The sequence below is a fragment of the Leptodactylus fuscus genome, chromosome 1 (genome assembly GCF_031893055.1).
Source record: "Leptodactylus fuscus isolate aLepFus1 chromosome 1, aLepFus1.hap2, whole genome shotgun sequence".
NCBI classification, from domain to species: Eukaryota; Metazoa; Chordata; class Amphibia; order Anura; family Leptodactylidae; genus Leptodactylus; species Leptodactylus fuscus.
Window position 1 is genome coordinate 26073127 of NC_134265.1, and position 72089 is coordinate 26145215.

General features: G+C 42.3%; 1 protein-coding gene across 1 annotated transcript; it reads right to left on the reverse strand.

The window, feature by feature from the left end:
- Positions 1-1312: 1312 nt before the first annotated feature.
- MAPK4 (mitogen-activated protein kinase 4) lies at positions 1313-44682 on the reverse strand. Its single transcript, XM_075268574.1, has 5 exons — positions 44092-44682; positions 6341-6485; positions 3513-3674; positions 3164-3365; positions 1313-2451 (listed from the first exon to the last, which is right to left on the reverse strand). The coding sequence occupies exons 1-5, from the start codon at positions 44635-44637 to the stop codon at positions 1761-1763; spliced, it is 1746 nt and encodes a 581-aa protein (XP_075124675.1). The 5' UTR covers positions 44638-44682; the 3' UTR covers positions 1313-1760.
- Between the last annotated feature and the right edge of the window lie 27407 nt (positions 44683-72089).

Sequence of the window (72089 nt, forward strand, 5' to 3'; positions counted from 1 at the left end):
GCACCTGCGTTTCTGTCACATGACTAAGACCGATTTTTATCCACCGTAAGGAGACAGCAAAGAGATCTTGAAGATCATAAGGAATGGATTCAAAGAGTTTTTGAATTTTCAAATTTATGTTATATAATTTAATTGTAAAATGAATAATTTAATCTCTTCATTTGCTAAAACTGGAATTTCCCTTTAAATATTCTAATATTATATAATAACATCCAGTATACATTGAAAAAAAAAATGATGCAAAAAAAGAACCTGTACCCTGTTAATTTTTAACATCAGAAAGGTCACAAATAATATTTGGAATACATGGTTATATTATTTAAGATTCCGGAAAAAATAATCTGTAATATATTATCTGATTATCACCGATTCTGGCAAATTATCCATATTTAATATTATATTATGTTCCAAATATATCTTTAGATCTAATACAATTTTTAACAATTTTTTTTTATCAATAGTTTGTTTTAGCAAATTAAATTTGGATTAATTTATTTTAAAATTTTCAAAAAGTTTTGTGAAATGAACAAAAAATGTAATTAAAATTTAATTTAACTTTAACTGGTGAACACTTTATATTTTTGGATATTTTTAGACACTGGTTTTAATTTTTTAAAGGGATCCTAGCATTTAGATAGCATTTTTTGTGCCTAACACATCGGAATAGCCTTAAGAAAGGCTATTCGTCTCCTACCTTTAGATGTCTTCTCCGCGCCACCGTTCCGTAGAAATACCGGTTTTTGCTGGTTTCAAATGAGTTCTCTCGCAGCACTGAGGGCGGGCCCCAGCGCTCAAACAGCACTGGGGGCGTCCCCAATGCTTCCAGAGAACTCTCCAGCGCCGCCTCCATCATCTTCAGGAATGCCGTCTTCCTGTGTCTGAAACTTGTACCGGTAGGCCTCGGGCAGAGCCTACTGCGCATGCCCACAGGCCACAAGAAAATGGCTGCTTACTTACTGTGTAAGCAGCCATTTTTCTTGTGGCCACGGGCATGCGCAGTAGGCTCTGCCCAAGGCCTACAAGTTTCACCGCCTCCACCGGAAGAAGATACAGGAAGACGACGTTCCTGAAGACGATGGAGGCAGCGCTGGAGAGTTCTCTGGCAGCATTGGGGACGCCCCTAGTGCTGTTTGAGTGCTGGGGCCCGCCCCCAGTGCTGCAAGAGTACTCATCTGCATACCGGCAAAAACCGGTATTTCTACAGGAATGGCAGCGCGGAGAAGACATCTAAAGGTAGGAGAAGAATAGCCTTTCTTAAGGCAAAAAATGCAATCTGAATGATAGGATCCCTTTAAGCTATATTGTAGTCAGCAAAATTCTGATAAATGATATGTAAGAGCCTAAGGATAATGTAAGTCAATGCAGTGTAAGGAATTTTTTGATCAATTACATATGCACCAGAAAAAAAAAAAATCAATAGATGCAATGTCCTTTCATCAAGTATTATTGTAAGGCATCAAATATTGAGCAGTGATTTTTGCGAGCCTTTAAATAAAAGGCATTAAAAAAGTTTTGCTATGTAATGAGGTTACATCAGCCGTATACAGATACAAACAAAAAAATCTGACTGCCTTCAATCTCCATCGATCACTCGATCCGAGATGCTTCAGGCGTCTTTGTAGGTTGTACCCTATTACAGATACAAGCTGTAACATCTTGGCGTAAAAAAATGTGCTCAGTAGAATTTACCATCATACTATCCAAAAAGTATCATCAACACTTCATGAAGATAATCCCATACTATGGTCCAACCACTCATCCTACCACCTGTCCTTCTGAAATACTTCCTTCTGGGCTATATCATTCGGATGTTCGGGAATACAAGCACCATTAATATCATTAAGCTTGTTGTCAGGCATTTCTTCTTGGCTAGTACATAATTTAAGCGCCCTGGTAATAAAAACATCCAGATCGAAAGAAGATTCTGCATCCTTGGAGATATCTCTTGGAGAGTGAGAAGGAGGACATGGAAGACATTGTTCATGGTCCTCATGAGTCTCGGAAGCAGGACTTGCTGGGCATTCGAGACCAGTCTGGGTGCTCTTGACCCATTGAGCAATTTCCAAAAAGAGGTTTGATGGCTCTTCTTCCCGTGCAAGGTCTCCCGTCGGTGGGATTGTAGTTTTTTTCCAGGTCGATAGATCTAAAATAAGTTTAGGTTCTGAATAGTGGTGTGGTTTGTTGTCTCTCCATAATAATTTATCCAGATAAGAAGGAGACCCTACTTTGTACTCACATGACCGTCCACAGTCTCCCTCAAAAACCCGGTCCATTGAGGAATGGGACTGTTCTAGGAACCTTTCTGAGCTACTTTGGGAGTATTTTCGAGGATCAACTTGAGCTTCTTCTGCTTGGGATCCTGAACCCGCACGCGGATCACGTTGAACATCACTCATACCAAGACTCTGATCTTGTCTCCAGTCCATGTCCGAGGATAAACTTACTTGATACCTATGAGAAGATATAATATTATTACACATGAAGCTAATATGGCACCATGTACATGTCTCATGTGTCTCTGCTCTGTAGAGGATCTCCCACAATCAGTATTATTTTGGTGGGCCTCCAAAAGCCCCTAACAAATAGACCATAGAAGCCTTCCAGTTTATGTGTCTTCTGATGGAGCATTATTGTGTTAGAACCTAGGCCCACCGGAGAAATCTTCCAGTACTTTGGGCAGAGTCCAATAATACCAACAACATATGCCATGTCTTCCAACACATGCCATACATGGGACAGGGCTACTGATACATCTAGTTGAAGAAGAGCTGGAACATCCCAGAGAAATGTAGGAATCGGATGCTGATGCTACTGACACAACAAAAACAAGCACTTAGAACTGTCATATCAAAGTTTACCTAACCCCAAAAAGTTTGAAAGAGGATCCTTTCAACCAAGCATCATGACATCTTTTAAGGGGCTGGTCATATACTTGAGGGCATCTGAAGAACTAAGCAAATCACCACCTTAATAGATGCCATCCCTTGCATTCCATGCCACAAAGGGTCAAGTCAACCCACCATGGTAGAATCAGAAGCTCTCGAATCATGGTGGGACACACTATTCATAAATTAGTTGTCCCATCGTGACTAAAGAACATCAAGAACATTCATTTGCCCTCCTACATTCTCTGTTCTGTAAACATACAAGGACCAAGTCCCACCTGTCCCAGTTGGATAACTGGCTTCGACTTGCTTCCATTAGTAAAATATCATCAATCTCATCCTCGATGCGGAAGGGTTGAAGGGATATTGGTTCATCTTCTGGGCATGAATATGTAGACATATATGGATGCTGTAGAGCAGCTTCAGCTGTCAAACGGTCCATTGGGTTGAAGGTCAAAATCTTCTCCAAGAAATCGATGGCTAAGGGTTAAAGATGAAACCAAGCTTATATAGTTATCAGAAGGACTGAAGGTTAAGAAAGTAGACTTAGCTTAAGGTTGACTTATTGTGTAGACTGTTGGTGGATGAACTTCGAGAACATGTTGACCTAAAAACCGTAAAACCCACCTTCTAGGTTCATCTCCGGCAGAAGTTTCCTCAGTGGCCTCTTGATTTCCCAGTTGGAGTTGACGAATGACGGCATCACTTTCAACAGCTCTTCCTTGTCTTCCTTGTGAATGACAGGGATTGTGTCCAAGATCAGTTGCATCTGTTCCAATTCGTGATTTCCTAGACAACCATAGAAAATATAGTTATCAATGCATTGGAGGATTAAGATGTCCAACTATTGATGAGACATATTTCTTCATTCCATGCATGGAGCATTCCATTGCTTCATTCAAGGTCTACAGGACAAAGTCCATACTCATTGTAAGCTCTCACTGAGGCCCGGTTCACATGAGCCTTTGGGTTTCCATTCGGGAAGTCCGCTTGGGGACCCGAACGGAAACCTGAACGGAAACCTATATGCATTAGAAAGTGGTTACCTAAAAAACCACATGGACCCCATAGACTATAATGAGGTTTTTGTGGTTTCTGTGATCAAAGTTGAACCCCCCCCCCCCCCCCGATCAGACAGTTATCACCTATCCTCTAACTAGGCCATATGCTGTGATTGTAAGACAACCCCTTAAAGGGATTCTACCATTAAAAATCTTTTTTTCTGTGGCTAACACGTCGGAATAGTCTTTAGAAAGGCTATTCGTCTATTACCTTCAGATGGGATCTCCACCGCGCCGTTCCTTAGTAATACCGTTTTTTACCGGTATGTAAATTAGTACTCTGGCAGCGATGGGGGCGGGCCCCAGCGCTGAAAATGCGATGAGGGCGTCCCCACCGCTGCCCGAGAACAGGATCCTGCACCGCCTCTATCTTCTGCTGGATCCTCCCCTTCTTTCTTCATCTTTCTTCTGACGCCTGCGCAGATGGCTCTGCCACTGAGACACTAGTAGAGCTGACTGCGCATGCGCGCAATTGCGGGCTCGGAACTATGGCCGCGCATGCGCAGTCGGCTCTACTAGTGTCAGAGCCGACAGAGGTGAAGCCGCCGAAGAAAGACGAAGAAAGAAGGGGAGGATCCAGCAGAAGATAGAAGCGGTGCAGGATCCTGTTCTCGGGCAGCAGTGGGGACGTCCCATCGCATTTTCAGTGCTGGGGCCCGCCCCCATCGCTACCAGAGAACTAATTTACATACCGGTAAAAACCGGTATTACTAAGGAACGGCGCGGCGGAGATCCCATCTAAAGGTAAGAGACGAATGGCCTTTCTAAAGGCTATTCTGACGTGTTAGCCACAGAAAAAAGATTTTTAATGGTAGAATCCCTTTAAAATGACATCAAATTTATAGATATTTTACACACTAGGTGGCGCCGTTAATACAGATTTTTCTCAGTTTTTTATCAAAACCAACAGTTAAAGAGTTAAGTAAAGGAAGATGGCTTGAGCGTCAGCGTAGAGCAGAAGTAAAAGATTCCCATCTACGTTGGAGCTATCCTTTCTTTCAGCCCGTAATGAGTCATGTGGGACTTAATTATCCTGCTGTGGCAAGCGATGTGTGGCGCGGCAATTAGGAAAGCAAAGCGACGTGAGGCTTATTTAACGATTGCTGTAATAAAAAAAAAAGGAAGCGATAGGTGGTTAAATCTGCGGGAGTCAGAATCACATCAAAGTTAGAACTTGAACCCTGTATAGATCTTAAAGAGGAACTCCACAGTATACAAAACAGTCAGTTTGGGCGGAGTTAAATGAAATCTCCTACCCACTTTTGATTTGAGCACTTTTGACGGGAACCAGTGGGGGGTTCTAGAAGGCAAAATATGGCCAGGGTATATTCAACCCCATCCCTTTAAAGGAATTTAAAGGGATTCGACCATTAAAACTCTTTTTTTTCATCTCGTTCACACGTTGGAATAGCCTTAAGAAAGGCTATTCTTCTCCTACCTTTAGAAGTCGTCTCCACCATGCCGTTCGGTTAAAATCTCGTTTTTTGTCTGTATGCAAATGAGTTCTCTCGCAGCACTGAGGGAGGGCCTCAGCGCTTAAACAGCACTGGGGGCGTCCCCAATGCTGTGAGAGAACTCTCTCTAGCGATGCCTCCATCTTCTTCAGAAACTTGTCTATTTCCAGTGCTAGGGGTCACACTTCAACGCCTCACATCGGGCCGCTGGCTGAGCCGAGTGCACATGCCGCGGCCATTTTTTTGTGGCCGCTTACGCGAGCATGTGCATTACGCTCCTGCAGTTCTATGAAATACAGAGCGTACTGGCATGTTCGTGTAAGAGGCCACAAAAAATGGCCGCGGGCATGTGCACTCGGCTCTGCCTGCGTCCCGATGTCAGAGCCGACTGCGCAGGCGTCGAAGTGTGACTGCAGCCAGAAGAAGAGAAGTGAAGAGGCGGTTGCTGAAGAAGATGGAGGCATTGCTGGAGACAGTTCTTTCGCAGCATTGGGGACACCCCCAGTGTTGTTTGAGCGCTGGGGACCGCCCCCAGTGCTGCGAGATAACTCATTTGCATATCGATCAATATCAGTATTTTAACAGAACAGCGGGCCGGAGACGACTTGTAAAGGTAAGGCTATTCCAACGTGTCAACTAGAAAAAAAAAAAAGTTTTAATGGTAGAATCCCTTTAAGAATTTTATCAAGTTTAAAAGATTTTCTTTATCTTAGTGGTGACATCTTTTGTCTCGATCAATGGATACGACCGTGAGTGCAGGAACTTTCTATGCTCTGGGACTTGTCTGAAATCCAGCCATGATGTCAAAACAGAACAAACACATTATTTCTCTTCTACAGACTTACCTCAGATCAATGGAGCTACAAATATATCCATGAGACATTTCCTTTAAGGAGGGCACAGGGTGAGCTATAATAAACGTATAGATAAATTTACTCACCTGCAAAAAGCATCCGGCCGGTCAGCATTTCTGCTAATATGCACCCGGCCGCCCACATGTCAATGGCTTTGGTATAGTTATTAGGTGAGAGGAGAAGGCGAGGAGATCGATACCACTTAGTCACGAGCCCTTCGGAGAGATAACCCTGAAAGAAAACAGAATAAGGATATTTAAAGGGTCACTCCGCTATTCATCTACTGCCTTGTTTCTGCCTTGGTTCTCTTCTTAAAATCTTGCAGATAACACAGTTGTTAAATTCTCCCTGATCCCATAAGGCGTTACTGGAAATACTACTGTCTAATAAGACAAGAAGAAGACGACACCACTGATGGTCCTTGGACTGGAGAAGGTAAGGAGTACGATACCCCTACAGAGGGATAGCTGCTTTGTCTCCGGACATTGTCGGACTGAGGAGCTTTGGTACCTGAACGATGATATAAGACAATGGCACCATTGGGTGTGGTGGGGCCTGGGAGTACAATTCTCTGTACTCACCGCTCCTAGGACTCCCTAAACCTTCTGTGTACCATTGACTCTCTTGTGTAGGCACCAGTATCTGCTAAGGAGCAGTAGGTCCAAGGAGTGGTAAATACAGAGAATCCTACCTACCAGGACTTTGGAGCACCTTGTGTGGGACCTGAGATGACAATACTGTGTGGGACCTAAGGGACACTATATAGTGTGGGCCCTAGTGGGACGATATCGTGCGGGACCTGTGAGAACTAAACTGTATGGGACCTGGGAGCAGAGGCAGAACTTGAGCTCCAGGGCCCCGATGTAAAATCTGTAATTGCACCCCTACCTGCCATTTGCCAGTTAGAGTAATGGTATATATTACGTGGTAGAGGGACCTTTGGGGCCCCCTCAGGGTACAGGGCCTGGTATCAACTGCTACCGCTGTACCCCCTGTGGGGATGATACCGTACGGCAGCTGGAAGGATCTATACAGAGTGGGACCTGGGGAGCACAATGTAGTGTTCAACCAGGAAGGACTATATTGTGTGGAACTTGGGGTGCTCTATACTGTGTGGATCCTGGGGGCAAAGACATAACTTGAAGCTCCAGGTCCCCGATGTAAAATCGGTAATGAGGCCCATACCTGCCTTGTGCATGTACAATAGAGGTATATTTTACGGGGTAGAGGTACCTTTGAGGTCCCCTCAGGATCCAGAGCCCAGTAGAGACGTCTACCACTGCACCTCCTATAGGCACACCCCTGCCTGTGGGATCGATACTGTGCGGGATCTGGGGGACACTATAGAGTGTGGTACTTGGGGAGCATGCTATAGTGTGGGACCTTGGAGGATTATACAGGGTGGGAGTTGGAGGGCACCATATTGTGCAGGGTGTGGAGATGTTATACCAAGTGGGGGAGCCCAGGGGACACTATAGTGTGTGTAGGAAACTCTGACTGCGATACACACACCTCCTCACCACAATACGCCCCCCATCATATTCCCCCTTCCGTCTAGAAAATCCTGGGTGTGCCTCTGGACTAGGAAGTCACAAAATGCACCAAATTTATCACAGTGCCTAATGCTGAGTAATGGAATGGTAGAACTTAGACACTATTCACTTTTTACACCAGCTTTGGTGCCGCCCCCAAATTTTGCACCCAAAAACTGCTGAACGTAAAAATTCTGCAACAATGATCTTAGTAAATGTGGGCCATTGCTAGCACAGGTCAGTCGTACTGATTATCCTAAAGTTCCTTTGTCGTATTCTTTAAGATATTGATTCATCAGTCCATTAATAAAGTTACGTAAGGATTAACTAATGTCTGAGCACAAGTAGACTGTAAGACGTTCCAAAGCAAAGTACACAAGTCGATCTTGTGACTCACACCTCGCACTACCTGAGACCTTTGTTTCCTTTGTGATTTCATCATGTAAGGGATAAAAGTTGGCAAGGGCAAAAAGTAAAGTCTACCGCCAGTGGTGTAACTAGGAATGGCGGGGCCCCGTGGCGAACTTTTGACATGCCCCCCCCCCACACCGATGCTGAAGACCTCGGCCGACTGATCTTTACCGCTGAAGCCCCCCACCCCCCCACGCGCATTTGTGCGCACACTATAACACCCCATATTGGCCCCTGCACACAGTATTATGTCCCCATACTGGACCCAGTACACAGTATTATGCTCCATAGTGGCCCCTGCACACAGTATTATGCCCCATAGTGGCCCCTGCACACAGTATTATCCCCATAGTGGCCCCTGCACACAGTATTATGTCCCATAGTGGCCCCTGCACACAGTATTATCCCCCATAGTGGCCCCTGCACACAGTATTATCCCCCATAGTGGCCCCTGCACACAGTATTATGCCCCATAGTGGCCCCAGTACACAGTATTATGCCCCATAGTGGCCCCAGTACACAGTATTATGCCCCATAGTGGCCCCAGTACACAGCATTAGGCCCCATTGTGGACACACATAAACAATTATTATAGTCTATATATCTTTTCAGACCCCAGAATATAATAATCGGAGACCCAGAGGGATACAAACATAACAAACTACTGTTACTTACCTATCTCCCAACTCCCCTGCATTCTCCGTCGCTGTTGGCCATCTTCCGGGACGTCATGTGACCGGGGCCCTGCGTCGCGGGTCATATGACGTCACGCAAGTAAGCCAAAGCCTGCCTGGAGAGGTAAGTAACACAGTGTTTTATGTTTTTTACCTCTCCCAGGCCTCTGATCGTTATACTTGGGGCTTCTAAAAGACCCCCAAGTATAATAGTGCTTGTGGGGCCCGCGCCGTCACTTACCGATCCCGGCCTCTGCCAGGATCGGTAAGTATATAAGGCCCGTTACCGGCTGGAGATACTCCAGCCAGTAACGGCCTATTAAAAAAAAACAAAAAACGCAGCGGTAGTGGCTGTCGCCAGGCACCTAATGTCCCGGGCCCTGTGGCAGCTGCTACCACTGCTATCACGGTAGTTACTCCCCTGTCTACCGCCATTCAATAAGACGTTAGACGTCATCACCGGAGGTGAAGACTAGTGGTTAACAGAGGAACTGCACTTCATCACTACAAATCCTGTGAATAGGTCATCAGTATCAATTACCTTCAGGTCTTGGACAACCCCTTTAATGGCTTTCCAAATGGACTATCCCGGAGGATGTTCATTCGTTTGACACATAGAGATAACACTGTTTTCTTGGAAACCTAGAAAACCCTTCAATTCTACTCCCCAACCCCCCTCCAAAATGTTTTCAATTTTTTCCCCCCGTTTCTCCCCCACAAAACACGAAAGATAAAACCGACCAGCGAGCTCATAATAGAGAGTGTAACATTCCTGCCGTAGTGACAGCGCCCTAATAGATTAGATATTTCAATTGTTCTAATCTCCGTCTCTTCGACACGCCGCGCAAGTGGAACGCATTATCTGGGAAGAGATCCAAGTGACGGGCGTACTGTTATCATTAGCACTGCTGAATCAGAGGATGCACAAGAGCGGCCGAGTGTTATCGAATTAGCCCAATGTTTTCTCTGTCCTCTAGTGAGGATTTCATTTGCTGGCAGAAAATGAATGAAAACAAAACACGTTTCATGATATTTTTAGATGTTTTTAAAATCCTAATTGCTTTGTAATTTACCGGAGATAATATCAGAGAATTTTGATGGGTAGAACCAATAATAACTAACAAACTAACTAACTAACTAATATCACTATATACATACCTTGCATCAAAACAGCATTTTACAATGAATTTTGGTGGTTTTGAGAAGTGTTTTTTGGCTTCAAAGCTTGGGACAGTCCTGCGTTTGCTCCAGTCAGTAGACCCAGGCTGTCTCAACTTCAACTCATTGGCGTCCTCCCATAGGCAGAGGCAGAGATCCGGGCGTTGCAAGGATGTCCAAAACAGATAACGGAAGGTGAGTATAAATGATTTGGTTTTTGTTTGTCACCCCCTCTGGGTCTCCACCTATTATACTCTGGGTTTTAAGGGGACCAAGGAGTATAAAAATTTCCCTTGCAGTTCTATCTGAACAAGTTTTGACTGAGCCAGGGGATCGCTGTCCAATCACAGGAGGAAACAAATCTTCTGAAGTTCGTTCATCTTTAGTACAAGAAAATTTTAAAAAATTTTGTCTATTTTGCCTACTTTTGCCATGTTCAATGACAATCAAAAATAACCCATGTATCTGCAGGGCTGGGGTGATATGCTGGTTCTGGTGATACACTTACTATAACACAAATATAATCATGTAATTAAAGAGTTAAGAAGTACACTCACCGGCCACTTTATTAGGTACACCATGCTAGTAACGGGTTGGACCCCCTTTTGCCTTCAGAACTGCCTCAATTCTTCGTGGCATAGATACAACAAGGTGCTGGAAGCATTCCTCAGAGATTTTGGTCCATATTGACATGATGGCATCACACAGTTGCCGCAGATTTGTCGGCTGCACATCCATGATGCGAATCTCCCGTTCCACCACATCCCAAAGATGCTCCTCTATTGGATTGAGATCTGGTGACTGTGGAGGCCATTGGAGTACAGTGAACTCATTGTCATGTTCAAGAAACCAGTCTGAGATGATTCCAGCTTTATGACATGGCATTGCATTATCCTGCTGAAAGTAGCCATCAGATGTTGGGTACATTGTGGTCATAAAGGGATGGACATGGTCAGCAACAATACTCAGGTAGGCTTTGGTGTTGCAACGATGCTCAATTGGTACCAAGGGGCCCAAAGAGTGCCAAGAAAATATTCCCCACACCATGACACCACCACCACCAGCCTGAACCGTTGATACAAGGCAGGATGGATCCATGCTTTCATGTTGTTGACGCCAAATTCTGACCCTACCATCCGAATGTCGCAGCAGAAATCGAGACTCATCAGACCAGGCAACGTTTTTCCAATCTTCAATTGTCCAATTTCGATGAGCTTGTGCAAATTGTAGCCTCAGTTTCCTGTTCTTAGCTGAAAGGAGTGGCACCCGGTGTGGTCTTCTGCTGCTGTAGCCCATCTGCCTCAAAGTTGGACGTACTGTGCGTTCAGAGATGCTCTTCTGGCTACCTTGGTTGTAACGGGTGGCTATTTGAGTCACTGTTGCCTTTCTATCAGCTCGAACCAGTCTGGCCATTCTCCTCTGACCTCTGGCATCAACAACGCATTTCCGCCCACAGAACTGCCGCTCACTGGATGTTTTTTCTTTTTCGGACCATTCTCTGTAAACCCTAGAGATGGTTGTGCGTGAAAATCCCAGTAGATCAGCAGTTTCTGAAATACTCAGACCAGCCCTTCTGGCACCAACAACCATGCCACGTTCAAAGGCACTCAAATCACCTTTCTTCCCCATACTGATGCTCGGTTTGAACTGCAGGAGATTGTCTTGACCATGTCTACATGCCTAAATGCACTGAGTTGCCGCCATGTGATTGGCTGATTAGAAATTAAGTGTTAACGAGCAGTTGGACAGGTGTACCTAATAAAGTGGCCGGTGAGTGTATATTTCAGCTAAAGCCAGTAAATCTCAACCAAGCTAAACCATGAGAGAATTCCCCCGGACAATGTTGCTTGGTCCAGTTCCCTAGGCTCCGAGGAGATTGTGTTTGATTTGCTTTCAATAAGAGTTTCTAAGCCTGAACTGAATGTGTTTGTGGAGGCCACCAAGGCCAACACTGACCTCATCCATCAAGAGCAAGCAGTAATAAAAGCCTCTTGTAGGGCACAGAGTGTCCGTAGTGACCAGCCGGGCAACCACAATACTTGATGAATGCTGATCACTGATATTTGTTCCACAGCCATTGTCCATCCAAGCTGGCACTAGATAAAGTGGACCAGCAGCCAAGAGAGCCGGACACTGAATCTGCTGCTGGATTTAGTCAGAGAGGATAGAACTGTAGACATTCATGTATGACATATGGGGATTAAAGGGGATCCCCAACACTGGACGGGATAATGTTCTACTTTCTCATATTATATTTCTTCGTTACAACTACTAGGATAGTAAACAGTCCGCTCACAGTGCAGTCCTGTTCTGAGCTTTACTATGGAGCGTCACAGTCCCCCCTACTGTGTATAGTATCCATTATCCTGCACTGTGACATCACTGTGTGTATTATCCCTGTACTGTGACATCACTGTGTGTATTATCCCTGTACTGTGACATCACTGTGTGTATTATCCTGTACTGTGACATCACTGTGTGTATTATCCCTGTACTGTGACATCACTGTGTGTATTATCCCTGTACTGTGACATCACTGTGTGTATTATCCCTGTACTGTGACATCACTGTGTGTATTATCCCTGTACTGTGACATCACTATGTCTATTATCCCTGTACTGTGACATCACTGTGTGTATTATCCTGTACTGTGACATCACTGTGTGTATTATCCTGTACTGTGACATCACTGTGTGTATTATCCCTGTACTGTGACATCACTGTGTGTATTATCTCTGTACTGTGACATCACTGTGTGTATTATCCTGTACTGTGACATCACTATGTCTATTATCCCTGTACTGTGACATCACTGTGTGTATTATCCTGTACTGTGACATCACTGTGTGTATTATCCTGTACTGTGACATCACTGTGTGTATTATCCCTGTACTGTGACATCACTGTGTGTATTAGCTCTGTACTGTGACATCACTGTGTGTATTATCCCTGTACTGTGACATCACTTTGTGTATTATCCTGTACTGTGACATCACTGTGTGTATTATCCCTGTACTGTGACATCACTGTGCGTATTATCTCTGTACTGTGACATCACTGTGCGTATTATCTCTGTACTGTGACATCACTTTGTGTATTATCTCTGTACTGTGACATCACTGTGTGTATTATCTCTGTACTGTGACATCACTGTGTGTATTATCTCTGTACTGTGACATCACTGTGTGTATTATCTCTGTACTGTGACATCACTGTGTGTATTATCTCTGTACTGTGCCATTACTGTGTGTATTATCTCTGTACTGTGACATCACTGTGTGTATTATCCCTGTACTGTGACATCACTGTGTGTATTATCCCTGTACTGTGACATCACTGTGTGTATTATCTCTGTACTGTGACATCACTGTGCGTATTATCCCTGTACTGTGACATCACTGTGCGTATTATCCCTGTACTGTGACATCACTGTGTGTATTATCCCTGTACTGTGACATCACTGTGTGTATTATCTCTGTACTGTGACATCACTGTGTGTATTATCCCTGTACTGTGACATCATTGTGTGTATTATCCTGCACTGTGACATCACTGTGTGTATTATCCCTGTACTGTGACATCATTGTGTGTATTATCCCTGCACTGTGACATCATTGTGCGTATTATCCCTGTACTGTGACATCACTGTGTGTATTATCTCTGTACTGTGACATCACTGTGTGTATTATCCCTGTACTGTGACATCATTGTGTGTATTATCCTGCACTGTGACATCACTGTGTGTATTATCCCTGTACTGTGACATCATTGTGTGTATTATCCCTGTACTGTGACATCACTGTGCGTATTATCCCTGTACTGTGACATCACTGTGTGTATTATCTCTGTACTGTGACATCACTGTGTGTATTATCCCTGTACTGTGACATCATTGTGTGTATTATCCTGCACTGTGACATCACTGTGTGTATTATCCCTGTACTGTGACATCATTGTGTGTATTATCCCTGTACTGTGACATCACTGTGTGTATTATCCCTGTACTGTGACATCATTGTGTGTATTATCCCTGTACTGTGACATCACTGTGTGTATTATCTCTGTACTGTGACATCACTGTGCGTATTATCTCTGTACTGTGACATCACTGTGTGTATTATCCCTGTACTGTGACATCACTGTGTGTATTATCCCTGTACTGTGACATCATTGTGTGTATTATCCTGCACTGTGACATCACTGTGTGTATTATCCCTGTACTGTGACATCATTGTGTGTATTATCCCTGTACTGTGACATCACTGTGCGTATTATCCCTGTACTGTGACATCACTGTGTGTATTATCTCTGTACTGTGACATCACTGTGCGTATTATCCCTGTACTGTGACATCACTGTGCGTATTATCCCTGTACTGTGACATCACTGTGCGTATTATCCCTGTACTGTGACATCACTGTGTGTATTATCCCTGTACTGTGACATCACTGTGCGTATTATCTCTGTACTGTGACATCACTGTGTGTATTATCCCTGTACTGTGACATCACTGTGTGTATTATCCCTGTACTGTGACATCATTGTGTGTATTATCCTGCACTGTGACATCACTGTGTGTATTATCTCCTGTACTGTGACATCACTGTGTGTATTATCCCTGTACTGTGACATCATTGTGTGTATTATCCCTGTACTGTGACATCACTGTGTGTATTATCTCTGTACTGTGACATCACTGTGTGTATTATCCCTGTACTGTGACATCACTGTGTGTATTATCTCCTGTACTGTGACATCACTGTGTGTATTATCCCTGTACTGTGACATCACTGTGTGTATTATCTCTGTACTGTGACATCACTGTGTGTATTATCTCTGTACTGTGACATCACTGTGTGTATTATCTCTGTACTGTGACATCACTGTGTGTATTATCCCTGTACTGTGACATCACTGTGTGTATTATCTCTGTACTGTGACATCACTATGTCTATTATCCCTGTACTGTGACATTACTGTGTGTATTATCCTGTACTGTGACATCACTGTGTGTATTATCCTGTACTGTGACATCACTGTGTGTATTATCCCTGTACTGTGACATCACTATGTCTATTATCCCTGTACTGTGACATCACTGTGTGTATTATCCCTGTACTGTGACATCACTTTGTGTATTATCCTGTACTGTGACATCACTGTGTGTATTATCCCTGTACTGTGACATCACTGTGCGTATTATCTCTGTACTGTGACATCACTGTGCGTATTATCTCTGTACTGTGACATCACTTTGTGTATTATCTCTGTACTGTGACATCACTGTGTGTATTATCTCTGTACTGTGACATCACTGTGTGTATTATCTCTGTACTGTGACATCACTGTGTGTATTATCTCTGTACTGTGACATCACTGTGTGTATTATCTCTGTACTGTGCCATTACTGTGTGTATTATCTCTGTACTGTGACATCACTGTGTGTATTATCCCTGTACTGTGACATCACTGTGTGTATTATCCCTGTACTGTGACATCACTGTGTGTATTATCTCTGTACTGTGACATCACTGTGCGTATTATCCCTGTACTGTGACATCACTGTGCGTATTATCCCTGTACTGTGACATCACTGTGTGTATTATCCCTGTACTGTGACATCACTGTGTGTATTATCTCTGTACTGTGACATCACTGTGTGTATTATCCCTGTACTGTGACATCATTGTGTGTATTATCCTGCACTGTGACATCACTGTGTGTATTATCCCTGTACTGTGACATCATTGTGTGTATTATCCCTGTACTGTGACATCATTGTGCGTATTATCCCTGTACTGTGACATCACTGTGTGTATTATCTCTGTACTGTGACATCACTGTGTGTATTATCCCTGTACTGTGACATCATTGTGTGTATTATCCTGCACTGTGACATCACTGTGTGTATTATCCCTGTACTGTGACATCATTGTGTGTATTATCCCTGTACTGTGACATCACTGTGCGTATTATCCCTGTACTGTGACATCACTGTGTGTATTATCTCTGTACTGTGACATCACTGTGTGTATTATCCCTGTACTGTGACATCATTGTGTGTATTATCCTGCACTGTGACATCACTGTGTGTATTATCCCTGTACTGTGACATCATTGTGTGTATTATCCCTGTACTGTGACATCACTGTGTGTATTATCCCTGTACTGTGACATCATTGTGTGTATTATCCCTGTACTGTGACATCACTGTGTGTATTATCTCTGTACTGTGACATCACTGTGCGTATTATCTCTGTACTGTGACATCACTGTGTGTATTATCCCTGTACTGTGACATCACTGTGTGTATTATCCCTGTACTGTGACATCATTGTGTGTATTATCCTGCACTGTGACATCACTGTGTGTATTATCCCTGTACTGTGACATCATTGTGTGTATTATCCCTGTACTGTGACATCACTGTGCGTATTATCCCTGTACTGTGACATCACTGTGTGTATTATCTCTGTACTGTGACATCACTGTGCGTATTATCCCTGTACTGTGACATCACTGTGCGTATTATCCCTGTACTGTGACATCACTGTGCGTATTATCCCTGTACTGTGACATCACTGTGTGTATTATCCCTGTACTGTGACATCACTGTGCGTATTATCTCTGTACTGTGACATCACTGTGTGTATTATCCCTGTACTGTGACATCACTGTGTGTATTATCCCTGTACTGTGACATCATTGTGTGTATTATCCTGCACTGTGACATCACTGTGTGTATTATCTCCTGTACTGTGACATCACTGTGTGTATTATCCCTGTACTGTGACATCATTGTGTGTATTATCCCTGTACTGTGACATCACTGTGTGTATTATCTCTGTACTGTGACATCACTGTGTGTATTATCCCTGTACTGTGACATCACTGTGTGTATTATCTCCTGTACTGTGACATCACTGTGTGTATTATCCCTGTACTGTGACATCACTGTGTGTATTATCTCTGTACTGTGACATCACTGTGTGTATTATCTCTGTACTGTGACATCACTGTGTGTATTATCTCTGTACTGTGACATCACTGTGTGTATTATCCCTGTACTGTGACATCACTGTGTGTATTATCTCTGTACTGTGACATCACTATGTCTATTATCCCTGTACTGTGACATTACTGTGTGTATTATCCTGTACTGTGACATCACTGTGTGTATTATCCTGTACTGTGACATCACTGTGTGTATTATCCCTGTACTGTGACATCACTATGTCTATTATCCCTGTACTGTGACATTACTGTGTGTATTATCCTGTACTGTGACATCACTGTGTGTATTATCCTGTACTGTGACATCACTGTGTGTATTATCCCTGTACTGTGACATCACTGTGTGTATTAGCTCTGTACTGTGACATCACTGTGTGTATTATCCCTGTACTGTGACATCACTTTGTGTATTATCCTGTACTGTGACATCACTGTGTGTATTATCCCTGTACTGTGACATCACTGTGCGTATTATCTCTGTACTGTGACATCACTTTGTGTATTATCTCTGTACTGTGACATCACTGTGTGTATTATCTCTGTACTGTGACATCACTGTGTGTATTATCTCTGTACTGTGACATCACTGTGTGTATTATCTCTGTACTGACATCACTGTGTGTATTATCTCTGTACTGTGCCATTACTGTGTGTATTATCTCTGTACTGTGACATCACTGTGTGTATTATCCCTGTACTGTGACATCACTGTGTGTATTATCCCTGTACTGTGACATCACTGTGTGTATTATCTCTGTACTGTGACATCACTGTGCGTATTATCTCTGTACTGTGACATCACTTTGTGTATTATCTCTGTACTGTGACATCACTGTGTGTATTATCTCTGTACTGTGACATCACTGTGTGTATTATCTCTGTACTGTGACATCACTGTGTGTATTATCTCTGTACTGACATCACTGTGTGTATTATCTCTGTACTGTGCCATTACTGTGTGTATTATCTCTGTACTGTGACATCACTGTGTGTATTATCCCTGTACTGTGACATCACTGTGTGTATTATCCCTGTACTGTGACATCACTGTGTGTATTATCTCTGTACTGTGACATCACTGTGTGTATTATCCCTGTACTGTGACATCACTGTGTGTATTATCCCTGTACTGTGACATCACTGTGTGTATTATCTCTGTACTGTGACATCACTGTGTGTATTATCTCTGTACTGTGACATCACTGTGTGTATTATCCTGTACTGTGACATCACTGTGTGTATTATCCCTGTACTGTGACATCACTGTGTGTATTATCTCTGTACTGTGACATCACTGTGTGTATTATCCCTGTACTGTGACATCACTGTGTGTATTATCTCTGTACTGTGACATCACTGTGTGTATTATCCCTGTACTGTGACATCACTGTCTGTATTATTCCTGTACTGTGACATCACTGTGTGTATTATCTCTGTACTGTGACATCACTGTGTGTATTATCTCTGTACTGTGACATCACTGTGTGTATTATCTCTGTACTGTGACATCACTGTGTATTATCCTGTACTGTGACATCACTGTGTGTATTATCTCTGTACTGTGACATCACTGTGTGTATTATCTCTGTACTGTGACATCACTGTGTATTATCCTGTACTGTGACATCACTGTGTGTATTATCTCTGTACTGTGACATCACTGTGTGTATTATCTTTGTACTGTGACATCACTGTGTGTATTATCCCTGTACTGTGACATCACTGTGTGTATTATCCCTGTACTGTGACATCACTGTGTGTATTATCCTGTACTGTGACATCACTGTGTGTATTATCCCTGTACTGTGACATCACTGTCCGTATTATCTCTGTACTGTGACATCACTGTGTGTATTATCTCTGTACTGTGACATCACTGTGTGTATTATCCTGTACTGTGACATCACTGTGTGTATTATCCCTGTACTGTGACATCACTGTGTGTATTATCCTGTACTGTGACATCACTGTGTGTATTATCCCTGTACTGTGACATCACTGTCCGTATTATCTCTGTACTGTGACATCACTGTGTGTATTATCTCTGTACCATACCTCCCAACCGTCCCGATTTCCGCGGGACAGTCACGATTTAGGTGACATGTCCCGCGGTCCCGGTTGGAGGGAGGTATGTCCCGATTTCAACTCAGATCTGCGTCCAGAGGACGCAGATCTGAGTTGAACACATATGCGGCTGAAGCAAGGAGCTGACACAGGTCAGTTCCTCGCTTCAGCCGCATATGTGTCAGCGAGAGAGGCGCGCAGAGATCGGCGAGGGAGCAGAGGAGAAGGTAAGTTTAATGTGGAGGTGGAACGTGAATCTGGGGGAAGATAAAGGAGGGGACGGCATGACACTGGGGGCAGAGATGGGGGACATGAATCTGGGGGAAGAGATGGAGGGACATGAATCTGGGGGCAGAGATGGAAGGGGGACATGAAACTGGGGGCAGACATGGGGGACATGAATCTGGGGGCAGAGATGTGGGGACATGAATCTGTGGGCAGAGATGGAGAGGACATGAATCTGGGGGCAGAGATGGAGGGACATGAATCTGGGGGCAGAGATGGAAGAGGGACATGAAACTGGGGGAGAGATAGAGGGGGGACATATAATTTACGGGTGACAGTAGGAGGATTATACTGTGTGCGGGTACATGAAAAATTAATGAGTGGGCGGAGTCAACACAAAAGTGGGCGGGGCTAAATTTGCAGCGGCGCGCGCGCACATTTTGTCCCTCTTTCGGTTCTTCAAAAGTTGGTAGGTATGCTGTACTGTGACATCACTGTGTGTATTATCCCTGTACTGTGATATCACTGTGTGTATTATGCCTGTACTGTGACATCACTGTGTATTATACTATACTGTGACATCACTGTGTGTATTATACTATACTGTGACATCACTGTGTGTATTATCCCTGTACTGTGACATCACTGTGTGTATTATCTCTGTACTGTGACATCACTGTGTGTATTATCTCTGTACTGTGACATCACTGTGTGTATTATCCCTGTACTGTGACATCACTGTGTGTATTATCTCTGTACTGTGACATCACTGTGTGTATTATCCCTGTACTGTGACATCACTGTGTGTATTATCCCTGTACTGTGACATTACTGTGTGTATTATCCCTGTACTGTGACATCACTGTGTGTATTATCCCTGTACTGTGACATCACTGTGTGTATTATCCCCGTACTGTGACATCACTGTGTGTATTATCCCTGTACTGTGACATCACTGTGTGTATTATCTCTGTACTGTGACATCACTGTGTGTATTATCCTGTACTGTGACATCACTGTGGGTATTATCCTGTACTGTGACATCACTGTGGGTATTATGTCTGTACTGTGACATCACTGTGTGTATTATCCTGTACTGTGACATCACTGTGTGTATTATCCTGTACTGTGACATCACTGTGGGTATTATGTCTGTACTGTGACATCACTGTGTGTATTATCCTGTACTGTGACATCACTGTGTGTATTATCTCTGTACTGTGACATCACTGTGTGTATTATTCCTGTACTGTGACATCACTGTGTGTATTATCCTGTACTGTGACATCACTGTGTGTATTATCCCTGTACTGTGACATCACTGTGTGTATTATCTCTGTACTGTGACATCACTGTGTGTATTATCCTGTACTGTGACATCACTGTGTGTATTATCCTGTACTGTGACATCACTGTGTGTATTATCCCTGTACTGTGACATCACTGTGTATTATACTATACTGTGACATCACTGTGTGTATTCTCTCTGTACTGTGACATCACTGTGTGTATTATCCCTGTACTGTGACATCACTGTGTGTATTATCTCTGTACTGTGACATCACTGTGTGTATTATCTCTGTACTGTGACATCACTGTGTGTATTATCCCTGTACTGTGACATCACTGTGTGTATTATCCCTGTACTGTGACATCACTGTGTGTATTATCTCTGTACTGTGACATCACTGTGTGTATTATCCCTGTACTGTGACATCACTGTGTGTATTATCCCTGTACTGTGACATCACTGTGTGTATTATCCCTGTACTGTGACATCACTGTGTGTATTATCCCCGTACTGTGACATCACTGTGTGTATTATCCCTGTACTGTGACATCACTGTGTGTATTATCCTGTACTGTGACATCACTGTGGGTATTATGTCTGTACTGTGACATCACTGTGTGTATTATCCTGTACTGTGACATCACTGTGTGTATTATCTCTGTACTGTGACATCACTGTGTGTATTATCCTGTACTGTGACATCACTGTGTGTATTATCCCTGTACTGTGACATCACTGTGTGTATTATCTCTGTACTGTGACATCACTGTGTGTATTATCCTGTACTGTGACATCACTGTGTGTATTATCCTGTACTGTGACATCACTGTGTGTATTATCCCCGTACTGTGACATCACTGTGTGTATTATCCCTGTACTGTGACATCACTGTGTGTATTATCCCTGTACTGTGACATCACTGTGTGTATTATCCCCGTACTGTGACATCACTGTGTGTATTATCCCTGTACTGTGACATCACTGTGTGTATTATCTCTGTACTGTGACATCACTGTGTGTATTATCCTGTACTGTGACATCACTGTGGGTATTATCCTGTACTGTGACATCACTGTGGGTATTATGTCTGTACTGTGGCATCACTGTGTGTATTATCCTGTACTGTGACATCACTGTGTGTATTATCCTGTACTGTGACATCACTGTGGGTATTATGTCTGTACTGTGACATCACTGTGTGTATTATCCTGTACTGTGACATCACTGTGTGTATTATCTCTGTACTGTGACATCACTGTGTGTATTATCCTGTACTGTGACATCACTGTGTGTATTATCCCTGTACTGTGACATCACTGTGTGTATTATCTCTGTACTGTGACATCACTGTGTGTATTATCCTGTACTGTGACATCACTGTGTGTATTATCCTGTACTGTGACATCACTGTGTGTATTATCCCTGTACTGTGACATCACTGTGTGTATTATCTCTGTACTGTGACATCACGGTGTGTATTATCCCTGTACTGTGACATCACTGTGTGTATTATCTCTGTACTGTGACATCACTGTGTGTATTATCCTGTACTGTGACATCACTGTGTGTATTATCCTGTACTGTGACATCACTGTGTGTATTATCCCTGTACTGTGACATCACTGTGTGTATTATCTCTGTACTGTGACATCACGGTGTGTATTATCTCTGTACTGTGACATCACTGTGTGTATTATCTCTGTACTGTGACATCACTGTGTGTATTATCCTGTACTGTGACATCACTGTGTGTATTATCCCTGTACTGTGACATCACTGTCCGTATTATCTCTGTACTGTGACATCACTGTGTGTATTATCTCTGTACCATACCTCCCAACCGTCCCGATTTCCGCGGGACAGTCACGATTTAGGTGACATGTCCCGCGGTCCCGGTTGGAGGGAGGTATGTCCCGATTTCAACTCAGATCTGCGTCCAGAGGACGCAGATCTGAGTTGAACACATATGCGGCTGAAGCAAGGAGCTGACACAGGTCAGTTCCTCGCTTCAGCCGCATATGTGTCAGCGAGAGAGGCGTGCAGAGATCGGCGAGGGAGCAGAGGAGAAGGTAAGTTTAATGTGGAGGTGGAACGTGAATCTGGGGGAAGATAAAGGAGGGGACGGCATGACACTGGGGGCAGAGATGGAGAGGACGGCATGACACTGGGGGCAGAGATGGGGGACATGAATCTGGGGGCAGATATGGAGGGACATGAATCTGGGGGCAAAGATGGAGGGACATGAATCTGGGGGCAGAGATGTGGGGACATGAATCTGGGGGCAGAGATGGAAGGGGGACATGAAACTGGGGGCAGATGAAGGGTGTATATGAAACTGGGGGAGAGATAGAGGGGGGACATATAATTTACGGGTGACTGTAGGAGGATTATACTGTGTGCGGGTACATGAAAAATTAATGAGTGGGCGGCGTCAACACAAAAGTGGGCGGGGCTAAATTTGCAGCGGCGCGCGCACATTTTGTCCCTCTTTCGGTTCTTCAAAAGTTGGTAGGTATGCTGTACTGTGACATCACTGTGTGTATTATGCCTGTACTGTGACATCACTGTGTATTATACTATACTGTGACATCACTGTGTGTATTATACTATACTGTGACATCACTGTGTGTATTATCCCTGTACTGTGACATCACTGTGTGTATTATCTCTGTACTGTGACATCACGGTGTGTATTATCTCTGTACTGTGACATCACTGTGTGTATTATCCTGTACTGTGACATCACTGTGTGTATTATCTCTGTGCTGTGACATCACTGTCTGTATTATCCCCGTACTGTGACATCACTGTGTGTATTATTCCTGTACTGTGACATCACTGTGTGTATTATCCCTGTACTGTGACATCACTGTGTGTATTATCCTGTACTGTGACATCACTGTGTGTATTATCTCTGTACTGTGACATCACTGTGTGTATTATCTCTGTACTGTGACATCACTGTGTGTATTATCTCTGTACTGTGACATCACTGTGTGTATTATCCCTGTACTGTGACATCACTGTGTGTATTATCCTGTACTGTGACATCACTGTTTGTATTATTCCTGTACTGTGACATCACTGTGTGTATTATCCTGTACTGTGACATCACTGTGTGTATTATCCCTGTACTGTGACATCACTGTGTGTATTATCTCTTTACTGTGACATCACTGTGTGTATTATCCTGTACTGTGACATCACTGTGTGTATTATCCTGTACTGTGACATCACTGTGTGTATTATCCCTGTACTGTGACATCACTGTGTGTATTATCTCTGTACTGTGATATCACTGTGTGTATTATCTCTGTACTGTGACATCACGGTGTGCATTATCTCTGTACTGTGACATCACTGTGTGTATTATCCCTGTACTGTGACATCACTGTGTGTATTATCCTGTACTGTGACATCACTGTGTGTATTATCCCTGTACTGTGACATCACTGTGTGTATTATCCTGTACTGTGACATCACTGTGTGTATTATCCCTGTACTGTGACATCACTGTGTGTATTATCCTGTACTGTGACATCACTGTGTGTATTATCCCTGTACTGTGACATCACTATGTGTATTATCCCTGTACTGTGACATCACTGTGTGTATTATCCTGTACTGTGACATCACTGTGTGTATTATCTCTGTACTGTGACATCACTTTGTGTATTAGACCTGTACTGTGACATCACTGTGTGTATTATCCCTGTACTGTGACATCACTGTGTGTATTATCTCTGTACTGTGACATCACTGTGTGTATTATCTCTGTACTGTGACATCACTGTGTGTATTATCCTGTACTGTGACATCACGGTGGGTATTATCCTGTACTGTGACATCACTGTGGGTATTATCTCTGTACTGTGACATCACTGTGTGTATTATCTTGTACTGTGACATCACTGTGTGTATTATCCTGTACTGTGACATCACTGTGTGTATTATCTCTGTACTGTGACATCACTGTGTGTATTATCCTGTACTGTGACATCACGGTGGGTATTATCCTGTACTGTGACATCACTGTGGGTATTATCCCTGTACTGTGACATCACTGTGTGTATTATCCTGTACTGTGACATCACTGTGTGTATTATCCCTGTACTGTGACATCACTGTATGTATTATCCTGTACTGTGACATCACTGTGTGTATTATCCTGTACTGTGACATCACTGTGTGTATTATCCTGTACTGTGACATCACTGTGTGTATTATCCCTGTACTGTGACATCACATTGTGCATTATCTCTGTACTGTGACATCACTGTGTGTATTAGACCTGTACTGTGACATCACTGTGTGTATTATCCCTGTACTGTGACATCACTGTGTGTATTATCCCTGTACTGTGACATCACTGTGTGTATTATCCTGTACTGTGACATCACTGTGTGTATTATCCTGTACTGTGACATCACTGTGTGTATTATCTCTGTACTGTGACATCACTGTGTGTATTATCCTGTACTGTGACATCACGGTGGGTATTATCCTGTACTGTGACATCACTGTGTGTATTATCTCTGTACTGTGACATCACTGTGTGTATTATCCCTGTACTGTGACATCACTGTGTGTATTATCTCTGTACTGTGACATCACTGTGTGTATTATCCTGTACTGTGACCTCACTGTGTGTATTATCCTGTACTGTGACATCACTGTGTGTATTATCTCTGTACTGTGACATCACTGTGTGTATTATCCTGTACTGTGACATCACGGTGGGTATTATCCTGTACTGTGACATCACTGTGGGTATTATCTCTGTACTGTGACATCACTGTGTGTATTATCCTGTACTGTGACATCACTGTGGGTATTATCCTGTACTGTGACATCACTGTTGGTATTATCTCTGTACTGTGACATCACTATGTCTATTATCCTGTACTGTGACATCACTGTGTGTATTATGCCTGTACTGTGACATCACTGTGTATTATACTATACTGTGACATCACTGTGTGTATTATACTATACTGTGACATCACTGTGTGTATTATCCCTGTACTGTGACATCACTGTGTGTATTATCTCTGTACTGTGACATCACGGTGTGTATTATCTCTGTACTGTGACATCACTGTGTGTATTATCCTGTACTGTGACATCACTGTGTGTATTATCTCTGTGCTGTGACATCACTGTCTGTATTATCCCCGTACTGTGACATCACTGTGTGTATTATTCCTGTACTGTGACATCACTGTGTGTATTATCCCTGTACTGTGACATCACTGTGTGTATTATCCTGTACTGTGACATCACTGTGTGTATTATCTCTGTACTGTGACATCACTGTGTGTATTATCTCTGTACTGTGACATCACTGTGTGTATTATCTCTGTACTGTGACATCACTGTGTGTATTATCCCTGTACTGTGACATCACTGTGTGTATTATCCTGTACTGTGACATCACTGTTTGTATTATTCCTGTACTGTGACATCACTGTGTGTATTATCCTGTACTGTGACATCACTGTGTGTATTATCCCTGTACTGTGACATCACTGTGTGTATTATCTCTTTACTGTGACATCACTGTGTGTATTATCCTGTACTGTGACATCACTGTGTGTATTATCCTGTACTGTGACATCACTGTGTGTATTATCCCTGTACTGTGACATCACTGTGTGTATTATCTCTGTACTGTGATATCACTGTGTGTATTATCTCTGTACTGTGACATCACGGTGTGCATTATCTCTGTACTGTGACATCACTGTGTGTATTATCCCTGTACTGTGACATCACTGTGTGTATTATCCTGTACTGTGACATCACTGTGTGTATTATCCCTGTACTGTGACATCACTGTGTGTATTATCCTGTACTGTGACATCACTGTGTGTATTATCCCTGTACTGTGACATCACTGTGTGTATTATCCTGTACTGTGACATCACTGTGTGTATTATCCCTGTACTGTGACATCACTATGTGTATTATCCCTGTACTGTGACATCACTGTGTGTATTATCCTGTACTGTGACATCACTGTGTGTATTATCTCTGTACTGTGACATCACTTTGTGTATTAGACCTGTACTGTGACATCACTGTGTGTATTATCCCTGTACTGTGACATCACTGTGTGTATTATCTCTGTACTGTGACATCACTGTGTGTATTATCTCTGTACTGTGACATCACTGTGTGTATTATCCTGTACTGTGACATCACGGTGGGTATTATCCTGTACTGTGACATCACTGTGGGTATTATCTCTGTACTGTGACATCACTGTGTGTATTATCTTGTACTGTGACATCACTGTGTGTATTATCCTGTACTGTGACATCACTGTGTGTATTATCTCTGTACTGTGACATCACTGTGTGTATTATCCTGTACTGTGACATCACGGTGGGTATTATCCTGTACTGTGACATCACTGTGGGTATTATCCCTGTACTGTGACATCACTGTGTGTATTATCCTGTACTGTGACATCACTGTGTGTATTATCCCTGTACTGTGACATCACTGTATGTATTATCCTGTACTGTGACATCACTGTGTGTATTATCCTGTACTGTGACATCACTGTGTGTATTATCCTGTACTGTGACATCACTGTGTGTATTATCCCTGTACTGTGACATCACATTGTGCATTATCTCTGTACTGTGACATCACTGTGTGTATTAGACCTGTACTGTGACATCACTGTGTGTATTATCCCTGTACTGTGACATCACTGTGTGTATTATCCCTGTACTGTGACATCACTGTGTGTATTATCCTGTACTGTGACATCACTGTGTGTATTATCCTGTACTGTGACATCACTGTGTGTATTATCTCTGTACTGTGACATCACTGTGTGTATTATCCTGTACTGTGACATCACGGTGGGTATTATCCTGTACTGTGACATCACTGTGTGTATTATCTCTGTACTGTGACATCACTGTGTGTATTATCCCTGTACTGTGACATCACTGTGTGTATTATCTCTGTACTGTGACATCACTGTGTGTATTATCCTGTACTGTGACCTCACTGTGTGTATTATCCTGTACTGTGACATCACTGTGTGTATTATCTCTGTACTGTGACATCACTGTGTGTATTATCCTGTACTGTGACATCACGGTGGGTATTATCCTGTACTGTGACATCACTGTGGGTATTATCTCTGTACTGTGACATCACTGTGTGTATTATCCTGTACTGTGACATCACTGTGGGTATTATCCTGTACTGTGACATCACTGTTGGTATTATCTCTGTACTGTGACATCACTGTGTGTATTATCCTGTACTGTGACATCACTGTGTGTATTATCCCTGTACTGTGACATCACTGTGTGTATTATCCCTGTACTGTGACATCACTGTGTGTATTATCCTGTACTGTGACATCACTGTGTGTATTATCTCTGTACTGTGATATCACTGTGTGTATTATCTCTGTACAGTGACATCACTGTGTGTATTATCCCTGTACTGTGATATCACTGTGTGTATTATCTCTGTACTGTGACATCACTGTGTGTATTATCCCTGTACTGTGACATCACTGTGTGTATACTATCCCTGTACTGTGACATCACGGTGTGTATTATCTCTGTACTGTGACATTACGGTGTGTATTATCCCTGTACTGTGACATCACTGTCTGTATTATTCCTGTACTGTGACATCACTGTGTGTATTATCTCTGTACTGTGACATCACTGTGTGTATTATCTCTGTAATGTGACATCACTGTGTGTATTATCCCTGTACTGTGACATCACTGTGTGTATTATCCCTGTACTGTGACATCACTGTGTTTATTATCTCTGTACTGTGACATCACTGTGTGTATTATCCCTGTACTGTGACATCACTGTGTGTATTATCCCTGTACTGTGACATCACTGTGTGTATTATCCCTGTACTGTGACATCACTGTGTGTATTATCTCTGTACTGTGACATCACTGTGTGTATTATCTCTGTACTGTGACATCACTGTGTGTATTATCTCTTTACTGTGACATCACTGTGTGTATTATCCCTGTACTGTGACATCACTGTGTGTATTATCTCTGTACTGTGACATCACTGTGTGTATTATCCCTGTACTGTGGCATCACTGTGTGTATTATCTCTGTACTGTGACATCACTGTGTGTATTATCTCTGTACTGTGACATCATTGTGTGTATTATCCCTGTACTGTGACATCACTGTATGTATTATCCTGTACTGTGACATCACTGTGTGTATTATCTCTGTACTGTGACATCACTGTGTATATTATCTCTGTACTGTGACATCACTGTGTGTATTATCCCTGTACTGTGACATCACTGTGTGTATTATCTCTGTACTGTGACATCACTGTGTGTATTATCTCTGTACTGTGACATCACTGTGTGTATTATCCCTGTATTGTGACATCACTGTATGTATTATCCTGTACTGTGACATCACGGTGGGTATTATCCTGTACTGTGACATCACTGTGTGTACTATCCCTTTCCTGTGACATCACTGTGTGTATTATCCTGTACTGTGACATCACTGTGTGTATTATCCCTGTACTGTGACATCACTGTGTGTATTATCTCTGTACTGTGACATCACTGTGTGTATTATCTCTGTACTGTGACATCACTGTGTGTATTATCCCTGTACTGTGACATCACTGTGTGTATTATCCCCATACTGTGACATCACTTTGTGCATTATCCCTGTACTGTGACATCACTGTATGTATTATCCCTGTACTGTGACATCACTGTGTGTATTATCCCTGTACTGTGACATCACTGTATGTATTATCCTGTACTGTGACATCACTGTGTGTTTTATCCCTGTACTGTGACATCACTGTGTGTATTATCCCTGTACTGTGACATCACTGTATGTATTATCCTGTACTGTGACATCACTGTGTGTATTATCTCTGTACTGTGACATCACTGTATGTATTATCCCTGTACTGTGACATCACTGTATGTATTATCCTGTACTGTGACATCACTGTGTGTATTATCTCTGTACTGTGACATCACTGTGTGTATTATCCCTGTACTGTGACATCACTGTGTGTATTATCTCTGTACTGTGACATCACTGTGTGTATTATCCCTGTACTGTGACATCACTGTGTGTATTATCTCTGTACTGTGACATCACTGTGTGTATTATCCCTGTACTGTGACATCACTGTGTGTATTATCCCTGTACTGTGACATCACTGTGTGTAATATCTCTGTACTGTGACATCACTGTGTGTATTATCTCTGTACTGTGACATCACTGTGTGTATTATCTCTGTACTGTGACATCATTGTGTGTATTATCCCTGTACTGTGACATCACTGTGTGTATTATCCCTGTTTTGTCGCCTATACGTTGGTTAACATTAATTGTTCCTTTTTAGGTGAACGAGGTCTAGTGATGTCATCGCCCTCTGTAGCTTAAAGGGATCCCCAACCACAATCACTTATACCACGCCAATAAGCCTATGTACGGACAGCCATCACCGTTCTATCCACATAACACTATATTGTCATCGAACCTCAAAAACTTAAAAATCATCTAAAAAGATTTGGAATTCTTCTTACATTTTATACAATTGCTGCATCTAAGACATTTCTTACGGCTTCAGAACCCAGGAGCTTAGCGGCCATGTAACATCTGCGCAGCGCTCCTCGGATTATACGCTTTGTCTCTGAATTATGTGCTGTGATTTTCTTTGCTTTGCACATTATCCTGAAAATTGTGTCTTCTTAGAGACAGATGATTGCAGGAGAAAAGATGGAAAAACAGAACATATTGCACCGCAAACATCCATGTCCTGCCCGACTGTAATAAACATAAATCATATTATACACATCAATAGTCAGGGTGTACCAGGGGGATCACTTAAGTAACAGGCCTTGGTACCAAAGCTCAGCAAATCATCAGCCATGTTCTATCCGTATAAAAAGACTCCCATTGACTTCAATAGGTTCTGTTTTCTGCACTTTTCTTCAGACGTCTTATGCTGGCCATGCACCAGCAGTCCCCTAGACTCCTCATAGACATGCACGCTCAGCTTAGCCAAGGGAGTTGAAACGAACAAACTCAACCCCTCTTTCCCTTTGGGTCCCACTATCAACTATATCTGGCCGGCTTACTCCCTACCTGGCCTACGCTTCTTTCTTTCATTCCCCTCCCCATTTGTAACTCCACGTCCTCCATGGTTGCTCCTCTCCTCCTCTTCTATTGCTACGATACAACAATTTACATTCACAGGACCTATCCACAGTAGGCCGGAAACCAGGCATCAAACGCAACGTCAAAAATTTTTTCAAACAGAACATCAAACAGAATCTGGTGCATTTGGGTGAACCCGAGCTGTTCAATACAAAAGCTCAGGTCAACCTGAAACGCGTCATGTTGTGCTTGATGTTTCGTTTTACGTTGCGTCTGATGCCTGTGGAATTAAGCATGCAAAGGTAAGTGCCGGAGTATTCCTACCTGTGGGTACTAGAATATGGGAAAGTCCACTGAATACAGGAAAAATATGTCATGACCACAAAATGTAACACAAAATATATTCTGTATACCGAAAACGTATTTGTTAGATGAGCGAGTAGTATTCGTTCGAGTAGGTATTCGATCGAATACTACGGTATTCGAAATACTCGTACTCGATCGAGTACCACTCGCTATTCGAATGGAAAAATTTGATGCAGAACCAGCGTTGATTGGCCGAATGCTATACAGTCGGCCAATCAACGCTGGTTCTTCTCCTACCTTTAGAAGTCTTCTCCGTGCAGCTTCCCCGCGGCGTCTTCCGGCTCTGAATTCACTCTGCCAGGCATCGGGCCTGGGCAGAGCCAACTGCGCATGCCCGCGCTACAACAAAATGGCCACTTTGACTGTAAGCGGCCATTTTCTTGTAGTGCGGGCCTGCGCAGTCGGCTCTGCCCAGGAGGATCTTCTTGGAGGATCCAGCCCGACCCTCACTCGTGGACTTGGTAAGTATAATTTGATCGAACGTTGCCTACCCCTGAAACGAGCATTTTCCCCCCATAGACTATAATAGGGTTCGATATTCGATTCGAGTAGTCGAATATTGAGGGGCTACTTGAAACGAATATCGAGTATTAAACTACTCGCTCATCTCTAGTATTTGTACTTATACAAGCCATTGGGTTGAGATAACATAAAATATGTCACAAAATGAAATTCTGTCTGACAAAATAACATTGAGTCAGGGGCGTAACTACCGTGGTAGCAGCAGTAGCAGCTGCTACAGGGCCCGGGCCATTAGGGGGTCCGGTGACAGCCGCTACCGCTACGTTTTTTTGTTTTTTTTTAAAGTCCGTTACGGGCCCCATTCACTTGCCGATCCTGGCTGGGCCGGGATCGGCAAGTGACACCGCGGGGCCCACAGAGGCTATCATTATACTTTTCAGACCCCAGAGTATAATAAATGTTTATAGGTGTCCACAGTGGGACATATGGGGACAGTATTGGGGAAAATACTGTGTGCAGGGGACACTATAGGGGTTAATACTGTGTGTACATTGGACACTATAGGGGTTAATACTGTGTGTGCAGGGGACACTATAGGGGTTAATACTGTGTGTACATTGGACACTATAGGGGTTAATACTGTGTGTGCATTGGACACTATAGGGGTTAATAATACTGTGTGTGCAGGGGACACTATAGGGGTAAATACTGTGTGTGCATTGGACACTATAGGGGTTAATACTGTGTGTGCAGGGGACACTATAGGGGTTAATACTGTGTGTGCAGGGGACACTATAGGGGTTAATACTGTGTGTGCAGGGGACACTATAGGGGTTAATACTGTGTGTGCAGGGGACACTATAGGGGTTAATACTGTGTGTGCAGGGGACACTATAGGGGTTAATACTGTGTGCATTGGACACTATAGGGGTTAATACTGTGTGTGCAGGGGACACTATTGGGGATAATACTGTGTGTGCAGGGCTTACTAAGGGACATAATAGAGTGCGGAGGAGGGGGTCAGTCGAGGTCTTCGGCATCGGTTTGGGGAGGGGGGGCCCCATGTCAAAAGTTCGCCACGGGGCCCCGCCATTCCTAGTTACGCCACTGCATTGAGTGTCACAAAATGGATTGTGTGCCACAAAATAACATATCGAACCAAGTGGCTGCTGCTGGTTACAAAATGGAACAAACTTTTTTGTGTGCACGAGATATATTTTGTGATTCTGTGGCCGATCTTGAGATTTCAGGTTCGATTTTAAAATCAGATTTCCGATCATTTTCCAGCTGATCCCGATCGCTCACAAAAGAAGCTTTCTGTGTAATACGATTAATTTTTGTTCCATGAAATACAATTTTTGTGTGGAGAAAATAGATTTTGTCACAAAGAAGAATTCTAATCGTAAAATATATCTTTTCTATACAGAATGACTTTTTGGACTAAATATAAAAATAAGGCCAAAATGTGACACAAAACGAATTCTGTACACACAACAGAAACAGCGCGACAACAGTGATTTTTGTGCATTCTGTGAAAAATAAAACTGATTTTGGGAGCACAAAAAATTAGTTCTGTGGCTACAAAATTCATTTTGTGACACGGAACACATTTTGTGGGTCAAAACACTTTGTGGACAAAGGACACCCTGTATTTTCCTAGACAGGTGCACCAGGAAACCTTGGCTTGTCCACTTTCCCTATATATATAAACAGAACTCAGTGGTGTAACTACCGTAGTAGCAGGGGTAGCGGCTGCCACAGGGCCTGGGATATTAGGGACCGGCGACAGACGCTACCCTTGCGTTCTTTTTTCCTTTTTTAATAGGCCGTTACCGGATGGAGTTACGTCAGACGGTAATGGGCCCTATTTACTTACCGATCCTAGCAGGGGCCAGGATCGATAAGTGACGGTGCGGGCCCCACAAGCACTATTACTATACTCGGGGGTCTGAGGCCCGGAAAGGTAAGGGAACATAACGAACTTGTTACTTACGTTTCCATGCTCCTGGCAGGCTTCGGGCCTAGTTGTGTGACGTGAGTACATCATTAAAGATGGCTGACACCACCAAAGACTGCAGTGGAGCGGGAGATAGGTAAGTAATAGTGATTTTTTTTTTTAATGTTTGTATCTCCCCCGGGTCTGAAAAGACCCCAGAGTATAATAATTGTTCATGGGTGTTCATTATGGAGCATAATCGTGTGTGCAGGGGCCACTATTGGGCATAATACTGTTTGCAGGGGCCACTATGGAGCATAATACTGTGTGCAGGGGCCACTATGGGGGATAATACTGTGTGCAGGGGCCACTATGGGGCATAATACTGTGTGCAGGGACCACTATGGGGCATAATACTGTGTGCAGGGTCCACTATGGGGGTATAATACTGTGTGCAGGGGCCACTATGGGGGTATAATACTGTGTGCAGGGGCCACTATGGGGCATAATACTGTGTGCAGGGGCCACTATGGGGCATAATACTGTGTGCAGGGGTCACTATGGGGCATAATACTGTGTGCAGCAGCCACTATGGGACATAATACTGTGTGCAGGGGTCACTATGGGGGTATAATACTGTGTGCAGGGGCCACTATGGGGGTATAATACTGTGTGCAGGGGCCACTATGGGGCATAATACTGTGTGCAGGGGCCACTATGGGGGATAATACTGTTTGCAGGGGCCACTATGGGGCATAATACTGTGTACTGGGACATCTATGGGGCACAATACTGTGTGTAGGAACCACTAAGGGACATAATACTGTGTGGAGGGGCCACTATGGAGATAATCCTGTGTGCAGGGGCCACTATTGGCCATAATACTGTGTGCAGGAGCCACTATGGGGGTATAATACTGTGTGCAGGGGCCACTATTGGCCATAATACTGTGTGCAGGGGCCACTATGGGGATAATACTGTGTGCAGGGGACACTATGGGGGATAATACTGTGTGCAGGGGCCACTATTGGCCATAATACTGTGTGCAGGGGCCACTATGGGACATAATACTGTGTGCAGGAGCCACTATGGGGGATAATACTGTGTGCAGGGGCCACTATGGGGCATAATACTGTGTGCAGGGGCCACTATGGGGATAATACTGTGTGCAGGGGCCACTATTGGCCATAATACTGTGTGCAGGAGCCACTATGGGGGATAATACTGTGTGCAGGGGCCACTAAGGGACATAATACTGTGTGCAGGGGCCACCATGGGGCATAAAAGAGCGCAGGAATACGGCGGGGGGGGGGTCCGGTCAAGGTCTTTGGTGACGGTCAGAAAGGGGGGGGGGCATGTCAAAAATTCGCCTTGGGGGCCCCACCATTCCTAGTTACGCCACTGATGGCACTGACTGTATACAGTATATACAGAATGTAGACTGAACTATGGGTCTTTTCCTTACTCTCACCTCCATATAAATAAGATAACAGTCTTACTAGGGAGGGTTCAAGGCTGAGATAAAGCTGCAGGCACTCAGTGAACCTCAGCCCGATCCTCATATGCACCCAGCAGAACAATGGGATGATACAAGGGTTCATTACCCTGGATAAAGACTTTTTCTTCTACATCTTCTGCTACACTAAACATGAAAAAGAAACCTGAGCGATTCCGAGATCTTCACATAAACTCCGCGTCTTTGTATCAATAGAGCTCAATTAGGCCAGCGAAACGCATCTTAGGATATAGGCCAAGGCATAATCCTTACATAATTCCAGATTCCGGCTCTAATCTTTTTTCATACAGGATTTCTATTTATTGATGGGCAAAAGAAACATAAAAGTGGGAGCCTGATCCGTGTAAATCCTCACTATGTAAAAGCTAGATGAACTAAAAACTTCAATCCTCTGCCAAAAAAAATGACTTTTGGCGGGGGAGGTCAATCTCCTCCTAAGCCTTTCTAACTGAGGGCCTCTGTTTCCGAATGTAGGGTGTAGAAGCGGAGAAGTAGCCTGACCATCAATGGCTGTAGTAGCGTCCACTTACCAACAGAAGGGGCTAAAGAGACATTTGATGGTTAGAATCTCAAATCTACCATAAAAAGGGGAAGAACCCAGACTGCATAAGAAGGCTTCGGTATACAATTAATATTGCGGCTATTGGGTTCATCAAGTCATTGGAAGATGTTGGATAATTATGTGTGTGGGCAAATTTTTGGGTTTCTTAGCACCCACTATCAATTCCGTGAGGTTTTTGGTACTTATATGTAAAACCACTGACATAGTGTCTTCTCTACATCGAGCTGACGAGATGCAATAACATCGAAACGTCCATCCTCGGTTGAGAGACTATACCTGGTAATAATCCCAGCATCATTGCAAAACAAAGGCCTCTTGGAAGGTCGAGCATGATGCTAAAGGGAGCAGCCTTTATTGGGCCATATCACTGAGATTCTGTCTTCCTAATTACATCAGGGAAGACAGGCTTGCACATTCCAGTGTGCGCCCTCTATTGGTTTGCAACACTGAGGCACCTGACTTCCTAATTACATCATGGAAGACAGATTTGCATATTCTTCCCATGGTCCCACAGACAACACATAGAAACTCCTTTCACTCAGAAGCAGCAGCATGATCATATAGGATACAAGTATACTGATGTGAATACAGCACTTGGGGGGAGATAGAAACTTACTATTTAGCTACAGAAGAGTCTTTAGCACTTGGCTAAGCCTCAGGGTCCCTTCATTCAGCTGAACATTAAGAGTAGAACCAGGGATGGTGGGCCCATTGCAAAGGTTACATATGAGGGGCCCAGCATCACAAAACTTATACAAACCTGACTCACACAAATTATACTGCACCCAGTGCCCCATCAGTATCAACGCACATTAACTTTCCCCCCTCAATCATATTATAGTATCCCCCTCCAATTGCCCTCCAGTTGACTCCACAGTATAAAGTCCCTGTCCTGTGTGCCTACAGTATAATGTCCCCCTCCCGGTTTTCCCCACAAATTTATGGCCCCTCCACACAATATAATGTCCTATAGAAGCCCTCCACACAGCATAGTATCATATAACATTTCATAGTGGCCCCTATGAATCTTCCAAAACTTTCTGAAATTTTTGGTGTTAGCCACTCATGAGCTATGAATATACTCTGGAGCCTTTTCACAGACTGGAGGCCCAGAGGAGGTAAGTAAACATAACAAACTGTGTTACTCACCTCTCCTGGGCTCCAGCACTGGTTTTCGGAGCCAGAGATGCTCGGGTCCTTTGAGATACCCCAGAGAATAATAATAGCAGTTCACCTAACAAGTACTCTCAGTGCTGCCCGCCTGAGGGCTCATGGACTATCCCAAGGGGGCCCCCTCTACCATAGGGCCCGATGTAAGTGTGCATTTGTCTTATGGTTCTGCATAGAACCTCCATGTATCTGATATTGGTGGTCAACAGATCAGTCCCCAAACCAGACAAAAAAGAGAAAGAAAAAAATACACTTACAGGTGCCGCTGTGATCAGTGTTGTAATTCTGGCAGGCGCCTGTTTCCTCCAATGGTAGGTCGGTGGTGTCCACACATGTGACCGCTGAGGCCCATTCACAGGCCTCAATGGGGACTCCAGGGGTATGACGTCACAAGGAAACCGAGAAAGAGCGCCAGATCCCACAACGTCAGGGAAGGTGAGTATAAATGTTTTTTACACCTCCCCTGGGCCTCCATCTATTCTACCCCAGGGTATGAAGAGACCCCACAGTATAATAATGTCACTTTTGGTTCTATCTGAATTTGTTTGCCCCAAAACGAATCAGAGACCCGAGCCACCCGAACCCAAAACGATACCAGCTCCTCAAAGGAACAACCATCCATACAATGCCTTGACAGCCAGGCCCACCAGAGCGGGTCATAGTGAACTCCTTATAATGGAGTTGTTCATGTCTCTGCGGTCGCGGCGATAATAGTGATGGTCAGAACAAGATTTTCCAGATAAAACATCTCGGCACAGACGTCTCCACCGAATTAAACGGGGAGGGGGATGAGGTGTATTGTACTGTATGGTGTTTGTAAAATCGAATTTTTTTCCATTTTTGCTCATATTGCCTAAGAACCAGCGATCATGAGCGAGTGACCGGGCAGGAAGATTATAAAGCGAGTTAATGATAACATGTGTTTTATTACATAAGCGCCTCTTATCACACGGCCAACCTGATTACTGTGGCAAGTCAGGCCTGCATTATAACCTTATGAAATATTCACAACGCTTTATTGTAGATGCAGCCCTGGAGAGGAAGAACAGAAACACCGCATTCACCCCGCAGCCTGCGAGCTCTACACAAAGTGCAATCCCCCTAGGAAATAACAGTATATTCCCCCGCTCTTCTATAAGAGCACTGCGGCATCCTGACTCACCTATAGAGATGGCAATTACACAGAAGTGGAAGGAAAATGTAGCAGCCGATATACCACGCAGTCTTAGAATATATTAAACTATAACAGGAAGAGCTGTCACCGGGTCTGAAAATGACGTAGATCATCGGATCGGCGCTGTCACCCTGAGCAATTTGGCGTGTTCTTTATCCAAATCCGTTCAGCCGTTCCAAAGATATAAGCCCTTTTCAGTGCTGATGCACTAGCAAAGTGGGTGGTAACACTGTCACTTGTCCGAGGGCGGAGTCTTTCAATGTTACCACCCACTTGGTTAGTAGACCCAACACTACCAGGGCTTATAACTTTGGAAAGGCTGAACAGATTGGAATAAACAAAACACCAAAATGCTCAGGTTGACAGCGCCAATCTGATGATGGAGGTAATTGGGGTTGTCAGAGTCGATGATAGGTCCTCTTTAAAGGGGTATTCAGTTAATAGAGTGAATCAGGTAAGGCCAGCCTCCAGTGGAAACATCTCCTCATCTTCCAAACATAACACTGACTGCAATTCAGAGTCAAACCCCGTGGCGTAACTAGGAATGGCAGGGCCCCGTGGCGAACTTTTGACATGCCCCCCCTCCCCCCCCGACCGACGCCGAAGACCTTGACCTCCTACGCATTCCTGCGTGCTCTATTATGCCCCATAGTGGCCCCTTCACACAGTATTATCCCCCATAGTGGCCCTTGCACACAGTATTATCCCCCATAGTGGCCCCTGCACACAGTATTATCCCCCATAGTGGCCCCTGCACACAGTATTATGTCACTTAGTGGCCCCTGCACACAGTATTATCCCCCATAGTGGCCCCTGCACACTGTATTATCCCCCATAGTGGCCCCTGCACACAGTATTATCCCCCATAGTGGCCCCTGCACACAGTATTATGTCCCATAGTGGCCCCTGCCCACAGTATTATGCCCCATAGTGGTCCCTGCACACAGTATTATCCCCCATAGTGGCCCCTGCAAATAGTATTTTCCCCCATAGTGGCCCCTGCACACCGTATTATCCCCCATAGTGGCCCTTGCACACAGTATTATCCCCCATAGTGGCCCCTGCCCACAGTATTATGCCCCATAGTGGTCCCTGCACACAGTATTATCCCCCATAGTGGCCCCTGCCCACAGTATTATGCCCCATAGTGGTCCCTGCACACAGTATTATCCCCCATAGTGGCCCCTGCACACAGTATTATCCCCCATAGTGGCCCCTGCACACAGTATTATCCCCCATAGTGGCCCTTGCACACAGTATTATCCCCCATAGTGGCCCCTGCACACAGTATTATGCCCCATAGTGGCCCCTGCACACAGTATTATGCCCCATAGTGGCCCCTCCACACAGTATTATGTCCCATAGTGGCCCCTACACACAGTATTATCCCCCATAGTGGCCCCTGCACACAGTATTATCCCCCATAGTGGCCCCTGCACACAGTATTATGCCCCATAGTGGCCCCTGCACACAGTATAATGTCCCATAGTGGCCCCTGCACACAGTATTATCCCCCATAGTGGCCCTTGCACACAGTATTATCCCCCATAGTGGCCCTTGCACACAGTATTATGCCCCATAGTGGCCCCTGCACACAGTATTATACCCCATAGTGGTCCGAAAAGACTCCCGAGTATAATGATAGCAGCAGTAGCAGCTATCACCAGACCCCTAATGTCCCCGGCTCTGTGGCTGCTGCCTCTGCTGCTATGGCGGTAGTTACGCCACTGCTCAAACCATATTATATGATAATTATATACTGTAACAACATGGCTGACTGTCACCTCAGGACGGTATGATCTTGATAACCAGTTCATTCCCAGCATACCCATAAGGCCCTATTCACCTGATATATGCCATAAAGTCAGGATACTTTGGTATGTAAAGTGCGTGTTTGGTTCTGTCCATGTTAAATGGTTGGGCTTAGTTCACATGTATTGTTACGATAACCTGTTTAAGGCTTAAACCCCACGTTGCAAGAGGCAGTGAAAAAGTACATCAGAAACGCGTTGTGTCGGACCCCCCCCCATATTACATGCTGATCTTGTATCCTGCCATAAGTATGAAAACTTCATTTGGGGCCGGAACGTTTTAAGTGTAGTGTCCTGTGCCAATGTTATGTTATGGCCACTTCCACCTGTCCTCAAGCACATGGGTATATATGGTTTGGAAAATCAACGCTACATAGTGTCCATCATGGACTAAATACGGTCTGGAGACGAGAAGTCCTTGCATCATAGTGATCCATGGTGCTGGGGGTCCCTACCGGCCTGTGGCTATATAGCGTTGGATAAAGATACAAATCCATCAAATTCAACCTATAAACCTACCATGTCGATCCACAAGAAAAACCGGATCCTGTCACTTTAATGCAGATGGGTTGCGGTTTTATATACTGCGCTATTTAGGCAAAATGGCCCCTTAAAGGAATGAAACTGCTTTATGACTATAGGCTGCCGTCCAATAACACATGGTCATATTTCAATAAACCTGCCCAGGACGAGTCAGCCATGGAGCATGATAGGAATTCATTATTACAATCATCTCTCCCATCATAAAATTCTCAGCTCTGTTTTTGGAAACATTACAAGGATGTAAAACATTTACTGGCCCTTTAAAAGGTTACATTGCAGAGAAAGGTGACACGAGGTCTGTGCCGCAGATTCCACCGTCTTGTCACATGACTCGCTGAAATCGCCATTGTAAAGTTCCCATCGGATGTGTCTTATAGAATAAATCAGATGGAACCGGCTCAGACCGGAGAAAATTACATTCTGCAATAACAAGCACTACAGGTGAAATCTTGTGAGGGATGTGCAATAACAGCTGAGGAAATACACCTTAAAGGAACAGTTCACCTTTAAACATCTACCCAACATATCATGAGGGGGAGTCCATAGGCTGTGACCACCACAGATCTCTCAAGGTTGATATGTTTTACTGAGTGCTGTTACCCAAACCAGAATGCCTATATCTTGAAGTTTTGTGACTGTTAAATCAAAGTTATATGCTCCCTCTGCCTGTTATCTTGAGATTATGTGCTCCCTCTTCTCTGTTATCTGGAGGTTATGTGCTCCCTCTGTCTGTTATCTTGAGGTTATGTGCTCCCTCTGTCTGTTATCTGGAAGTTATGTGTTCCCTCTGTCTATTATCTTGAGATTATGTGCTCCCTCTGCCTGTTATCTAAAAGTTATGTGCTCCCTCTGCCTGTTATCTTTAGGTTATGTGCTCCCTCTGCCTTCATCTAAAAATGATGTACTGCCCCTGCCTGTTATCTTGAAGTTATGTGCTCCTCTGACTGTTATCTTGAAGTTATGTGCGTCTCTGCCTGCTATCTTGAAGTTATGTGCTCCCTCTGCCTGTTATCTAAAAGTCAAGTACTCCCTCTGCCTGTTATCTTGAAGTTATGTGCTCCATCTGCCTGTTATCTTGAAGTTATGTGCTCCCTCTGACTGTTATCTTGAAGTTATGTGCTCCCTCTGCCTGTTATCTTGAAGTTATGTGCTCCATCTGCATGTTATTTTGAGGTCATCTGCTCCCTCTGCGTGCTATCTAAAAGTTATGTACTCCCTCTGCATATTATCTTGAGGTTATCTGCTCCCTCTGCCCGTTATCTTGAGGTTATGTGCTCTCTCTGCCTATTATCTTGAAGTCATGCTCCAATTGTATGCCATTATCTGATACGTCACCATAAAAATGTCATCTTTTTAAGACTTTTGAATGGCAAATCATCTTACTGCTCCCATATTGCTGCAATTCTAGGAATATGTGAACTAAGAAAACACTATCTACATTCATGGTCATATCTGCACGCATATTTGCACTATTTAACCCTCTCACCACCAAGGATGTAAGTAATATAGCTGAACTTGAAGTAAGATGGACTTTGGTACCGTATTAATGAGGGCGTCTGACAGCTCTTCTGACATGTCTGGTGTGGTGAATACTTCTATTAGAACTATGTGATGTTCTTCTATAAATTGGCAACTGGGAGTTACCACTTTGGGGGCGAAGCCCCATATATCAAATGCAGTAATATGGAATAGGTAGGGGTCTGACTTAGGGCACCCTCACTATTTATAGGAGCCACAGTGCATAGTACCAGATACTTTGTAGCAGCCAAGAAGTACTGCAAGCTCAGTAGACCTCCACTGGTCATACCCCTGGCATGATCACGGGATGCAGATGGGTTGGCCAGGCAGGGTTTAATATGTTGCCTACAAGTATAACACTGACAGGCTTAACACATTGCAATGTAGCCGTGCACTGATTCAAGACTTTGGACAGGTCTTCCAAGCTTCGACACCCCAACTGTTTTATACTATTAGAACCGGTTCACATCTGCGTTCAGGAAGTCCGCTTGGAGACTCCCCGAATGGAAACCTAAACCACATAAAAAAGCTAACAAAACCTATGGACCCCATAGACTATAGTGGGGTCCATGTGGTTTCCACTTGGTTTTTGCACGACTTTTCTCTCCTCATATTACATACGGAACGGAATGGCCCAAACGCAGATGTGAACCAGGCCTTAGAACAGCGGTTCTCAACCTGTGGGTCGCGACCCCGGATTGGGTCGAACGACCAAAACACAGGGGTTGCCACATACCTCCCAACCGTCCCGGTCGGTGGGAGGTATGTCCCGGCTTCAACTGATTGGCGCCCGGAGGACGCCGATGAGTTGAAAACACAGGCGATTAAAGCAGGAGCTGACACAGCCAGCTCCTGCTTTAATGCTGTGCTGCGACTTCTGTATGTGTAGCCGCGATGTGATGACGTCACATCGCGCATACAACTATATGAGTGAGCGAGACTGAACGGGCAGCAAGGGAGCGATGGAAGGTGAGTATAAGTGTTTTTTTTGTTTAGTTTTAAACATTAAGGTGGAACATAATGAAAGGGCAGATGAAGGGGGGGACGGCATGACACTGGGGGCAGAGATGCAGGGACATAAAACTGTGGGCAGATGAAGGGGGGGAACGGCATGACACTGGGGGCAGAGATGGAGGGACATGAAGCTCTGGGCAGATGAAGGGGGGACAGCATGACACTGGGGGCAGAGATGGAGGGACAAAAAACTGTGGGCAGATGAAGGGGGGACAGCATGACACTGGGGGCAGAGATGGAGGGACAAAAAACTGTGGGCAGATGAGGGGGGGACGGCATGACACTGGGGGAAGAGATGGAGTAACATGAAACTGTGGGCATATGAAGGGGGGACGGCATGACACTGGGGACAGAGATGGAGGGACATGAAGCTCTGGGCATAGATGGGGGAACATGAAACTGGGAACAGATGGGAACATGAAACTGGGGGAAGAGATGGGGGGACATGAAACTGTGGGCAGATGAAGGGGGGGTACGGCTTGACACTGGAGGCAGAGATGGGGGGACATGAAACTGGGGAAGAGATGGGGGACATGAAACGGGGCAGAGATGGGGGGACATGAAACTGGGGGCAGAGATGGAGGGGGGACATGAAACTGGGGGCAGATGAAGGGGTTATATGAAACTGGGGGAGAGATGGCGGGGGGACATATAATGTACGGGTGACTGTAGGAGGATTATACTGTGTGGGAGCACATGAAAAATGAATGAGAATGGGCGGAGTCAACATAAAAGTGGGCGGAGCTAAATTCACCGCGGCGCGCTGTGCACGTCGCATATTTTCTCCCTCTTTCTAATCTTCAAAAGTTGCAAAGTATGCCTAAAGCCATCAGAAAATACATATTTCTGATGGCTTTAGCCACTGAGAAACCACGCTATTGTCTGTAGCAGCGCTATTCAACTGGAACGCACGCCGTTATGGACGCGCGTTCCAAACTGAATGGGGTCACCGCAACATGAGGAACAGTATTGCGGGGTCACGGCAAGGTTGAGAAACCACTGCCTTAGAAGATTCTACCAACTATTCCAATAGAATATCTAATATCTAATACATACTGTACATTTTCTACATAATATTCGGCAAGTAGAGAAGAGAAGTTTTGGAAAGTTCTTCACGATTCAAGTCATTTGGATTGTCCACCGACCTACCTGGTTTTGACAGATCTCCATATCTACATGGCACCTAGTAACCAATCATTATTCATATACATCACATTAACAATAGTTAAAAAGTTACCTTATGTGAGTAGTGCTGGTCCACAATACGAGCCAACCCAAAGTCTCCAACCTTGAGTACGAGGTCTTCAGTATTGATGAAGATATTGGCTGGTTTCAGATCTCGGTGGAGCACGTTGGCTGAATGGATGTATTTCAAGCCACGTAGGAGCTGGTAAATAAAAAGCTTGGCGTGGTCCTCACTCAGTGGCCCTTGTTCCAACAACCGAGAAAGATCCGTCTCCATGTGCTCCTGGACAATATAAACCACATTGTATCTGCAAATGTCTCCTTGAAGATCAGCTCCCCTGGGACCCAACACAGCGTGAACTTTGACAATGTTGTCATGATTGAGACGTCGGATGATCTTGATCTCCCTTAAGGCATGCTTCATACTCCGACAGTCGCTAATCGTAATCTTTTTCACCGCCACTTTTCGTGAATTTTTGCTGTCAACGGCGGAAAGAACAAGACCATTGGCCCCGAAACCCAAGGGCTTAAAATCCACAAAGTGACCACCCAAGTCGTAGCCGTACATGTTAGCAATAAAATCACACTTTTCTGCCATGGCAATGCTAATGTTTTTGGAACTTAAAGGAAGAGGGTTTTTTTTTTTTTTGTTTTATAGGCAAAAAGTTGCTGCAAACCAGTTGACCTTAAAGTGACAAAAAAAACTTGAAAAAGTTACAAAAATTAGAGAATTCCAATAGGGCAAAAAACCATTTTGGATATTGTTGTATCTCCAATGGAGGCCCTTTCCATCCAAAAATATCCGTGTTAGCCCAGAGACTGCCTGCGGTGTGTAGGCTTCACATAGGAGTAGGTTGCTGGTTTTATACTCATCTCGTTGACAGACTAGGCTGTGACGTAATATCGAGTGGTGAAGCCTTTCAAGCCGCTGGCTCCGGACGCTCTTAGTTTCCAAGCTTCCGTGGATTGTCTATAGACCTGTAGTATCACCTCTCGAAAGAAAGCCGTCCCGTTATTCCCATGCCTGTCACAGCCCGGTGATATTTCATGAATGAGCTTATTCTCCTTCTCTTAATCTCCTTCTCGGTGATGCAATCCGTCCTGTGGTAAACACAAGTCAGCAGCGAGCCTGCTTCCCGTCACCGCAGCAGAGCCTTACACATTTCTGATCCCAACGTCATTGCTCTTCTAGCAAGTGATCCTTGATCTTCGTAGAAGATCCCAGTCCTGCGAGAGACTTTCTTGGAAATCTGCTGCCAGCCTTGAGTTCTGTCTCTTTATCATTCCCTCTGAAAGCAAGAAGGAGATAGATTGAGTAGATAGGACAATAAATGGTGGCGGCTTTATGTTCACTCTTAGTGTGTGAAGGTTGACACGAAACCTCCGACCTTTGGTAATTCATTAGCCCTGCTCACCTGCTGCATTGCTATAGAACAATCTTATACATTGTAAATGCTTGGAGTAGGACAATACAAGGTACAGAAAGTCAAAAAGTCTAGTCATTTCGACATGGCCTTAGTGTTTTACATGCTGTCCAACGACCACTGATGGTGGGCATCTGTTACGTACTACTGGTGAGCAGAGGCGTAACTTGAAGCTCCTATTGGCCCCGATGCAAAATATGTAATGGGCTCCCGTTGACCAATACTGGCATCTCCTTATGTTGTTGAGAGATGTTTGAGCCTCCTAAGACTCCGGTACCCAGTAGGGATTGTACCCCCTATGGCTAATACCCTGATAGTGGGTCCCAGACAGAAGAGATACCATCAAATCAGTTAAAGGGAACATTCACAAGTCAAATCAAAAGTAATGTTTTTGGTTACATTCTATTTCTTATCTGGAATGTCTCTCCCACCATACCTTAGGTTAGAGCACAAATTTCCTATTCTTTTTACCCTGGGAGTAGCATTCTCTTCTGCTGACTGTCGCCCCCTTTGTATGATGTATTATCTGATACTTTTCGGTGTTCCTATTTCCTATCAATTCTCGCCTTAGTGCTCATCTATTCCTACAGTCTCATATTCTCAGAACTGTCTTATACCTATCTTATCACCCCAGCCACAAGACTCGGCTGTTTCTACCAATGCTATAGACGCTGGATGGAAAGTCTCTTGTTTGAAACTTCTCCTAGCCATTCTGTGGGAGTCAACAAGCAACTGGTGATTGGCAGGGACCCCACCGGCCCCCATTGGCTCAGCATCCATCATCTATCCATAGTTTCTGGATACCTCAAGCTAGGGTGCCCCTTTAAAGGGAATAAGTTGTCAAAACATCATTCATGCAAAACATATTTTGGGTAATATTTAACTTGCCCCTATGTAGATTTTAAAAATTACTATATCCTGCAATTTTCACTCTGGCCACTAGGCCTAATAATAGACTAACACTTACTTATTCTGTAGGGGTTTTTCTTGCGCCAATCACTTCATTTACATGGATTACAATAGAAGATAACACCTCTGTAGATCTACTACAGACAAGAGATGATGTCACATCTTATCTACCCCTCCATCACTGAGCATGTTGAGAAAAGTCTCCCATAGACTCAGTGAATCTACTCCAGTCTGTAAAATATATCCCTAATTAAAGGAGAAGCTCAGGCAAGATGGCCGCCCATAATGATGTACAAAAATAGAATTAAAAAAATCAACAATCATAACCTAAAAACATTAGAAGACGTGATTGATACATTTCACTATCTCGTTTTACTAAATAATAAAAAAAATAATTATTAAATCTGTTGACACATTCCCTTTAAGGCTGGCACAAATCCCCCCGGCCAGTCTCCTCCGCAGTCTTCGGAGGTTATATACTGGTGTCTTCCACCTCCGGAGACTTGACCATTCTTTTATTGACATCTAATTCCAAGAATTTCGTGAACAATCGGCATCTAAATCCGTTTTCCAGACAGCGGTCTATCATCATCATCACGTCGCCGTCCTGTGTAATAGAGCGGAGCAGGCAATATATTCCGCAGATTATCCCTTTTTTATTGGAGATTAGGGCGCACATTTCTTCATAGCTGCTCCTACGGCTCAGGGGATGAATTGTTTTATGGCCGGTGCTCTACGACAGGTCAGGTCTCAGTTTACTCTTCTCTATGGCTGCAAACTAACATTTTATGTGCGGCTATGTTAAAGATTAAAAGAAAAGTATATGGCGGGTTGTTACAGATTTGTTAGGTGGCGGTGACCTAAGACTATTACCTTATGTTGTTCTATACATTAGCAGAAGACGTGATGAATAGCTGTAATATAGGAAATAATGCCAGCTACCGAACTCTCCAGCATATGTACAATGATAGGGGAAGAGGGGTATGCAGCTGCAGGATTCTCTCTATATGTCTATGACACTGCATACAGTGAGAGGGAAGACAAGGCTGCTTAAAGGAGTAGTATAAGACTTCATATTGAAAGTGTATAGAGTGACTGCACCAGTAGAATAGTGAGCGCAGCTCTGGAGTATAATACAGGATGTAACTCAGGATCAGTACAGGATAAGTAATGTAATGTATGTACACAGTGACTGTACCAGCAGAATAGTGAGCGCAGCTCTGGAGTATAATACAGGATGTAACTCAGGATCAGTACAGGATAAGTAATGTAATGTATGTACACAGTGACTGTACCAGCAGAATAGTGAGTGCAGCTCTGGAGTATAATACAGGATGTAAATTAGGATCAGTACAGGATAAGTAATGTAATGTATGTACACAGTGACTGTACCAGCAGAATAGTGAGCGCAGCTCTGGAGTATAATACAGGATGTAACTCAGGATCAGTACAGGATAAGTAATGTAATGTATGTACACAGTGACTGTACCAGCAGAATAGTGAGCGCAGCTCTGGAGTATAATACAGGATGTAACTCAGGATCAGTACAGGATAAGTAATGTAATGTATGTACACAGTGACTGCACCAGCAGAATAGTGAGCGCAGCTCTGGAGTATAATACAGGATGTAACTCAGGATCAGTACAGGATAAGTAATGTAATGTATGTACACAGTGACTGCCCCAGCAGAATAGTGAGTGTAGCTCTGGAGTATAATACAGGATGTAACTCAGGATCAGTACAGGATAAGTAATGTAATGTATGTACACAGTGACTGCACCAGCAGAATAGTGAGCGCAGCTCTGGAGTATAATACAGGATGTAAATTAGGATCAGTACAGGATAAGTAATGTAATGTATGTACACAGTGACTGCACCAGCAGAATAGTGAGTGCAGCTCTAGAGTTTAATACAGGATGTAACTCAGGATCAGTACAGGATAAGTAATGTAATGTATGTACACAGTGTCTGTACCAGCAGAATAGTGAGCGCAGCTCTGGAGTATAATACAGGATGTAACTCAGGATCAGTACAGGATAAGTAATGTAATGTATGTACACAGTGACTGTACCAGCAGAATAGTGAGTGCAGCTCTGGAGTATAATACAGGATGTAACTCAGGATCAGTACAGGATAAGTAATGTAATGTATGTACACAGTGACTGTACCAGCAGAATAGTGAGTGCAGCTCTAGAGTATAATACAGGATGTAACTGAGGATCAGTACAGGATAAGTAATGTAATGTATGTACACGGTGACTGTACCAGCAGAATAGTGAGTGCAGCTCTGGAGTATAATACAGGATGTAACTCAGGATCAGTACAGGATAAGTAATGTAATGTATGTACACAGTGACTGCACCAGCAGAATAGTGAGTGAAGCTCTGGAGTATAATACAGGATGTAACTCAGGATCAGTACAGGATAAGTAATGTAATGTATGTACACGGTGACTGTACCAGCAGAATAGTGAGTGCAGCTCTGGAGTATAATACAGGATATAACTCAGGATCAGTACAGGATAAGTAATGTAATGTATGTACACAGTGACTGTACCAGCAGAATAGTGAGCGCAGCTCTGGAGTATAATACAGGATGTAACTCAGGATCAGTACAGGGTAAGTAATGTAATGTATGTACACAGTGACTGCACCAGCAGAATAGTGAGTGCAGCTCTGGAGTATGCAATGACTCAACATGTATGTAGGGTAGCGCTGCCCACAGGGGAACATATATGTTGCTTGGAATATAATAGTCTTGTACTTTAGCTCTCAGTTTCCGTTGCTGTTACATTAGTTTTTCATTAAGGCTGGGTTTGTGAAAATCTATCAGACTGAAGAAACACTGAGCAGGCTGGCAGCCCCGCAGTGAAGACCTGTGAACACCCCCTGGATTGTAACCAGCCTCAGAAACGAGGCTGAGACGTGCCTGGCACATGTACAAGCCCATCCCGAATGTGAGCCAAGACCCAGAAGAACAGAAAGTGCAGGGGGTAGAATGAGCAGGACCACACATCCAAACAGCTAAGGAAAGCCCACTTATCTCCTTTGAGATGTCTTAAGACAAGATGCTCATTCACAAGCCTGTGGTTTTCTGGGCTTGGGTGAATAAAGGTTAATCATTTGCCACACTGTCTCAGTATAGGTAAAGCTATGTTCACACTGGGGTCATAAATTGGTGCTTGTAAAGATGGCCATACACCTTTATAGACTGCGTGAATTGTTGACGTTTGTGGACCGGTCAACTATCTTGTGTATGGGTGAAATGTCAGGGAGAAAGAAGGGTCAGGCATGTTGGAATCCAACATGTCCGATCCTTTGTACTCACTGGAGAGGTCTACTGTCCCTACCTATTGGGAACACATGCACACTTGGCCATTTGGGGGGGTCAGAAGTAATAGTTTTCAGCCAATTGAGTAGCCGGTCCTTAAGTGTATGGACAGCTTAATGGAAGCCATAATGTTGTGCTTCACCTATGTGACCTGAGATACAACATTGACTTAAACCGGGGAAAAATTGGCCCCAACTGGCTGTTCAACTCAGAAAATGGACAGATTGGATACAGTAGAAAGAATCAACAATCTTCTAGCATTCTATGAGCTTAGATAAGCTGTTAGGGGCGTGTCTGTCGACAAAGTGTTGACTGTTTCCAATGACAACCAGCAAATATTTGAAATTTCGAACTCATCTCTTTATATATATTATATTCATTCCTAATCTGTATAGACAATAGGTGGAGAGGTGAAGCTATGAGCTCAATATGAACTTACTGGAGATTGCAATTTCTTCTTTGACTCATAAGTAGGAGTGAGACATTTCTAGTTCATATGAGACATTTGTTTTTGAGACACAGATCTAAAGAGCATTCTATATTTAAGGAATGACACATCTCTAGAATTTCTCTGCTTTCTCCAAGATACATTATATTCCTGCCACGGAGTGGTGGTGGAGGCTATTTGCATATATGTGCGCATCACTAAGACGTTAGGGAATTCAATGTTATTTCTGGGACGAGAGTGATAAAATTATCTAACACGACTGAGCACACAGTTATCTCATAGGGAATGACGACTCTAGAAGGTTTCGTAGGTTTAGGAAATGTCAGAGGAGAAGAAGGACCTCTGGAGGACCAGACATGGCCAAAATTAGGCAGATGGACTTCCGATTTCACAGACAACTGTGTAATGCTTTGTTTCTCCTGTGGTGGCGCTGCAGGGGAAAAGAACATTTGTTTAAAGGATGTTTCCCATCAGTCACACACCACATCTAACAGGGGTTTCTAAATAAGGACCGGGTCCTTTTACATTAGAGCATTTTCCAGGTCCTTTTACATTAGAGCATCTTCCAGGTCCTTTTACATTAGAGTATCTTCCAGGTCCTTTTACATTAGAGCATTTTCCAGGTCCTTCTACATTAGAGCATTTTCCAGGTCCTTTTACATTAGAGCATCTTCCAGGTCCTTTTACATTAGAGCATCTTCCAGGTCCTTTTACATTAGAGCATTTTCAGGTCCTTTTACATTACAGCATTTTCAAGGTCCTTTTACATTAGAGCATCTTTAAGATCCTATTACATTAGAGTATCTTCCAAGTCTTTTTCCATTAGAATATCTTCCAGGTCCTTTTACATCAGAGCATCTTCCAGATCATTTTACATTGGAGCATCTTCCAGGTCCTTTTACATTAGACTATCTTCCAGGTCCTTTTACATTAGAGCTTTTTCCAGGTCCTTTTCCATTAGAATATCTTCCAGGTCTTTTTACATTAGAGCATTTTCCAGGTCCTTTTACATTAGAGCATTTTCCAGGTCCTTTTACATTAGAGCATTTTCCAGGTCCTTTTACATCAGAGCATCTTCCATGTCCTTTTACATTAAAGCATCTTCCAGGTCCTTTTACATTAGAGCATCTTCCAGGTCCTTTTACATTAGAGCATTTTCCAGGTCCTTTTACATTAGAGCATCTTCCAGGTCCTTTTTCATTAGAGCGTCTTCCAGGTCCTTTTATACACACTCTACATATATTATTTATGAATCAATAATGGGTCCTTTATTCAGGAATATTCTATTCACTTTTAGGCCATAGTCCCGAGCAGTTACAAGAACATCTCCCACTCCGGAGGACCTATCCTGTCCTACATTATATAGACAGACAACTGATACAATTGGACATTGTGTAATGTTCAATTTCTCCTGTGGTGGTGCTGTAGGAAAAGTGAACACTTACTGTCAAGTTTTCCCACTGAAGAAAGCTGATCCTTGGGGGTCTCAATAGGGGGTACAGAGTAGGAACTCTTCTAATAAGTAGGGGTTGTCCTAAGCGGAATAAGTCACCTCCAACTATCGGAATAGGCGTTTTCTCAGAGGAAGGATTAGAAACTAAAAAAAGTGTAGATAGATAGATAGATAGATAGATAGATAGGAGATAGATAGATAGATAGATAGATAGGAGATAGATAGATAGATAGATAGATGATAGATAGATAGATAGATAGATAGATAGATAGATAGATAGATAGGAGATAGATAGATAGATAGATAGATAGATAGATAGATAGGAGATAGATAGATAGATAGGAGATAGATAGATAGATAGATAGATAGATAGATAGGAGATAGATAGATAGATAGATAGATAGATAGATAGGAGATAGATAGATAGATAGATAGATAGATAGATAGGAGATAGATAGATAGATAGGAGATAGATAGATAGATAGATAGATAGATAGATAGGAGATAGATAGATAGATAGATAGATAGATAGATAGGAGATAGATAGATAGATAGATAGATAGATAGATAGGAGATAGATAGATAGATAGATAGATAGATAGATGTGAGATAGATAGATAGATAGATAGATAGATAGGAGATAGATAGATAGATAGATAGATAGATAGATAGATGTGAGATAGATAGATAGATAGATAGATAGATAGATAGGAGATAGATAGATAGGAGATAGATAGATAGATAGATAGATAGATAGATAGATAGGAGATAGATAGATAGATAGATAGATAGGAGATAGATAGATAGATAGATAGATAGATAGATAGATAGGAGATATATAGATAGATATGAGAGATAGATAGATAGATAGATAGATAGATAGATAGATAGATAGATAGGAGATATATAGATAGATATGAGAGATAGATAGATAGATAGATAGATAGATAGATAGATAGATAGATATGAGATAGATAGATAGATAGATAGATAGATAGATATGAGATAGATAGATAGATAGATAGATAGGAGATAGATAGATAGGAGATAGATAGATAGATAGATAGATAGATAGATAGATAGATAGATAGATAGATACCCCTGACCCGACCTCAGCACACACAGCTGACCCCGCAGGACTATGTGGGTGTTGTGTCCACAGCTCTCAATGGAAATCCCATATTCAGTTTGCAGGGCTTTGCTCATGAATATACACTATCCGGTATAATCCCATAATCCCCAGTGGGTACGCCGATAGCTGCCAATAAATGACGGCTATTTGTGGGATTGTATGGACTATTATGTAGGCCAGTGTATGTTCTCCTATATAGTATGTCATTGTCTGGAGCGATCCGTCACTGTGTATGTCCCTTCATACAGATAGCAGTAATGTCCTCTAGTCAGCGAGGGTCCTGTAATAGAAATGTCACATCAATGTGATCCTGACTCCGAGGACAGCACCACATGTGCGAATAACTGTATACCTAACAGGCGTGATGGGCGCAGGAGATTAGGATTAGGCGCAGGGGGCGCTATTTAAAGGAATAAACCGGGCAATTAGGAAATTGAGGTTAGTTTTAATCTACGGGATGAGAAAGTGAGAAGATTAAGACGTCATCTCCATGGGACTGTGTAAGCGGGAGATTTACTGTCAGGTTACAAGATAAAGAAGACTCCATGGATTCTAGTGTATGGCTCTCTTATCTAGGAGGTCTAAGGACACTGCTGTAGTATAGCGGCCCCTGCAGGGGAAAGAGAGAATTGCACAGAGGTAGCTGGGGAGAAGACGGTGCTAGGAAGGGTAACAAGTCACTGCGCCTTAGTCTGGGTATTTAGATATTTAGTATTTAGGATAGGTCATTAATATCAGATCAGTGGGGTCCGACTCTGAACACCCCCAATGTGCAAATTCAAGGAGCAACAAAACAAGCAAAGCTCTATACGTGGCTTAGTGGCTGGACACAGTACTGCAGATTTCTCCCATTCAAGTGAATGACCCCCACTTCAATCTTGACGTCCTATTTTAAGGGGAAGTTACCAGCAAATTATCTATTTTTAAAGAATTTTTGATTATTGTTTTTTAATTTTCCATGTCACTAGTTAAATGTTAAGATAGTACTATACCCTGCAATTTTCACTCTGGCCACTAATCTTAATATTAGACTGACACTTGCCAGTTTTGTAGGAGAATTCATTGCAGCAGTCACCTCATTTGCAGCACAGACTGCATTACATCAGAACATAGATAACACCAGTGACCCATAGGGGGTGCAATGGTTGCAGTTGAGTTGCTAACAGGCCCTGGACCCACAGGGATTTCCAAAGGCCCTTCTGCCCCATAAAATATTACTGTAAATGGTAAAAAAAAATCATGAAAATTTCACAAAATAATGTGACACATAGGTAACAAGCCATGCAGAGTCTATAGAAAACTGGGTGACAGCTTCGTTGAGGTCAACAATTTCAATTTGAAATGGCTGAGTAGGATATTAGGAGACTCGAGGATTTTTATTTCTAATTATTTTTTTTTTTCTAGGGCGATGTTCTCCAACTCACGGGTTCAATGTAATGAAAGTTTCATGTAGAATAACAATAAACAGCGAAAGCTATGAATGTTCCTTTCCTTCCCCTCCAGGCGGTGCGACGGTGCAGCAGCCTTGTGTTCTGTGCTGTGAGATTGGTAAAACACATGACCCTCCGTATAACAATGCAGCACAGTCCTGAGGCTTGTTTACCACATAATCTCAGCCCCACTATGTGTGAGAAAGCACAAAGCAATCCAGAACCTAACTAATGAGGAGCAACACTCAAGGTTAATTACAAGACTGGGCCCAGATTCTAATGTACATCTAAAGTGAGATCAGTAAAAGAAACCAACATAGTTATAGCCAAAGTATATATGTATAGTAACATTCACAGTATCACCACCATCTATGTACAAGAACATGCTCCAATGAATATAATTACTATAATACTACTCCTATGTACAAGAATATAACTACTATAATACTGCTCCTATGTACAAGAATATAACTACTATAATACTACTCCTATGTACAAGAATATAACTACTATAATACTGCCCCCTATGTACAAGAATATAACTACTATAATACTACTATATACAAGAATATAACTACTATAATACTGCTCCTATGTACATGAATATAATTACTATAATACTGCTCCTATGTACAAGAATATAACTACTATAATACTGCTCCTATGTACAAGAATATAACTACTATAATACTACTCCTATGTACAAGAATATAACTACTATAATACTGCTCCTATGTACAAGAATATAACTACTATAATACTACTCCTATGTACAAGAATATAACTACTATAATACTGCCCCCTATGTACAAGAATATAACTACTATAATACTACTATATACAAGAATATAACTTCTATAATACTGCTCCTATGTACATGAATATAATTACTATAATACTGCTCCTATGTACAAGAATATAACTACTATAATACTGCCGCTATGTACAAGAATATAACTACTATAATACTACTCCTATGTACAAGAATATAACTACTATAATACTACTCCTATGTACAAGAATATAACTACTATAATACTCCCTCCTATGTACAAGAATATAACTACTATAATACTACTCCTATGTACAAGAATATAACTACTATAATACTACTCCTATGTACAAGAATATAACTACTATAATACTGCTCCTATATACAAGAATATAACTACTATAATACTGCTCCTATGTACAAGAATATAACTACTATAATACTACTCCTATGTACAAGAATATAACTACTATAATACTGCTCCTATGTACAAGAATATAACTACTATAATACTACCTCCTATGTACAAGAATATAACTACTATAATACTACCTCCTATGTACAAGAATATAACTACTATAATGCTGCTCCTATGTACAAGAATATAACTACTATAATACTACCTCCTATGTACAAGAATATAACTACTATACTACTGCTCCTATGTACAAGAATATAACTACTATAATACTACTCCTATGTACAAGAATATAACTACTATAATACTGCTCCTATGTACAAGAATATAACTACTATAATACTACTCCTATGTACAAGAATATAACTACTATAATACTACTCCTATGTACAAGAATATAACTGCTATAATACTACTCCTATGTACAAGAATATAACTACTATAATACTGCTCCTATGTACAAGAATATAACTACTATAATACTACTATGTACAAGAATATAACTACTATAATACTACCTCCTATGTACAAGAATATAACTACTATAATACTACCTCCTATGTACAAGAATATAACTACTATAATGCTGCTCCTATGTACAAGAATATAACTACTATAATACTACCTCCTATGTACAAGAATATAACTACTATACTACTGCTCCTATGTACAAGAATATAACTACTATAATACTACTCCTATGTACAAGAATATAACTACTATAATACTACTCCTATGTACAAGAATATAACTGCTATAATACTGCCCCTATGTACAAGAATATAACTACTATAATACTACCTCCTATGTACAAGAATATAACTACTATAATACTACCTCCTATGTACAAGAATATAACTACTATAATACTACCTCCTATGTACAAGAAAATAACTACTATAATACTACCTCCTATGTACAAGAATATAACTACTATAATACTGCTCCTATGTACAAGAATATAACTACTATAATACTACTATGTACAAGAATATAACTACTATAATACTACCTCCTATGTACAAGAATATAACTACTATACTACTGCTCCTATGTACAAGAATATAACTACTATAATACTACTCCTATGTACAAGAATATAACTACTATAATACTGCTCCTATGTACAAGAATATAACTACTATAATACTACTCCTATGTACAAGAATATAACTACTATAATACTACTCCTATGTACAAGAATATAACTGCTATAATACTACTCCTATGTACAAGAATATAACTACTATAATACTACCTCCTATGTACAAGAATATAACTACTATAATACTGCTCCTATGTATAAGAATATAACTACTATAATACTACCTCCTATGTACAAGAATATAACTACTATAATACTACTATGTACAAGAATATAACTACTATAATACTACCTCCTATGTACAAGAATATAACTACTATAATACTACCTCCTATGTACAAGAATATAACTACTATACTACTGCTCCTATGTACAAGAATATAACTACTATAATACTGCTCCTATGTACAAGAATATAACTACTATAATACTACTCCTATGTACAAGAATATAACTGCTATAATACTGCCCCTATGTACAAGAATATAACTACTATAATACTACCTCCTATGTACAAGAATATAACTACTATAATACTACCTCCTATGTACAAGAATATAACTACTATAATACTGCTCCTATGTACAAGAATATAACTACTATAATACTACTATGTACAAGAATATAACTACTATAATACTACCTCCTATGTACAAGAATATAACTACTATAATACTACCTCCTATGTACAAGAATATAACTACTATAATGCTGCTCCTATGTACAAGAATATAACTACTATAATACTACCTCCTATGTACAAGAATATAACTACTATACTACTGCTCCTATGTACAAGAATATAACTACTATAATACTACTCCTATGTACAAGAATATAACTACTATAATACTACTCCTATGTACAAGAATATAACTGCTATAATACTGCCCCTATGTACAAGAATATAACTACTATAATACTACCTCCTATGTACAAGAATATAACTACTATAATACTACCTCCTATGTACAAGAATATAACTACTATAATACTGCTCCTATGTACAAGAATATAACTACTATAATACTACTATGTACAAGAATATAACTACTATAATACTACCTCCTATGTACAAGAATATAACTACTATAATACTACCTCCTATGTACAAGAATATAACTACTATAATGCTGCTCCTATGTACAAGAATATAACTACTATAATACTACCTCCTATGTACAAGAATATAACTACTATACTACTGCTCCTATGTACAAGAATATAACTACTATAATACTACTCCTATGTACAAGAATATAACTACTATAATACTGCTCCTATGTACAAGAATATAACTACTATAATACTACTCCTATGTACAAGAATATAACTACTATAATACTACTCCTATGTACAAGAATATAACTGCTATAATACTACTCCTATGTACAAGAATATAACTACTATAATACTGCTCCTATGTACAAGAATATAACTACTATAATACTACTATGTACAAGAATATAGCTACTATAATACTGCTCCTATGTATAAGAATATAACTACTATAATACTGCTCCTATGTATAAGAATATAACTACTATAATACTACCTCCTATGTACAAGAATATAACTACTATAATACTACTATGTACAAGAATATAACTACTATAATACTACCTCCTATGTACAAGAATATAACTACTATAATGCTGCTCCTATGTACAAGAATATAACTACTATAATACTACCTCCTATGTACAAGAATATAACTACTATACTACTGCTCCTATGTACAAGAATATAACTACTATAATACTACTCCTATGTACAAGAATATAACTACTATAATACTAATCCTATGCACAAGAATATAACTGCTATAATACTGCCCCTATGTACAAGAATATAACTACTATAATACTACCTCCTATGTACAAGAATATAACTACTATAATACTACCTCCTATGTACAAGAATATAACTACTATAATACTACCTCCTATGTACAAGAAAATAACTACTATAATACTACCTCCTATGTACAAGAATATAACTACTATAATACTACCTCCTATGTACAAGAATATAACTACTATAATGCTGCTCCTATGTACAAGAAAATAACTACTATAATACTACCTCCTATGTACAAGAATATAACTACTATAATACTACTCCTATGTACAAGAATATAACTGCTATAATACTGCTCCTATATACAAGAATATAACTACTATAACACTACTATGTACAAGAATATAACTACTATAATACTACCTCCTATGTACAAGAATATAACTACTATAATACTACCTCCTATGTACAAGAATATAACTACTATAATACTACCTCCTATGTACAAGAATATAACTACTATAATGCTGCTCCTATGTACAAGAATATAACTACTATAATACTGCTTCTATGTACAAGAATATAACTACTATAATACTGCTCTTATGTACAAGAATATAACTACTATAATACTACCTGCTATGTACAAGAATATAACTACTATAATACTACTCCCTATGTACAAGAATATAACTACTATAATACTGCTCCTATGTACAAGAATATAACTACTATAATACTACTCCCTATGTACAAGAATATAACTACTATAATACTGCTCCTATGTACAAGAATATAACTACTATAATACTACTCCTATGTACAAGAATATAACTACTATAATACTGCTCCTATGTACAAGAATATAACTACTATAATACTACTCCTATGTACAAGAATATAACTACTATAATACTGCTCCTATGTACAAGAATATAACTACTATAATACTACTCCCTATGTACAAGAATATAACTACTATAATACTGCTCCTATGTACAAGAATATAACTACTATAATACTACTCCCTATGTACAAGAATATAACTACTATAATACTGCTCCTATGTACAAGAATATAACTACTATAATACTGCTCCTATTTACAAGAATATAACTACTATAATACTGCTCCTATGTACAAGAATATAACTACTATAATACTGCTCTTATGTACAAGAATATAACTACTATAATACTGCTCCTATTTACAAGAATATAACTACTATAATACTGCTCCTATGTACAAGAATATAACTACTATAATACTGCTCCTATGTACAAGAATATAACTACTATAATACTACCTCCTATGTACAAGGATATATCTACTATAATACTACTCCTATGTACAAGAATATAACTACTATAATACTACTCCTATGTACAAGAATATAACTACTATAATACTGCTCCTATGTACAAGAATATAACTACTACAATACTACCTCCTATGTACAAGAATATAACTACTATAATACTGCTCCTATTTACAAGAATATAACTACTATAATACTGCTCCTATGTACAAGAATATAACTACTATAATACTGCTCTTATGTACAAGAATATAACTACTATAATACTGCTCCTATTTACAAGAATATAACTACTATAATACTGCTCCTATGTACAAGAATATAACTACTATAATACTGCTCCTATGTACAAGAATATAACTACTATAATACTACCTCCTATGTACAAGAATATAACTACTATAATACTGCTCCTATTTACAAGAATATAACTACTATAATACTGCTCCTATGTACAAGAATATAACTACTATAATACTGCTCTTATGTACAAGAATATAACTACTATAATACTGCTCCTATTTACAAGAATATAACTACTATAATACTGCTCCTATGTACAAGAATATAACTACTATAATACTGCTCCTATGTACAAGAATATAACTACTATAATACTACCTCCTATGTACAAGGATATATCTACTATAATACTACTCCTATGTACAAGAATATAACTACTATAATACTGCTCCTATGTACAAGAATATAACTACTATAATACTGCTCCTATGTACAGGACTATACACCTTAGAATTGACTATTAATATGACAGAATGAATTTCGGTCTCTTCGTTCTCTATAATTGATTTTGTATAATGACAGGAAGTTTTGACGCTCTGGACAAGAGACATGTTCTGACATCATGAGGGAAACATGGCAACCGAAACAAACTAATATAATAATCTTTTCCTAAATACATTGTGATTCCTGATTTCCATCAACCTTGATTTTGTTAAATTTCACTTACAGGGTTTGTCCTAACTAGACCCACTTCAGGAATATAGTGATGTCACAGAGGCCAGCGCGGTAAACTTCTGCAACTATAAGTTTTTGCTGTTACAGGATCAGTCGGCCCATGTTCTTCCAGTCAGAGGTGTGAGATGGCTATCAGGGCTGTGGCTGGGTTTGGTAACCTGACTCTGACACTTATTACTTGCCTGTGATTGTGTTAGTTTTCTGGCTCTATGTTCTCAGAACTTTCTCCTGTTCCTTTCCCTTTTTTTTCTACTCTTCCCCTTCCTTTCCTAGTTATTCCCTCTGTTGTTGACTTGGCTTTATTTGTGACCTTCTGGACTTCTCTGTGGCTTCGATTTCTGATATTCCTCAGCTTTTGTCCTGAACTCTTCTGATTTTTGACTCTGGCTTGTGCATTACTCTCTGGCCCGCAATAGAGTACTAGGTCTGATTCTTAACCTGCAAGTGCTCTTGTTTTCTGGCTCTTTGTTCTGGAGTTGCAACCTGGGCCCCGAGCCGCCGAGTCCATCCGTCCTTAAGCAGCAATTTCATAACAGCAGTAAAAGGTAAAGGACTCTTAAAGGGGTTGTCTGGGCTTTATTTTTATGGCTTAACCTCAGGGTAGGTCACAAATATATGATCAATAGGGGACCAGTACTTGATCTGATCTTCTCTATGGAGCCGCTTCCAGTGCTCATCTTGTGCACAATATGGACATTGGAAGGCAATGGGCCGCGAGATAATGTATTGGTGTCCGGACCCCTATCGATCATATATTTATGGCCTTCTAACCCCTTTAACATTCAGCTAGAGCAGAGATTGGCTGGTGTCTTTGGAAGACTGATTTAATCATGAATTGTGTCATGCCTTTTCTCCCCTGTGGAGGCACTGCAGGGAAACAGTCTAGTTCTCCCACAGATTACAGTTGATCACTGGGCAGTCCAGCAGCACAACACCTGATCAGTTTATTGCCAGAAAGGCCCAGAGGAGAATTTAGTGTGGGTTCCCCTTTAAGCACAGAAGTCCTTGCTCTCCTGCAAAATGCCTTGTATGTTTGCTAAGCACCTGACAATCATCTGAGCAAATACATCATCCAGACAGCAGCAGGATGACTATCAGGCTCACAGTTTGCATATCACATATTCATCTCTTCCGGTGACAGCGTTCTCTGCTAGCTGCTATCTCATTTACTGCCTGTACCCAGAAGCTGCTGACACAGGTACAGGGGTCAGGTGACACCTCGTGCAGGACCCAAATGTAGAACCTGGAGGGAGTGTAACCCAATGAATGAATGACGCTGGAACTGTATGACTTGTATACGGGCATATGTCACATACCTAGAGAAGGATGATAAAGGGGGCTCCTTATTTCGTATAATTAAAACTTTATGTATCAGTTGTTCACTAGTTTTAAGATCTCTGCTGGTTGCTGAATGGAAACCTGTTTTTTTAAATTCCATATCCTGAAAAACCGATCCAATGTTACAAACTCTCAGCTACGAGAAGTCACAGGCTTGTCTTTCTTTGTGGGTTGTACACCTGCACTGAACCTGCAAATAATTGACCTCAGAAGTGACTAGGACAGTGATAGAGCTTTCTGCTGCACAGTGGCCCCCATACGGTCGAATCTACTGCACAGTGGCCCCCACACAGTATAATCTGCTGCAAAGTGGCCCCCACACAGTATAATCTGCTGCACAGTGGCCCCCACACAGTCCAATCTGCTGCACAGTGGCCCCCACACAGTCCAATCTGCTGCACAGTGGCCCCCACACAGTCCAATCTGCTGCACAGTGGCCCCCACACAGTCCAATCTGCTGCACAATGGCCCCCACACAGTATAATCTGCTGCACAGTGGCACCCACACAGTATAATCTGCTGCACAGTGGTCTCCACACAGTATAATCTGCTGCACAGTGGCACACACAGTATAATCTGCTGCACAGTGGCACCCACACAGTATAATCTGCTGCACAGTGGTCCACACACAGTATAATCTGCTGCACAGTGGCACCCACACAGTATAATCTGCTGCACAGTGGCACCCACACAGTATAATCTGCTGCACAGTGGTCTCCACACAGTATAATCTGCTGCACAGTGGCACACACAGTATAATCTGCTGCACAGTGGCACCCACACAGTATAATCTGCTGTACAGTGGCCCCCACACAGTACAATCTCCTGCACAGTTGTCCCCACACAGTATAATCTGCTCCACAGTGCTCCCCACACAGTCCAATCTGCTGCACAATGCTCCCCACACAGTATAATCTGCTGCACAGTGCTCCCCACACAGTATAATCTGCTGCACAGTGCTCCCCACACAGTATAATCTGCTGCACAGTGGCTCCCACACAGTATAATCTGCTGCACAGTGGCACACACAGTATAATCTGCTGCACAGTGGCCCCCACACAGTATAATCTGCTGCACAGTGACCCCCACACAGTACAATCTGCTCCACAGTGCTCCCCACACAGTATAATCTGCTGCACAGTGCTCCCCACACAGTATAATCTTCTGCACAGTGCTCCCCACACAGTATAATCTGCTGCACAGTGGTCACCACACAATATAATTTGCTCCACGCTGGCCCCCACACAGTATAGGCTGTTCCATGGATGGGTGCCCAAAGAGAGGGCTCTGAGTGCCACCTCTGACACCCATGCCATAGGTTCGCCATCATGCGATTAGGGTATACCAAGCATCAAGCTGTCATGATGGTCAGTATGCCCATGTAACCACTGGTAGCCCAATCACAGGCCTTAGGTGAAGGATCTGCTCCATAATTTATGGCTCTTCAATTCGGCCTGGACCTCCAGCCACAAAAAAAAAATGGCTTTGTGTATGGGCCTATAGAAATGTAAAGGTCCATACTTTTATCCACAATTGCGGGTCAAAAAATACGTACATGAGGCCCTACTAGGTAGGAGGTCTGGTCTGGGGTTTGTATGGTGGTTATATTACGGTAAGGGGTCTGGTCTGGGCTTTGTATGGTGGTTATATTACGGTAAGGGGTCTGGTCTGGGGTTTGTATGGTGGTTATATTACGGTAAGGGGTCTGGTCTGGGGTTTGTATGGTGGTTATATTAGGGTAAGGGGTCTGGTCTGGGGTTTGTATGGTGGTTATATTAGGGTAAGGGGTCTGGTCTGGGCTTTGTATGGTGGTTATATTAGGGTAAGGGGTCTGGTCTGGGCTTTGTATGGTGGTTATATTAGGGTAAGGGGTCTGGTCTGGGCATTGTATGGTGGTTATATTACGGTAAGGGGTCTGGTCTGGGCTTTGTATGGTGGTTATATTACGGTAAGGGGTCTGGTCTGGGGTTTGTATGGTGGTTATATTAGGGTAAGGGGTCTGGTCTGGGCTTTGTATGGTGGTTATATTAGGGTAAGGGGTCTGGTCTGTGCTTTGTATGGTGGTTATATTACGGTAAGGGGTCTGGTCTGTGCTTTGTATGGTGGTTATATTAGGGTAAGGGGTCTGGTCTGGGGTTTGTATGGTGGTTATATTACGGTAAGGGGTCTGGTCTGGGGTTTGTATGGTGGTTATATTACGGTAAGGGGTCTGGTCTGTGCTTTGTATGGTGGTTATATTAGGGTAAGGGGTCTGGTCTGGGCTTTGTATGGTGGTTATATTAGGGTAAGGGTTCTGGTCTGGGCTTTGTATGGTGGTTATATTAGGGTAAGGGGTCTGGTCTGGGGTTTGTATGGTGGTTATATTACGGTAAGGGGTCTGGTCTGGGGTTTGTATGGTGGTTATATTAGGGTAAGGGGTCTGGGGTTTGTATATATATAGTATATGGCGAGCAGTCTGTCTCCTGTTACTCCTTGTTCACACTATGCACTTTCTTGTCTTGTGATATCAGGATAGGATTGTTGCAGATCAGTATAAGCCATCTGCTGTCATGGCCGCCTGTCGTCTCTTATTATTAGGAGCAGATCTGTATCTGGATGGAAGTTCAGGCTTCAGTCTCGGTAACCGCTAAGATTCTGACTGCCGTCACAGTTTACAATTAGCCGCCATGAATCACCCGCTCCGCCATATGTTCTTATCAAAACACCATTCACAATATCAACAGAATTCTGCCATACCGTACATTATACCGTGTACACTGCATGGCGATATTAACACTTTGTCTGCTGAATAAATATTACACTACCTTTAAACATGTTTTGGGCTACGTCATAGTCTCACAGGTACCACGTATAGATGGTTATCTGAAGATACCGCTCACTATGTCATGGCCGCATAGTGTCTGGGAGCTGAGATATGGGAGCTGTATATAGGAGCCTCAAGGACATAAAGGGACACTGAAGGTAAAGTCCACGGCAGGAAAAACTGATGTACCCCAGTAGTAAACCTGAGCGGGAGGAACATGACAAGAACATGAACAATAACATGCTCCACCCCTCGGCTCTGATCTAACCACAGTCAGTTTTAGTCTGCGCCAGGGTAGGAGTTTTTTTTTTCTGTAGTGTTCCTTTAAGAAATAAATCAAAAATATAAAAGCACTTACTTGGATTCATTCCCAATCTATCTAATGTCTATCATCTATCGAATGAAAATCTATCTATCTGTCTATCTATCTATCTATCTATCTATCTATCTATCTATCTATCTTCTATCTATCTCCTATCTATCTATCTATCTATCTATCTATCTATCTATCTATCTATCTCCTATCTATCTATCTATCTATCTATCTATCTATCTATCTCCTATCTATCTATCTATCTATCTATCTATCTATCTCATATCTATCTATCTATCTATCTATCTCCTATCTATCTATCTATCTATCTATCTATCTATCTATCTATCTATCTCCTATCTATCTATCTACACTCACCGGCCACATTATTAGGTACACCATGCTAGTATCGGGTTGGACCCCCTTTTGCCTTCAGAACTGCCTCAATTCTTCGTGGCATAGATACAACAAGGTGCTGGAAGCATTCCTCAGAGATTTTGGTCCATATTGACATGATGGCATCACATAGTTGCCGCAGATTTGTCGGCTGCACATCCATGATGCGAATCTCCCGTTCCACCACATCCCAAAGATGCTCCTCTATTGGATTGAGATCTGGTGACTGTGGAGGCCATTGGAGTACAGTGAACTCATTGTCATGTTCAAGAAACCAGTCTGAGATGATTCCAGCTTTATGACATGGCATTGCATTATCCTGCTGAAAGTAGCCATCAGATGTTGGGTACATTGTGGTCATAAAGGGATGGACATGGTCAGCAACAATACTCAGGTAGGCTTTGGCGTTGCAACGATGCTCAATTGGTACCAAGGGGCCCAAAGAGTACCAAGAAAATATTCCCCACACCATGACACCACCACCACCAGCCTGAACCGTTACCGATACAAGGCAGGATGGATCCATGCTTTCATGTTGTTGATGCCAAATTCTGACCCTACCATCCGAATGTCGCAGCAGAAATCGAGACTCATCAGACCAGGCAACGTTTTTCCAATCTTCAATTGTCCAATTTCGATGAGCTTGTGCAAATTGTAGCCTCAGTTTCCTGTTCTTAGCTGAAAGGAGTGGCACCCGGTGTGGTCTTCTGCTGCTGTAGCCCATCTGCCTCAAAGTTCGACGTACTGTGCGGCGTTCAGAGATGCTCTTCTGGCTACCTTGGTTGTAACGGGTGGCTATTTGAGTCACTGTTGCCTTTCTTTTTTTTTTTTTTTTTTTAAATGTAGATTGTGAGCCCCACATAGAGCTCACAATGTACATTTTTCCCTATCAGTATGTCTTTTTTGGAGTATGGGATGGAAATCCATGCAAACACGGGGAGAACATACAAACTCCTTGCAGATGGTTTTATGCCCTTGGCGGGATTTGAACACCAGGACTCCAGCGCTGCAAGGCTGCAGTGCTAACCACTGAGCCACCGTGTAGCCCCCTGTTGCCTTTCTATCAGCTCGAACCAGTCTGGCCATTCTCCTCTGACCTCTGGCATCAACAACGCATTTCCGCCCACAGAACTGCCGCTCACTGGATGTTTTTTCTTTTTCGGACCATTCTCTGTAAACCCTAGATATGGTTGTGCGTGAAAATCCCAGTAGATCAGCAGTTTCTGAAATACTCAGACCAGCCCTTCTGGCACCAACAACCATGCCACGTTCAAAGGCACTCAAATCACCTTTCTTCCCCATACTGATGCTCGGTTTGAACTGCAGGAGATTGTCTTGACCATGTCTACATGCCTAAATGCACTGAGTTGCCGCCATGTGATTGGCTGATTAGAAATTAAGTGTTAACGAGCAGTTGGACAGGTGTACCTAATAAAGTGGCCGGTGAGTGTATTCATCTATCTATCTATCTCCTATCTATTTATCTATTCATCTATCTATCTATCTATCTATCTATCTATATATCTCCTATCTATATATCTATCTCCTATCTATCTCTCTCCTATCTATCTATCTATCTATTCATCTATCTATCTATCTATCTATCTATCTCGTATCTATCTATCTATCTATCTATCTATCTATCTATCTATTTCCTATCTATCTATCTATCTATCTATCTATCTCCTATCTATCTATTTATCTATCTATCTATCATCTATCTATCTATCTATCTATCTCATATCTATCTCCTATCTATCTACCCGTCTATCTATCTATCTATCTATCTATCTATCTATCTCCTATCTATCTATCTATCTATCTATCTATCTCCTATCTATCTACCCGTCTATCTATCTATCTATCTATCTATCTATCTATCTATCTATCTCCTATCTATCTATCTATCTATCTATCTATCTATCTCATATCTATCTATCTATCTATCTATCTCCTATCTATCTATCTATCTATCTATCTATCTATCTATCTCCTATCTATCTATCTATCTATCTATCTATTTATCTCTCTATCTATCTATCTCCTATCTATCTACCCGTCTATCTATCTATCTATCTATCTATCTATCTATCTATCATCTATCTATCTCTCTATCTATCTATCTATCTATCTATCTATCTATCTCCTATCTATCTATCTATCTATCTATCTATCTATCTATCTCTCTATCTATCTATCTCCTATCTATCTACCCGTCTATCTATCTATCTATCTATCTATCTATCTATCTATCTATCTATCATCTATCTATCTATCTCTCTATCTATCTATCTATCTATCTATCTATCTATCTATCTATCTCCTATCTATCTATCTATCTATCTATCTATCTATCTATCTATCTATCTCCTATCTATCTATCTATCTATCTATCTATCTATCTATCTATCTCCTATCTATCTATCTCCTATCTATCTATCTATCTATCTATCTATCTATCTATCTATCTATCTATCTATCTCATGTCGCTCTATGTATCTATCTCATATGATGTGATGTAGGCCCGAAATGTCATTTTTCTGATTTGAATACCCCATAAAGTGTCCATGTCATACGTGAAATATTGGGTTCTGGGAGATTTTCCAGCCCCCCCAGGGGTCCCGGCAGGCCACCACTTTACATGTAACTTTGCTTCACAAGAATTGCCACAATCTGGGGACCCCAATGACTGTCTGTGGTCAGATAAAATGGGGGACATTTGCCAAGACGATCTCCAATAAATAGCTGTACATTAAATGCAGTGGTGATTGTATAAGACTGTAATCACATTGTCCTGTTTTATGTAACCTCTGCTAAGCACAGATTAACCCCCTGATAACCCGCACACTTTTATAGAATCCTTATGTAACTTATATAAATTGATATATCCTCAAAGCAGAGGTGACCGTGACCATGACGGGGGCCTTTAAGTTCATCCCTGGTAACCAGCTGCTTGGCTGATCTTTGGCGTCTTCTCTCCTTACTCTAAAACACAATGTGGTCGCTGTATGTTAGAAATCCTTAAAGATGCTGCCACCATTCTCCCTCCTATAGTTGCAGATGGCCAAATTTTCCAAATTTTTTTTATCCACTTTCTAATATTGATAGCCTATCCGTAGGACAGGCCACTAATATTAGAGCTACGGATATCTGACACCCAGGACCCCGCAGATCAGCTGCTCCAGGACAGAGCGGATCCCACTGACTTGCTATACAAAGTGTAGTGGTGTGGACACGTGGGCAGTGTGGCTCCTGGCATGTACACATTACCGAAAACCGCGGAGCTCTGGAGAAGCTGATCTGCAGGGGTCCTAGCTGTCAGATACTCACAACTCTAATATTGAAGGCCTGTCCTATGCAGTAACCCCTTTAAGTGCCCCATTGAATATAGAGCCTTTAGCAATGCAGCTGATATGCAGAGCTATGTGTCTCCATAGTTATAGACAGCCAACAAGCCCTGTTAGATCAGAGCCTGTAGTCATGTATTACTCACTTTCTCTATTGTCTGTAGGGGGCTACACGGTGGCTAGCACTGCAGCCTTGCAGAGCTGGAGTCCTGGGTTCGAATCCTGCCAAGGACCAAAAAACAAAACAAAAAAACAAACATCAAAATCTATTGTCTGTAGGTAAAGAAAATGGGCAGAACAGGTTGAGGCTAATATCAGTTGATGGACCCCATTATAGTCATTGTGGTCATTTGGGAACCGTCACTGCCAGAATCCGTTCTGTAGGTTGTGCAACAGATCAGAAGAACGGACAGGACAACGCAGATGTGAATGCAGACCAAGTGCTCGGTCTCGGCTTGTATAGGAGTCTTTTGCATCTTGGTAACCAAACCCAAATTTAGATACAACAGAAAAACTCATTTTATATATATATATATATATATATATATATACCTAATCTATAAATACGGCTGTAGGGCAGGGACGGTGTCCTACAAGGGTTAAGGCCCTGCAATAATCTGCACTAATGTCATTACTACATCTCAGGGGTATTAGGCAGCGCTACAATGACATTACAGCCAAGCAAGATGAACGTCTAGTGCGGTGCGACACCAAGCGAATGCCTACTATAAATGTAGCACAGTTAAAGGGATTGTCCATAGTATCTGTTCTTCCTTAGGATAGGCCATAAATATCTGGGGGGGGACCACTGCGGTTGAGCTGTTGAGGGGTGCACCTTGTTGTCCCTGTGCTATACAGTGCACAGAGCTGAGCTGCAGTAATAGTGTATGGGGCGATCTGCTCCCGGCTCTGTGCACTGTATAGTACAGGGACCAGGTACATACCTGAATGTTGATCTGAGCAGATGCCCCCCTTCTTCCACCAAATATTTATGTGCATAAAACAAATCATGGGCTGCCCCTTTAAGTTAGATGTAGCAGAGCCGAGCTGATCAATGACTATAACAAAACCACATTGAATAAAGGAGAACTGTAGGACTGGTGGGTGTCTGACTAGTAAGACCCCCATCAATCTCGAGAATAAGGGACCCCTTTTCCCCAGGTGCCGCTTCATTCAGTCCTATAGGACTGCTGGGAATAGCTGAGTGATGTAGTTGGCAGTCCCATAGAAATGTATAGAGAGGCAGTGTACACTTGCTCCATCCATATGGGAGACAAGGGACCCCATTCTTGTGATCGGTGGGGATCCCTGTGCTGAGCACCACAGCATTACTGGAATGCCACTTTAGCTCTGCTACATCTGTACAGTATGTAATATGCATTACATTAAAATGATCTTCTAGTAACGTAAACAACAGAGCAGAATCCCAGTGCTTACTGTATGTAGCAGAGCTGAATGTGCAAGGTGTAGAAGAGCTGAGTTTGTCAGATACAGGGGGCTGTTTATCAAGAAGAAAAGATGAGATTGTCAGATAAAGCAATGTAAAAGCAATAAATGTAGCAGAGCTGAGTTCGTCATAAGCAGAACCCTAATTTTGTCAGATGTAGCAGAGCCGATTGTGAAAATTATATGTTAGCCTTGTTATATTAACCTAACTCACCACAATGCATATACAGTACGATGAGGCCTCCAAAGAGTTAAACGACAAATACAACTCTGCTACATCTCTCCTGGCGCCATCATGGCATCAACTGCCAATATAACCACATTACTAATAATAATATGTCCTCTTGTGTTCCAGGAACGTGCACAGAAGCCGCTGCCTCTGCCAGGGAGCAAGTCTCCCAACGTGACAGCCGCTGCCTGTGACATAAGTCACGCACAGGAACAAGTGAACAGGGGAACGTGCGGGGCGCAGATGGAACCTACAAGGGAGTTGAGGAAAAAGCAATAAATATTGGAAAGCAAAGCCAAGCCCGGCTCAGCTGGAGACAATAAATCAATAGTCGTTAGCCAATCACAGCCGGGCTTCTAGAGCGGCGAGCCACAGAGACAGATATCGCCAGGCAGAACTACACCGTCACTATACGAGAAAGCACGGGAGAGAGGATATGTACAATATACGCCATACATGGAGGCCTTGGTGCCTAAGGGGGAACCAAAGACCCAAGACAAGCTAGCGATAGAATTTATACATGGTTGGTGGGGCCATTATAGATGGGGGGCCCCCAAATCTCTGCCCAGCCTGGTGCCGCAGTGACTCATTCTATATATACGTAAAGGTTGGACCTGTATCTATCAGACATTTATGGCATATCCTATGTATGAGGATACCCCTTTAATTTAATAGGAGTGCATCACCTTATTTTGATATTGGAAAAAAGGCAATATCTGGCAATGGAGGCAGTGATTCACAAGGGTTATCCTAACCTATCTATCTGCAGGGCTAGGGTGATATGCTTGGCTATGGTGATACTAACCTATGTATCTGCAGGGCTGGGGTGATATACTGGGTCTGGTGACACTAACCTATCTATCTGCAGGGCTGGGGTGATATGCCGGGTCTGGTGACACTAACCTATCTATCTGCAGGGCTGGGGTGATATGCTGGTTCTGGTGACACTAACCTATCGATCTGCAGGGCTGGGGTGATATGCTGGTTCTGGTGACAGTAACCTATCTATCTGTAGGGCTGGGGTGATATGCTGGTTCTGGTGACAGTAACCTATCGATCTGCAGGGCTGGGGTGATATGCTGGTTCTGGTGACACTAACCTATCGATCTGCAGGGCTGGGGTGATATGCTGGTTCTGGTGACAGTAACCTATCGATCTGCAGGGCTGGGGTGATATGATGGTTCTCGTGACACTAACCTATCTATCTGCAGGGCTGGGGTGATATGCTGGTTCTCGTGACACTAACCTATCTATCTGCGGGGCTGGGGTGATATGCTGGGTCTGGTGGCACTAACCTATCTATCTGCAGGGCTGGGGGGGATATGCTGGTTCTGGTGACACTAACCTATCTATCTGCAGGGCTGGGGTGATATGATGGATCTCGTGACACTAACCTATCTATCTGCAGAGCTGGGGTGATATGCTGGTTCTGGTGACAGTAACCTATCTATCTGCAGGGCTGGGGTGATATGCTGGGTCTGGTGACACTAACCTATCTATCTGCAGAGCTGGGGTGATATGCTGGTTCTGGTGACACTCACCTATCTATCTGCAGGGCTGGGGTGATATGCTGATTTTGGTGACATTAACCTATCTATCTGCAGGGCTGGGGCGATATGCTGATTTTGGTGACATTAACCTATCTATCTGCAGGGCTGGGG

What these genes read in the sequence shown, in the direction of transcription:
- MAPK4 (XM_075268574.1), bottom strand. Translation starts at nt 44,637, where the DNA reads ATGGCAGAAAAGTGTGATTTTATTGCTAACATGTACGGCTACGACTTG. An exon ending in CGGCCGGATGCTTTTTGCAG is followed by an intron (nt 3,675 to 6,340) that starts GTGAGTAAATTT and finishes ATGGTTGTCTAG; the next exon opens with GAAATCACGAATTGGAACAG. An exon ending in GCCGGAGATGAACCTAGAAG is followed by an intron (nt 3,366 to 3,512) that starts GTGGGTTTTACG and finishes TTTAACCCTTAG; the next exon opens with CCATCGATTTCTTGGAGAAG.